At 60.4% G+C, this 69,362-nt stretch overlaps 2 protein-coding genes across 3 annotated transcripts in view; one reads left to right on the forward strand and one right to left on the reverse strand.

The window, feature by feature from the left end:
* The first annotated feature begins 9,952 nt into the window (after window positions 1-9,952).
* Window positions 9,953-37,475, forward strand: CPPED1 (calcineurin like phosphoesterase domain containing 1). The gene is made up of 4 exons (XM_055135633.1): window positions 9,953-10,159; window positions 24,113-24,331; window positions 29,725-30,147; window positions 37,079-37,475. Exons 1-4 carry the CDS (start codon window positions 10,087-10,089, stop codon window positions 37,306-37,308), a joined length of 945 nt encoding a protein of 314 aa, XP_054991608.1. The 5' UTR covers window positions 9,953-10,086; the 3' UTR covers window positions 37,309-37,475.
* Window positions 37,476-50,965: 13,490 nt separating this feature from the next.
* The window catches only part of SNX29 (sorting nexin 29), a 91,544-nt gene continuing 73,147 nt past the window's right edge, over window positions 50,966-69,362 (reverse strand). For both annotated transcript variants that reach the window (XM_055135575.1, XM_055135574.1), the window contains exons 18-21: window positions 67,668-67,749; window positions 56,989-57,129; window positions 53,954-54,093; window positions 50,966-53,155 (exon numbers count right to left, since the gene is read on the reverse strand). In XM_055135575.1, the coding sequence (XP_054991550.1) occupies window positions 53,026-53,155; window positions 53,954-54,093; window positions 56,989-57,129; window positions 67,668-67,749 (493 nt within the window). In that variant the 3' untranslated portion in view covers window positions 50,966-53,025. The remainder of the gene's footprint in view (window positions 53,156-53,953; window positions 54,094-56,988; window positions 57,130-67,667; window positions 67,750-69,362) is intronic.

Raw genomic sequence — 69,362 nt, forward strand, 5'->3', positions numbered from 1 at the left:
ATCGCCAGGTGTGACCCAAAAACCAAAAGAAGAAAAAAAAAGAAGTCTCGATTCTTTAAAGTTTTTTTTTTGTTCATGTGTTTGTTTCAGCTGGTTTAACTGTGTCACTCCATAGGAACTCTGAACTTCTCGCCGGGGCACAAAGCCTGTCACAGGCTGCACACAGGAAGAATCAGCTAGGGTCCTGCCAGAGGGGGCTAATGACGACCAGTCGACCTCTTTTTTTTTGCTTCTGAATCAATACCTGCTTCGCTACGCTGGCATGGCCTCCAGGATGTGACCCCAGTGAGCTCAACTAATTTTTTAGGTGCTCATGAGAGTGATGGGGTCACCAGGACGTGGTTTTTCCTAATAGGAGACCAGTTGCGGGGCTGGAGCAATAGCACAGCAGGGAGGGTATTTGCCTTGCACGCGGCCAACCCGGGTTCAATTCCCAGCATCCCATATGGTCCTCTAAGCACCACCAGGGGTGATTGCTGAATGCAGAGCCAGGGGTAAGCCCTGTGCATCACCGGGTGTGACCCAAAAAGAAACAAAAAAACAAAAATTAGTTGCTTCTGCTGTACGGTGGCGACTCTCACCTAGCAGGACATGCTGCCAGCTGGGGTCAATACAGACCCCTCTAAATTCTACTATTCTTGGTCTCTGGTGGTCCTTTTTTTTTTTTTTGAGGGAGGGCTTTTTGGGTCACACCTGGCGATGTTCAGGGGTGACTCCTGGCTCTGCATTCAGAAATGACTCCTGGCAGTGCTTGGGGGACCCTATGGGATGCTGGGAATCGAACCCGGGTCGGCCTCGTGCAAGGCAAACGCCCTCCCCGCTGTGCTATCGCTCCAGCCCCACCGGTGGTCCTGTGATCGCGAACCCACACCGGAGTTTCCTATGGCTCTGCTGGCTGGGAGCTCCAGTAAAACAACAGCTGTGCCACGCCTGGCAAGCTTTGTCAGCTTTCAACCCAGACAGTGCCTGCAGGACGGAGAACGGGAAACAGGAGTTTTGCCCCCGCGCCCCTTCCTTCCTTCCTTCCTGCTCTGTGCGCAAGGATCATGCCTGGCAGTGCTCAGGGGATGCGATGCCGTGTGCTAGGGATCAGGTAGGGTTGGTTGCATGCAAGGCAAGTGCCGTCACCGCTGTACTATCTCTCTGACCCAGTGTATGTGGAATTGTTGGGAATACATAAATTATAAATTAAGGAAGACCACTTGGGGCTGTATGACAAGGTAGTGCTATATTTTTCAGTTTGTGTCCTTCTGCAGTTTTGAACTTACTTATCCTAGCCTAATATGGTTTAGGAGTCACTGTCACTGTCACTGTCATCCCGTTGCTCACGATAGCACAGTGGTAGGGCGTTCGCCTTTCACTCGGCCGACCCGTGCTCAACTCCTCCACTCCTCTCGGAGAGCCCGGCAAGCTACCAAGAGTATCGTGCCCACATGACAGAGCCTGGCAAGCTACCCGTGGCGTATTGGATATGTCAAAACCAGTAACAATAAGTCTCACAATGAGAGACATTACTGGTGCCCGCCCGCAATGTTTTAGGAGTATATATTTTTTGTTTGTTTGGGGACCTCAGACGGTGATGCTCAGGGCTAACTCCCGAGGGCTTCAGAAGACCTTACAGGGCGCTGAGGATCAAAACTGAGTTGGCACGTACCCTACTCACTGTACTATCTTTCTAGCCCCAGAATATACATCTTTTAAAATGCAAATATTGGGGTAAGAGCAATAGCACAGCGGGGAGGGCATTTACCTTGCACACAGCTAACCCGGGTTCAATCCCCAGCATCCATATGGTCCCCCGAGCACCGCCAGGAGTCATTCCTGAGTGCAGAGCCAGGAGCAACCCCTGAGCATCACTGGGTGTGATGCAAAAAGCAAAATAAATAAATAAAGCGCAAATATGAGTATGACCAAATATTGTGCAGTTCTAAAAATGTTTCGACAATATTTTTTTTTTACTTTTTTTCTTCTTCGACAATATTTTTATAGCATGATATCCTGTGTTGCTACATGGGGGCAGTAAGATGAATTTTTTTTGTACGGTGTTATTCCAACGGTCTAAAGAAATGCTTAAAGAACAGTAGGAATAAAGATGAAAAAATATTAATAACAGTTTATTTGATTATTTTAGGGGATAAAATTATGCCTGCTTTTTTCTTCCTCCTCCTCCTTTAGCGTCTGCAAGTTTTCTATGATGATTAATTATTGCCATTGTAAAAAGAAAAAAAGATGAAATAAAAAGAGGAGACTGATCCCCAGGGAAAATGCAACCTAATACGTCAATTTCTACCCTTAAAATCTAAGTGGACTAACACACCCATCGCCATCATTTTTCCCCAAAATATATACAACAAACACTTTCCGTTCTCGAAAAACCTTGAGTTTGCTCAAGCCCCGGAAAATAAGAGGAGAATTATAGTACAAATAGTTCCTCTCTAGAGCTATCCTCTTAATATAAAAATGTGGAAAAACAGGCTTTTATGAGGACAAATTCCAACTGCTGTTCGAAGGGAAGATCACTCCACAACCTCAAATAACAATGAAAATGACTTTTCCATTTTGTCCAAATAGATGATTGCTTTTGAGTGGCCCTGATGAGAACACTCAGAAATGGGGCGCCCTTGTCTCCCCGACCCAGCCTGTCTGCGTGCCCCTTCGGCTGGGGCCGACTCGGAAAGAGGAGAGAAAGCAACAGTACAGCAGGTAAAGCTCTTGCCTTGCACGTGGCCAACCCGGTGGCGGGGGGGGGGGGGGGGCGGGGGTGTTTGATCCCAGCATCCTGTAGGGTCCCCCAACGTTGCCAGGGGTGATCTCTGAGCACAGAGCGGGGAGGAAGCCCTGAGTGTGGCCCCCCAGACAAAACAAAGGAAAAAAAAAAACAAAACAGCATTGCCAGGGATGCTGAACCAGGCAGTGAATAATCAATATCCTGGCTCATCAGCTCCGTGTGACGCGGCCACACAACCAAATGGCTCAGCCTTGTGATGCCGATTTGTGGCCATTTTATGTTGGGAAGGGATTCTCCTGTGCATATCCGCATCCCTGCCCGACCCCCCTGCCGACCCCTGCGATACCGATCTCACTCTCCCTCCTTTGGTTATGACAACCAGACACGGCCATACCCCCCCCCCCCCAAGAGCCCTCACGGACAAAGGCAGAGAGTGGATGGAACGATGACAACCTCTTGGCCTTGGATTATGGGACCGAGGTGACCAAGCCAGCCAGGGGGAGGAAGGGAAGACAAGAAATGACATAAGGACGGTGGCTAGTGGGCGTGTTGGTGGTGATGTGGTGCAATCATTTGGCACAGTGATGCCACCAATGTTAGCGCAGTTTAACCGTGCTGCCTGAACTGGCAGGGAAAATATTTAGATTTTAAAATAGAAATAAATGAAGCATGAAATCCCTTTCAGCAATGGAGCTGTCAGGATGTCCATTTTCCAGAGGGTCTGTTCGCTGCTCTCTGGTCCCAGAGTGAATCGCTGATGGGAACGAGACTCGGATTCATGCTCTGGAACTCCAAGCAAGATTGAGCCGGAGTCCCAGTGAGCAGACCGGCCCCCGCCCGGCCCCCTGCCTTGGCAGGCATTGTGCAAGCCACTTTACCTGGAAGCCCTTGGTAGCATTCAAACACCAACCAGAAGGACAGAATATATTCTGTGAGTCCTGGGGTTTTGTAGGTGCAAACTGAGGCCAAACAAAGTTAGGCAACTCCAGTCAGCACCACATAGCTGAAAGGCTTCAAGCTTGCAGAGGAATAAGACTGTTTGGGGTCAGAGCGATAGTCCAGTGGGGAGGGCACTTGCCTTGCATGCAGCCAACTCAAGTTGAATCCTCAGCATCCCATATGGCCCCCCAAGCACCGCCAGAAGAAATTCCTGGGTGCAGACCCAGGAATAAGTCCTGAGCATTGCTGGGAGTGGCCCCAAAAGCAAAAAAAAAAGGAAGGAAGGAAGGAAGGAAGGAAGGAAGGAAGGAAGGAAGGAAGGAAGGAAGGAAGGAAGGAAGGAAGGGAAGGAGGGAGGGAGGGAGGGAGAGAGAGAGAGAGAAAGAAAGAAAGAAAGAAAGAAAGAAAGAAAGAAAGAAAGAAAGAAAGAAAGAAAGAAAGAAAGAAAGAAAGAAAGAAAGAAAGAAAGAAAGAAAGAGAGAGAGAGAGAGAGAGAGGGAGGGAGGGAGGGAGGGAGGGAGGGAGGGAGGGAGGGAGGGAGGGAGGAAGGAAGGAAGGAAGGAAGGAAGGAAGGAAGGAAGGAAGGAAGGAAGGAAGGAAGGAAGGGAGGGAGGGAGGGAGGGAGGGAGGGAGGAAGGAAGGAAGGAAGTACTCTGATTTTCTGGTTGATGCTCTTCCCCTTCGGCCCAGGGTTTATTTTAACCACACACTCGTGGCCGAAAGAGGGTGGGACAGGGCTGCTGGAGAGATGGTACAGGGTCAAGGTGCATGCAGATGACCCTGGTTTGATCCCCAGTACCCCTAGAAGTCACTTCTGAGCAAGAGTCAGGATTAATCCCTGGGTACCACCAGTGTTGTAGAGTCGCAAAATAGAATTTCCTTATACAGGTGGAGATGAGTCCCGCTGTCCCCGGGGCTGCTGACCGTTTCATTCTCAGTTCCCTGCCACTGGGATAGATCATCTCAAGAGTCCGTGCCCAAATCCTGTTCTCTCGGGAACAATGTTCCATCGGTTCTTACTAGCTGTGTCACCTTGGGTGCATTGCTCAAGTTCTCTGAGCCTAAAGCCACATCTTCCCTCATCTGTAAACATGGGGGACACATCTGTCTGTTAGGGTGATTGTGCAGAGGGAAAGTATGCCTGGGAAATGCGGAGCCTCATAGGAAACACTCTAAGAGATCAATGGCTTTTTTTTTTTTTTTTTTTTTTTTTTTTTTTGCTTTTTGGGTCACACCCGGCAATACTCAGGGGTTACTGCTGTCTCTGCACTCAGGAATTACTCCTGGCGGTGCTCAGGGGACCCTAACCCTATGGGATGCTGGGAATCAAAGCTGGGTTGGCCGCATGCAAGGCAAACGCCCTCCCCGCTGTCACTCCAGCCCCAGTGGCATGTTTTAAATGCATGTTATTACTGTTGTCATTCCTTCCCAGAAGGAACGGAGCTGGCTAAGTTCTGAGTGCATGCAGAGAGGAATAATACGAAAGCAGCCCAAGAGAAACCGTCATGCAAGGGAAATGCAATTGAAATGCCACAGCAGTGCAGACACAGACTTAGTGTGATGGCATGACTTGCTCCTCAGGAAACTCGCTTTGGGGGAAAAAAAAAATCACATTACCTCAGGTTTGTCACTAAAATTAAAGAAAATTTAAATGCCCTCTTTCTGTTGGCAAATGCAGTAAGAAAAAAACCCTCCCAGCACAAATGCACTCTAAAGAAACTAAACCACATCTACAATTTTCTACATTTCTTATCATCGTTTTTTTTTTGCTTATTTCTACTTTGGGGATTTGGGGGCGAAAAAGAAAACAACTTCTGTTGCTACGAACATTTCAATAAAGGAAGATATTTTTTTTCTGCCCACAAAGATGCCCCCATGAACCAGTTCTCCTGTTCTCCCCCCCACCACCCCAACTAAATTACACCCAGATGTAGGGCTCAGACTGAAGATGTTTATTAAGGCAAGTCATCGCGATTCTGAATTTAGTTACAGATTCAAGACACTAAATGGAAGGGAAAAAAAAAAAAGATTGGCTAAATCATATAAATTCCTTCTCCCAGGGAAGCTTGGCTTTGAATCTAATCATCTGCCCAATTTGGATTTATCCTTATGCAAATTGGCCAGAGAGTCTAAAATAAATAAATAAATAGATAGATAAATAAATAAATAAATAATCAGGGAGGTCCTGAGCCAATGTCTTGGGAGCAAAAGTGAGCCCTGGATGCATTAGGGTTGTTATTAGTCATACTTCCTCAAGTTCCCCTTGAGTTAATCATGGGACCTGTTCATTCACCCACCTGCGACAGCATTTGCAGGCTTGTACTAGGAAGAGTGAAGGACATACCTGTGGAAAAATACTAGAGTTCCTATTCGAATGGCCAGATCAATCATGCTCAGACGTAATCAGGTTAATTTGTCTGGGAAGGCAGTAGATAGAGCAATGAGCTGGGGGGGGCCTCCAGGGTTGGGAGGGGCTGGCTTCAATCCTTGCGCTGCTGTTTTACTGCTGTGGAAGGCAGAGTCCCCATGCTCTCTGCCACCTGTCCCCTTGTCTAACCTGCTGCTTTAATTGGGGGGCGAGGGGGGGAGGGGAGCTGTGCTTCTACCCAGCAAAATATAGCCAGAAGCAGGAGATGCTGCTTCTACGGTTCTAGGATGAGGCTGTGTCTTGCTAGAAGATTCTCACCCTTCCAGACTCCAACGAGGCAAGTGTCTCTGATGGGTACGGCCATGGTGGAACGGGCATGTGCCAAGGAGCTGAAAGCAGCCTTCAGCCAAGGGCCAGCAGCCAGCGGTCAATGAAGGCCCCTGGGCCCAGCGGCCAGCCACGCAAGTGAGGTTAGAAGATTCTCTTCCAGTCCAGCTTTCAGATGAGACCCAGGCCCCGGAAGGACACGGGAGGGGGTCCGGGAGAGCCGCGCAGCGCCAGCTCACGTGTGCCTGGACTCCGGGGACACAGAAAGCATGAGAGGAGAAATAGCCCAGATAGCCGCGGGGTCCGTGCTGGCTGGTTCCGTAGCAGTGGAGACCCCCATCGTGTACCGACACTGTCTGAGGCCGCGTGCAGACACAACTTCACGTCGGTGCAAATGTCTGAGTGCAAAGGGGCAAGGTAGACAGGAAGAGCCGCCCCTCCCCCAGCTCCGTGGTGGGGCCCCAGAAGGCCCCGTGTCCACGCAGCCCCGTGAGTTGAATTCAGGGAGTGGCACCACACGACGGGTTCCTAAGCCTCGAGGGCTCTGAAGGGTTCCTAAGCCTCGAGGGCTCTGAAGGGTCCGGTGATGGATGCTTCACCTGACGCTGCCCTCCCCCCACCAACCCTCTACACTAAGTGCTCCCAACCACATTCCCACCTTGTTTCTTGTGGTCTCCCCATCCCACCGGTCAGTCCCCTGGTCACATTCTGTGCCCCCTGCCCCCACCTCGATGTACGTGATTCCGCCCCCCCTTGGAATACCCGAGCTGGGAGCAGCCCCTGAGCCCCAAACAAAACAAACACAGGGAAGGAAATCTTGTCCTTGTCATTATGACAAGTCAGAACTCCGTGGAATTGCTGTTTCTCTCCACACCGGAAGGGCTTTCACAGAGAACACGCTTCGTTATCAGCTTCAACTTAATACCCCTAAGCGGTGCTACCTGGGAGAGTTTTGGCTGGTGCAGTTTTCTGATCCTTTGCTCAGGGCAAGTTCCTGGAAATGGGATTACTTAAAGAGGCAGCACAGAGATGCGAAATGTCAATGGGCATGTATGAGGGACCCCCTGCCCCTGCCCCCCATCCTAGTACCGCAGGGGCGGGGTGCATTGAAGCAAACTCAGTGACAACAAAAAGAAACGCTACAGAAGCCAGGTGACGGCTGGAGCAATAGTACAGCAGGTAGAGCATTTGCCTTGCACGTGGCCAACCTGGGTTTGATTCCCAGCATCCCATAGGGTCCCCCGAACACTGCCAGGGGTAATTCCTGAGTGCAGAGCCAGGAGGAAGCCCTGAGCATTGCCAGATGTGACCCAAAAAGCCAAAAAAAAAAAAAATCCCAGGTGAATTTAAAAAAAAAAAACGAACTCTACTCGTGGGGATAACAATGCTTCGAAGCATACTGACCTCAGAAGTTTATTCCTACAGCGGATGAGAGAGTTCCATGCTGGCTCCGGCCATGTTCTGCGGAAATGCTGTTTCAGGGGACACAACCTCCTGTCTGTTGTGTGACAGGGGAGCTGGGGCATCCCAAAGCCAGAGGAAGCAGAAGATTTGAAGAGGCCACTGGGAAGGGAAGTTCCAAGGCAGCAGGAAAGGAAGGGGAGCGCGTGCGAACTTGCGAGAGTCAAAACCAGTCCACCCGCGGCCTAGAGGCCAGCTGGGCGCAGGGGTGGGGGTGGAGGAGAGTGGACGCCCCCAAGGTGGGAATCCAGGGCCCACACGCCCCGCCCAGGTTGCACATCTGCATCCCGCTTCCCAGCTGGTCCATTCCCTTGTTCTAAACCCGTTCTCACCTCTAGGGGGAGCTCGAGACCCTCGTCCCTTTCTTCTGGTGGCCTTGGACCGCGGACAAACGGAGACGCTTTGGCGGCGGTGAACCTTCATGACACTCTGATTCCTCCTCCTGCTGGGGGCAGCTGCCCAGCTCCCCTCTCGCTAACGCATATATATATATATGTATATATATATATATATATATATATATATATATATATATATATATATACACACTGGCAGTCGGAACCAGTACCGTCTTGGAGGGCTGACCACCTGCCGGCTGTTTCTCCTACAGCCTCTTTGAATCCTCCCCCCATCCCCCCCGCCCCCCCGCAGTGTTGGTGACTCAGTGGACACAGGCACTTGCTGAGGCCACTCAGCAACTCAGTAGCGGTGCCGAAATGCCCCCCACTCAGATTCTGCATGTGCTCACAACACCTCTGTGGTGAATCCCCCCACGTCTTGGGCTCCTTCCTGCTACCTCGGTTTCTCCCCAGTCAAATGGCCATGAGAATGCCCTGCCCACAGCTGCCTTAGCGCATGACCACAGCTGGGAGGAACTAGGTCCCTCTCAGCTGGAAGCATGAAACCAGGGGGTGATGGGGGCCAGAATCCCTACAAGGCGGGAAGAAAAATAAAATCTTCTTGGACTCGCTCCTCGAGCCTTCTGCCCGGGGCACTCCCGCCCGATAAGCCTCAGTCACACCTACCTGGACTTGTCGGGGTGAATTACAATTTCAGATACAGGGAGAAGTGATTAGTCCGGACAATGCTCGGGGAATTAAAGGTCAAAAACAACTGCAACTGATGGTTTGCAGTACAGATAATGAAGGCTTATCAGGTATAGCCCATTACCGATTTTCAACACTCAGTTCCTGTGCAAAATGATCATTTCCAGATATTATTGTTATGTTGGTCCCTTCTCTATCCTCACTGCCCTTCGCTCCACATACACTCGTGCAGTAAGCTTCCATCCACCGGCCAGTCCTCCTGGCCCCATTTACCCTGGCCTCGAATATATATATATATATTATATTGCACAAAGGAAAGAGAGGAGAGAGAGAGAGAGAGAGAGAGAGAGAGAGAGAGGGAGGGAGGGAGGGAGAAGTGCCTGCCATAGAGGCAAAGGAGCAGAGGGAGGGAGGGAAACCGGGACCATTGGTGGTGGGAGATGTACACTGGTGAAGGGATGGGTGTTGGAACATTATATAACTGAAACCCAATCATGAACAACTTTGTAACTGTGTATGTCACTGCGATTGAATTAAAAAAAATTTTTTTAATCACTGCGTCACAGCAGGTGGCTTGGAGGACAGCTGTGAGACTGAGCCCAGCCCCCTCCCCCTTTTTGGATTTTTTCTGGGGTGACAGGACCATTCCTGTAGCCTGTTTGGGCCTGGGGGGGGGGTACTCTGCATGCAGGGCCTAGAAGTCGGGGCGCCAGCTCACAAGCCACGTACCCCAGCCCTTGGAGCCCTCTCCCCGACCCTCCACCACCACCACCACCACCCCGCTCCACCCAGCCTGGCCTTAGGGCAGTGATGCCAAATAAAACACAAGACGTGAGAGTTAAATTCGAATTTCGGACAACGGGGAGGGGAGGGGATGTTGGCCTAAGCATCTCCCAGATGACGCCCGGCTTAGACTCTTGCAGTGCACCGGGCACTGCAATGCTTGCAGACCAGCCCGGGGTTCCACGCGAGGAGCCTGAACCTCAAGAGGCCCTCGGGGCAGCCCCCCGGAGCCGGGCCAGGCGCCGCAATCGATGCCCGAGCGGGTGGCCGGGGCGCAGGCAGCGCTAGAGGCGCCCGGAGCGCCCCGGGGCCGCGCGCCCGCCGGCCCCGCCCGAGCGGAGGGCGGACCCGGGCCGGGCGGTTGGCGGCTGGACGTTCGCGCCGCTCCCTGGCGCGCGGGCGGTTCCGGCCGAGCCCGACTCTTGCTGTGAGCCATGTCGGCTGCGGGGGCGGCGGCACGGGGTTTGCACCGAGCCCGGGGCAGGACCCTGGACGCGTTTTCCTCAGGTACCCGCCGGGCGCCGGGCCGGCCTCGGGGCTGCGGAACCTTGTTCGCGGCGCGCGCGCCTCCAGCCGGACCCGACCGGGGGTTGCACCGAGGCACGGCGAGCGGGGGGCAGGGGGAGCGTCTTCGCGGCTGCACCGGGCTCCGTGCAAGGGGGCCGGGGGCCGCCCCGCTCACCTTGACCTGATTTTCTCGGGGAGGGCGTTGGGTGATCCCCCTCGTTTCTCTCCTCCTCCTCCTCCGCTGTCGCCTGGGAATAAACTAGGAGCTCCAGGGCCCGGGGAGGGAGAGAGGGGGCTCGTCTTGGAACTGCACCAGGCTGGGAGTGCGTCTTGGAACTGCACCAGGCTCTTGTGCTCCTCGGTCCTGGAGTCCGACCCTCCAAGCCTGCGCCGTCTCGTGCGCACAGACGGTGGTAGGTTCGAGAACTTGCCCCAGGGCCTGTGGCCAAGCTGTCCGGCCCCGAAGTGGGGCGTGGGTCCGGAACCCAGACTGATCCCCGCAAGGTGGTTAGTGTGTGTCCAGAGCTCGAAACAGGACCGCTGCCCCACTTGGGCTTTTTTTAAATTTTTTTGCATTTCTCTGTCAAAACTCTTGTGTGTATTCACCTGCTCTGTGACCCAGGAGGAGTCTTCCCCACCCCGGCCCCAACACACACACACACACACACACACACACACACACACACACACACACACACACACACACACACACACACACACACACACACACACACACACACACACAGTACCTCCTGCAGTGCGCACCTGTTCTTGCTTTGCACATACTCCCAGGCCCTCTCTCCGCCTGCCTCCAGCCCAGGGAGCCCCCTTAAACCGCTTTTCAAAGGGCCCCTACGCCTTTCAAAGGGCCCCTATGCCTTTCTCTGGAGACCCGATCAGCTGGTGGCAGCCCTGGGCTCCCTGACCTTGACCCCTGCAGCCCCTCGGGCGGGCACACGTGTTCCCGTTGCCCTTTGGAAAGCCGAGTTCTCCGCCCTTCTCTTATCTACTAACTCTTATTCCTTCCCTTCTTTTGCAATTCTTGGGGAGGAGCGAGAGCGCTGCTCCGGGAGGAATGCGACTGTGGTGGTTTGTGAAAAATTCCGCCTCTGGGTTCACTGTGCTGCTGGTTGGTTGTGACGTCGGTGGGCCCCACGGGTGACTCTCGTGAAGCGGGGAGGAGAAAGACGGTCACTTTCTCTCCAACTGCCTCAAACACCCGGGACCCAGGGTTACTGGGTTCTTGTCTCGCTCGAGGAAAAGAATTTCAGGAGTAGACAAGCAGTGAAGTAACAGACTTTATTTAGAAGGTCTTAGGGAAGGAGGAAGAGATAAGTGGAAAAGGAAAACTAGTAGGAGTAACGCGCTCAAGAAAGAACGCGGCTCCTCCAAAGATGGAGAGAGCCTTGAATGGACTATTGGGCTGTTTTTTATAGGTTCTTTACAGCCTGCCCCCACCCACATGCGGTTTCTTTCCAAGTATACCAGGGAGGTTGGGAGTGGTGAGAGCCTTCTTTGGGGAACCTCCTGGGGAGGGGTCTATTATCCTCAGAGTCTGTTGAAGGTCTTATCGGGTGCCAGGGTGGGTCAGTCTCAGGATTCTCCTCCCCGGAGACTTTGATGATCTAAGTTTCATTGCCAGGGGCCTTTCCCTACCTACCTGCCTACATCAGTTGGTCAGCGCCATAGGCACTAGGACCTTTGTCTCTGCGGGACCCAGTAGCCCCCGGGGTGCGAGGCTACATCTCCCTTGGGTCGCGAAGGATTGGGGGCTAGTCCATGCCCTCTGACCCGTGGTCCGCTGGGGTCCAGCCCATACAGACCCTCTGAGCAGAGAGGGGCCAGTATGTGTCCGTCCAGTCACTTCCCAGGTCGTTGCCTGGGGCTGGCACTCCTGCTCCCCACCTCAAGGTCACTTGCTTTCGATTAAAAACTTTTGAGGGTCGCTTTATTTGCTAGATGGCCTTTCTGCCGGACCCTCCGTCGAGAGAAAGCCAGCAGTTTCTTCCTCCCCCCACCCAGAGGTGGGCATGGCCGCTGCCTGGCTGCTCTCTGGGCCCCCCAGACCCACTCACCAAAGTTCTACACTTTGGTCCCTTTAAAAACACTCCGTAGGGGCTGGAGCGAGAACATAGCGGGTACAGCATTTGCCTTGCACGTTGCCCGGGTTCGATTCCCAGCATCCCATAGGGGAGTGTGACCCAAAAAGAAAAAGAAAAAAACAGTTGTGCTGCCTCCTTCGAGCCCCCACCCACCGTGCTTGTTGCAGCCCTCGGGGGCCCTGGAGCCTGGGGGTCTCCCGCCGTTTCAGGAGGGGTTGGGGGCATCCCTGCTGCAAATGCCGTGTCCCATGGAGAGTAGAAAGAGGGGGGACAGGCGGGCAGCGGAGCTTGAAGCGCTGGGCCCAGTCCTGGCAGGGCTGTTCGGTGCACTCGGGGAGGTGTGACGGAAAGGACTTGAGAAGTGCATATTGGGGGTGACTTCAGGAAACAGGGCCCGGTTTGTGGGGCGCACAGCTGGGGGACTAGGCCGGGGTGTTGCCGTAGGAGTCAGTGGCATTGCTGGGGGGAATCTGTGCCGGGAGGGCCGCTGTTGTGTGGCCAGCAGCGGGTGGGGACAGTGTGTGAGACTTGAGTGCGTGTTAGTGTGGACTGCTGTTCGCGCATGCGCATAGCCCAAGGATGTGTGCACATGTGGGGCCTGGGAAGAAGAAAAAGACGCCTGGAGGGCCGGGAGCAGGAAGGGGGTGTGGCAGGGAGCAGGGGGGGACCCAGAGAGGTAGGCCGGCTGTGTGGGCGGTGCAGAGCGGAGCAGCCTGCCGGTGGCCTGCGGGGGACTGCTGCCCTCTGTGTGTGTTTGAGGGAGCTGGGAGCCGTTTGGTGATGCCGGGGGAGGGGCAGTAAAAGGGGGAGGGAGGCCAGAGGCCTCCCGCGGGGCCCTGAAGGAGGTGGGGAGTGGGCACGGAACCCCTGTGGCTCCCCCTCCCCAGTACTCCCACCCTGTCCTTGTCTGGCAGCAGCCCCGAGGTCGCCCTGGGCCTGGGTTCCCCAGAACAGCCCTGGTGACCACCCCCAGGCCCCCCACAGATGCTCTTTGAAGGTTCAGGGAAAAGCAGATGCTGCAGGCCCCCCCACACCCCCCCCCACAAGCCCCCTGCAGGTAACTCCGCCCTGTAGATAGCTCCGCCCCTAAAGTCGCTCCGCCCCCACAGGTGGCCCCGCCCCAGAGCAGACTTCGGGAAGAAAGGGAAGGTTCCCGCTGGAACTGTTCTTTCTCCGGCTCTAGCAGTGGGGCCTCAGACCACCCCTCCTCCACCCCCCCCAGGACCCTCACAGCCTGCGAGAAGCCCCCTCCAGAGCGGGTGCGCCCCGCAGTTAAAGGGACCGGTGAGCACTGTCCTCCCTCTCCGATGCAGACACACGCTGGGCTGCGGGGGTTCCCCAAGAAACACACACACACACACACACACACACACACACACACACACACACACACACACACACACGCCAGGACCCTGGCTGGTCTCCTGGCTCCTGTGTGCGCCCTGTGCCCTCGCGCGTGCGTGGGGAGCGAACTCCGGGGCCCCTCGTAACCACACAGCTTCTCTTCCACGGAAGGGTGGAGTGGGGGCTCGCTTTCGGCGTAAGGATTGGGGGGGCTTGCACATAATCATCTGGTCTGCCGGAAGCACCTTCCAGATCGCCCCCCAGCCACTCAGGCGCTGTTCCCTGGGGCCCCACCACCCCCACCCCATTAGCACCGTGGCTCCGAGCCCCGGCAGCTGTTTGCAAAGACGGAGTGTACATGTCTCACACGAGAAGGCTTGCATTCCTCAGGCACGTTCAGATACTCATTTTAATTAGGCAAATTGATAATTATATTTCCTTGACACATACTCTAATTAAGACTACGCTCGCCTAGCAAATAATTGTCTTTCTGCAAAGTTTACGACATTTGTTTTGAGGAAGTTCTCCCAAGCGGAATATCAAGATTAGGCGATGGCTTTTTAAAAAAAAATTAAAATAATAATCACCTGCATCGAATTTTATTTTCCCCAGTTCATTTTATTGCCAGGATATTTCCTCCCTTAGAGATGAAGGGGTTTTGGGTGGTTTTCATAAAATGATGACTTTTTCCTGTCCGTTTTAAGCCGCTGCCGCTGTTCCAGAGAAGACAACCATGGTCACTTGTTCCAAATATTTCTTGGTTCCCTCTGGAAACTGTGGCAGAGAACTGGAGTCCCCTGAAGAATTAGTTTGCAGAGGCTGGAGCAATAGTACAGCGGGTAGGGCATTTGCCTTGCCCGTGACTGGCCCGGGTTCGATTCCCAGCATCCCATAGGGTCCCCTGAGCACCGCCTGGAGTAATTCCTGAGTGCAGAGCCAGGAGGAACCCCTGTGCATCACTGGGTGTGTCCCAGAAAGAAAAAAAAAAAAAGAATCTCCTAGTTTGTTGATTTCCCTTTGAGGGGCCACGGGGCTTACTCCTGGTTCTGTGCTCAGGGGATCCCCTCGGCGCAGGGTCCAGGGTCAGGTCAACCATGGTCAAGGCGAGCACCTTCCCTGCCGTGCTCTCTGTGGCCCCAAGAACATTCTAGCCTTGACCCGTCCATTTAGGTCTGCTTCAATGCCGGCTCACACTGATGAATGGTGCGGGGAAGGGCTAATTACTGGCATCCGTCTTGATTGGGTTAGAAATGACCCTTTTCCTTCTACTTGCGCCTTCGCCGTGGTTTACACCTTGGATCTGGTTCGGTTATTTGAAAGGGTGCTTGAACAGAAGCAGATTTGGGGCTGTCCCCGCCGGATGCAGGCGAGCAGGGCGCAGAGCCGGGGGTGTGGCTGGCTCTGAGGGTGGCAGTAGGTACCCACGAGAGGGTGGGGGTGCCGGGGAGCCCTTCCATGGCGGGGGGGGGTGAGGATGGAGGCCTGCGGGGGGGCCCCTCAGGGCTCACCCCAGGCCTTTCACACTTGTGCAGGGCGGGATTCCGGCCTGGCCAGAGGCGCCCGCTGAGCAGGAACGTCACTGGGCGGGAGCCACATGGGGGGTGCAGGGAGCCCTGGGGATGGCTGCTGCCTCCAGAGCAACGTCTGAGTGAGTGACCGGAAGGCACAGGCCCTGTGGGTGGGACCGGTTCCAGGTACCGCTGGACCGTGGCAGTGCCAGGCCAGCAGCAGCTGCTGGGCCGGACGTCCTGGGAAGGCCGCTGGCCAGGAGTGGACATTCCTTGCAGGGCCTCTGGTGCATGGAGGAGTGAATAGTGATGGGCCTGTGATCCCCAGGCCACAGCAGGGGAGCCCCCCCAAGTCTGCTGCTTCCCCCATGCTGTATCCCTAGGATAGGAGAAGCCAAGGTGTTGAACACCCCAGATGGCGTCAGCTCAGAGACCCCCTAGAGGGCGCCCTGCTCAGAGACCCCCAGATGGCATCCCGCTCAGAGACCTCCAGATGGCATCCCGCTCAGAGACAGCCCCGCAGGTGGCACCCCGCTCAGAGACCCCCAGATGGCACCCCACTCAGAGACCCCAGATGGCATCCCACTCAGAGACCCCTAGAGGGCGCCCTGCTCAGAGACCCCCAGATGGCATCCCGCTCAGAGACAGCCCCGCAGGTGGCACCCCACTCAGAGACCTCCAGATGGCACCCCACTCAGAGACCCCAGATGGCATCCCACTCAGAGACCCCCAGATGGCATCCTGCTCAGAGACCCCCCAGATGGCACCCCGCTCAGAGACCCCCAGATGGCATCGTGCTCAGAGACCCCCAGGTGGCAGCCCGCTCAGAGACCCCCAGATGGTATCCCGCTCAGTGACCCCCCAGATGGCACCCCACTCAGAGACCCCCAGATGGCACCCCGCTCAGAGACCCCCAGGTGGCACCCCACTCAGAGACCCCCAGATGGCACCCCACTCAGAGACCCCCAGATGGCATCCCGCTCAGAGACAGCCCCCCAGGTGGCATCCCATTCAGAGACCCCCAGGTGGCACCCCACTCAGAGACCCCCAGGTGGCACCCCGCTCAGAGACCCCCAGATGGCATCCCATTCAGAGACCCCCAGGTGGCACCCCACTCAGAGACCCCCAGATGGCTTCCCATTCAGAGACCCCCAGGTGGCACCCCACTCAGAGACCCCCAGGTGGCACCCCGCTCAGAGACCCCCAGATGGCACCCCGCTCAGAGACAGCCCTCCAGGTGGTGCCCCGCTCAGAGGTACCCACCTTGGTGGCAGTGGCGGGTGATTCTTGTTCTGGCGGGGCAGTGCCTCTTGGGGGCCGCGTCTGCCCAGGAGGGCCTCACTCTGCAGCCAGGCCCCGCCTCGTGGCTGTGTGGGCACACTTCTGCGGTTGGCAGGTGAGGGGGTGCGGGAGCTACCTCCCCGCCCGGCCGCCCTCTTGCAGTTCCTGCAGGCCCCCGACAGCCGGGGAGGGTCCCGGGAGCTCTGGGGGCTCTGGTAAACTACCTCGTGGAGCGCCGGGTTGGGGCAAGGGCGAGTGAGATGAGTAACTTGTCACAGGGCAGATGGCAGGAGCTCCGGGTTCAATCCCCGACACCGCATGGTCCCCCAGGTGTTGCAGGGAGCGGGCCCTGAGCACCGGGCTGGGAGCTGCCCCCTGGGATTCGGGAACAGGAGCGATGTGGCGGGAGAGGCCTGGGGGTCCCCCTCACACCCCCAGCTCCAGGACACCACCATTGACTCCCCCCTGCATACTCACAGGTCACCCAGATGGCAGGTGCCAGGCGGGGATCACTTACAGTGTCTGGCTGGGCTGGGTGGGGGCTGGGGGCAATGATGGAGACCCCCCCACCCCAATAGTGGGAAGAGCGGGGGGGCTGCAGGAGAGGTCCTGGCCCTGGGCCCCCCTCATCCTGTCCTCTGTCTCTTGGAGCCCCGCCCAGGCAGGCAGGGGCAGGAAGGAAGGAAGATGCGTTTGTTTCTGGGAGGGGAGGGCACAGAGTTGGAGTGGGTGTGGCCTGCCGCGCCCACCCAGGGCCACGGCATGGCCGGAGGGAGAAACTTGGGCCCAGAGCCCCAGGTTACGGTATATGGAACCGGACACATGAACAGGAGTCAGGATTCTCCAGCAGCCGCCCCTGGTCATGTTGCAGGTCATAGCTGGGGACGGTGCCCTCCAGACTGTCCCTCCCCCACGGGGCCTTTGCCCCCGGCTCCCAAAAGGCCAGCTAGACCCGGGGAACGGGACGGCTCTTGGAAGAATCCAGAGCACTGTGCGCTGCAGCCCACCCCGAGGTGCCTGAGAGTGCCCAGGGCGGGGGGTGGGGGCGAATTCAGCACAGCCCCGGGAGCAGGGACCGACACACCTCGCCAGCTCCCCGGGATGGGACGCGTCCTGGGGGTTGGGAGTCAGAGCGTCATTAATTGCCGCAGGGAGGTGCATTTGTCTTCATCAGCCATCGATTAACCGGCAAAGGCGCAAGGATCAGTGAAATTTCTAATTCCAGATAGATTATTTTAAAAGTCACTTTTCATGGCACATTGACAGATACGCCCAAAAGGTGTAACAAGAATGGATGAGGTGGTAGTCGGTGGGGAGGCAGGGCCAAGCACACGCCTCGTTTGCCGTATTAGAAGCGACGCTGAGCCCTCGGGGACTCTCCGCTTTGGGTGTTTTTATTTGGGACTGTTCCCGGGATGGAACTCGGGCCTGAGCCGGGCCAGGCCAGCGCTGTGCTTGGTGCCGCCGCCCGACCCTCTCCTGGTCTTGTAGTTTATTTTATTTGGTTTTCGGGGCACACCCAGCTGTGCCTGGGGCTGACTCCTGGCTCTGCACTCGGGGATCACTCCTGGTGGGCTCGGGGGACCGTAGAGGGTGCCAGAGATTAAACCCTGGTGGACCGTGTGCAAGGCAAACGCCCTCCCTGCTGTACTATCGCTCCAGCCCCTTTTGTGATCTTTTTGTTTTGTTTTAGGGCCATACCCGGCGATGCTCAGGGGTTCCTCCTGACTCTGCACTCGGGAATTACTCCTGGCAGTGCTTTGGGGACCCTGTGGGATGCGGCTGGTCAAACCTGGGTCGGCTGTGTGCCAGGCAAACGCCCTCCCCCATGCCCTATCACCCCCCCTTTTTCTTTTTATGTGGGAGCACTGCTATTTATTCAGCCACTGATTAAGCTGATTGAACTGGGCATCAACTCATTACTTTTTTTTTAATTTTTAATTGGATATCCGTGAGATAGATCATTACAAAGCTGTTCATAATTGGGTTTAGTCATACAGTGATCCAGCACCCATCCCTCCACCAGGACACATTTCCCACCCCCAGTGTCCCCCTTTTCCCCACCACCATCCCCCAGACCCCCACCTCCCACCCCTATCCCTCCCTCCTCCCTCTCTCTCTCTCTCCTTCCCTCTCCCTCCCTCTCTCCCTCTCTCTCCCTCTCTCTCCCTCTCTCTCCCTCTCTCTCTCTCTCCCTCCTTTCCTCCCTCTCTCTCTCCCTCCTTTTCCTTTTGTGCATTATAGTTTGCAATCCAGGTGCTAAGAGGTCATGGTGTTTGTTCAGGGCATTTGGTATTTTTATCCAGACAGTAAGGTCACCCCCTGTTTTTAAAGGCTGTAAAGAGTCTCCTCGCTCTCCGCTGCTGCAGGAAGACGCCCCAGGCTGCCCTGCCCTGATTTAGCCTCTCTCAAGAGCTTCCCATCCCCTTTGTTTGCAAAGATGAGCCCCAGGATCACCTTTCCCGGTCAGCTGAAGTGTGGAGGTGGCCAGCCCCCGGCCACTCTGTCTCTCCCAGGCCGATTTTCTTTCTAAAGAACATTTCGAAATTAATTTCAAAATCGGGTTTCAGCCCCGGGCCCCGCTTGGCGTGGGCAGCTAGACTGTGCAGACTCGGCACTTCTGCCGCTCCCCCAGCCCCCTGTGGGCGCCCCCCCCCCCCACCCGCGACTCCTGAGGTCGGGATCCAGCCCCTCGCCCAAGCCCTGTCTGAGCCTCTCGCGCCTCTGCTCGGAGACACGGGCGAGCGCAGGGGAGGGTTTGGCTCCCGGCAGATGGTGGCGTGGGGACAGGGCAGCTGTGCCTCAGCTCCGATGGTGGGCGAGACCCCCCTGTGACATGGGCCTGGGTTTCTCAGGAGAGCTGAGAAAGCGCCAGGAGGGGGCCGGGGGGGAGAGAACAAGAAGGGGGGGCTTGGGACTGAACAACGCCAATCACATGCACATAATTGTGGTCAACACTGACCAGCAGGGCCCAGGAGCATTGTCCACTGCCAGGTGACATCCAGAGACCCCGAGTTGGCCGTCTCGGGGGGAGCCCCCAGCCCATGTCTGGGGCAGGTGGAGGGATGTTCTGGGCGCCGACCATGTTCTCGGCCAGGCGGCGAGTGGCCGGGGCTTCTCCCTTCCTGCCTTGCCGCTGCACTGGAAAGACATGCTGGGGACATACGTGTTCTTGAGTGGCCACTGTGGGCAGTTCAGGCACTGTCCAGTCCCCTTCACCGTTGGCTCCAGGCGAGCCTGACCCAGAACCTCGATGGTCCCTGCTCCCTTGGTAGCTGCTTGGTGCTTTGGTTAGTTTTGTGAGTTTCCTTTGGTTTTGCTTTTTAAGTTGTTTTAATTGAATCAACGTGAGATACACAGTTAGTTACAAAGTTGTTCTTGATTGTATTTCAGTGATACAATGTTCCAACATCCAACCCTTCACCAGTGTACCTTTCCCACGACCTACTTCCCCGTGACCCCCACCCCAGCCTACTTCTTGGGCAGGCTCGCTCTCTCTCTCTCTCTCTCTCTCTCTCTCTCTCTCTCTCTCTCTCTCTCTCTCTCTCTCTCCCCCTCTCTCTCCTTCTCTCTCTCTCCCCTCTCTCTCCTTCTCTCTCTCTTTCCCCCTCTCTCTCTCCCCCCTCTCTCTCCTTCTCTCTCTCTCCCCCCTCTCTCTCCTTCTCTCTCTCTTTCCCTCTCTCTCTCTCCCTCTCTCTCTCCCCACCCTCTTTCTCTCCCTCCCTCCCTCTCTCTCTCTCTCTCCCCCCCTGTCTCCCTCCCTCCCTCTCTCTCCTCCCTTTCCCTCTCCCTCCCGCCCCCGCTCTGTCATTATGGTCATTGCTTGTAGCTTTGACCCTGAGCGTGCCCAGTGGCCCTCCTGGGTGATTGAGGGGCTGGGCTCAGGCCCCCGGCGTCCCCCCAGCACCTCTGTGGGCAGTGGCGGCTGTTCTCGGCTTGCTCAGCTCCGTCCCTGCGGAGCTCAGGTGCAGACTGGGGGCTCACTGAAGCAGCTCAGGGGGCGAGGGGGACCCCCTGTCTCATGTTCGCATCAGTGGCAGGTGAACCCCAGAGGGGCCCAGAAACCCTGTCCTGCGTGACGCCCTGCCCTGGAGAGTGCCTGGCGTGTAGGAGAGCACCACGGGGCGCCCTCGGCACCTCCGGGCAAGCCCTGGGCCCCGGCATCGCTGGGCCTGCGCTGGGCCAGCGCCTTGTGGGAGCAGCCGTGAAGACAGCGGGCGGGCGGGAGAAACGGGCGTCCCTGTTCAGGCCAGACCTGGGCACTGGGAAGTCAGTGCCGCTCCCGGTGTCTCCATCAGCACCGCGGGCGTATCCAGAGCTGTGTCAAGGGTCGCGACAGTGACAGGCTGGCCTGGCCCCGTCCGAGTCAGGAGCAGGATCTTCCGCCGTCAACGGGTTTACTCCTTCCTCCACGCCCCGAGCTCGGGCCGTGCCGCGTGTCACACAGTCGCCCGCGCTGGCCAGGCTTTCATCTGCTTCTGTTGCTTCATTTGACTTTTGGCTCGGGGACTGGCCACACCTGGCCCTGTGCTCAGGGGTCACTGCCGGTGGGCTCGCGGACACTCGGGGTGCCGGGGTTGAATCGGGCAGGCAGCGCCTCAGGCCCTGGACTCCACACCCTCTTATCAGCTTCGGGAGAAGGTTGTGCAACGCTGGGCTGTTTTGAAAAGTGTGTGTGTGTCTGTGTGTCTGTGTCTGTGTGCGTGTCTCTGTGTGTGCATGTCTGTGTCTCTGTGTGCGTGTCTCTTGTGTCTCTCTGTGTGTGTTTGTGTGTCTGTGTATGTCTGTGTGTCTCTGTGTGTGTGTCTGTGTGTATGCATGTCTCTGTGTGTCTCTGTGTGTCTCTGTCTCTCTGTGTGTGCATGTCTGTGTCTGTGAGAGTGTCTCTGTGTGTGTTTGTGTCTGTGTATGTCTGTGTGTATGTGTGTCTCTGTGTGTGCATGTCTGTGTCTGTGATCATGTCTCTGTGTCTGTGTGTTTGTGTGTCTGTGTATGTCTGTGTGTCTCTGTGTGTGTGTCTGTATGTATGTGTGTCTCTCTGTGTGTCTTGTGTCTCTGTGTGTGCTCGTGTCTGTATGTGTCCCTGTGTCTGTGTATCCCTGTGTGTGCTTATTTGTGTGTGTCTTTGTGTCACTGTGCGTGTCTGTGTGTGCATACACACGTGCTCAGTTCTTGCTCTGGGCTCTCATCCTCTGTCCTGAAGTCGTGACCCCCCCCCCCCTCCGTGGACTCCATCCTTAGCATCTTCCCTGGGCCTGGGGCTCCCAGAGTCCTCCCTGCCCTGGGGCCCTCCGAGTCCTCCCCGGGCCTTGTCTGTGGTTTAACGGGCGTTGATTCCGTGGCGACAGGGAACAGGGAACCCGCTGCCTGACTCCAGACGCCCCCGGAAATGTGCAGACGGCACCCAGACGCCTTCGACTCTGGGCAGCGCCAGCCTTCACCGAGGCCGCTGGGGTTCGGGGCCCCCGGTCCCCGAGTGTGTCTGTGTGCTCGGCGCCCTGCCCCGCCCCCCGCGTCATCCCAGGCAGCTCTGAGCCGGCCCGTGTGTCAGGCGCTCTCCGTCCACCGGGCCTCTTTTAAAGCCCCCGGTCCCCGAGGCAGAGGCTCTGTGCGTCCCACACGGGTCTGTGCCTGTGTCGGGTTCTGGGTAGAGACCCCCAGGCCGGTGGGCAAAGCCCAGTGGGAAGAAGCCCGGAGCTGCAGACCCTTTTCCCATGCGCAGGCACGACCCCGGCCCGGGGATGCTCCGGCCGGCTCTGGTCCAGGAGGCCTCGCTGTAGCATGGGCCCTCCCCCCACACACGCGCCGCCCCCTCCCCCACCAGCTCCGACGTGTCCAAAACCCTGCAGGGATTTATGCCCCCTCCCCCAGCCCGCTACCGTGGAAGGTTAGGGGGGCCTGTCGCTCCCACAGAGGCCGAGGCGGGTCAGGGCTTCATTTCCTGTGCTGCGTCTCCGAGCTCCCCATCCTCTCGTGATTGAAACTCTCTCCTGTCCCCACCGCCAAAAAAATAAAAAAAGAAACCAGTGGAGATTAAGCCTGGCCTTCACCATCCAGTTGAAGTTACTAGCTTCATCTAGTAACTTGGGGTTTTTTTAGTTTTAGGTTTTAGGAGGGGCTTTTTGGGTCTCACCCAGCAATGCACAGGGGTGACTCCTGGCTCTGCACTTAGGAATTACTCCCGGTGGTGGTGCTTGGGGCGGGGGGGGGGGGGGGGCGGGGAACCATATGGGATGCCGGGAATCGAACCTGGGTCAGCCACGTGCAAGGCAAACGCCCTCCCCGCTGTGCTATCGCTCCAGCCTCTCATCTAGTAACTTGGATAACAGTCTCCAGGCAGCTTTCACTCTGGGATTCTTTTTCATTCTGACTGAACCCCCCCACCCCGTTATGAAGCATTAATTCCCCACCCCTCCCCCACCCGCCCCACCCATCCACTAGCCAGTCGGGCCACAAGCTTTTATTTTTTTTTAATTTTTTATTAGAGAATCACTGTGATGTACAGTTAAAAACTTATGAACTTTTGTGTTTGCATTTCACTCATACCATTCTCCTCCACCAATGTTCCCAGTATCCCTCTCACCACCCCCACCCCATCCCCCACTACCCCACCCTGCCTCTGCGGCAGGGCATTCCCCTTTGTTCTCTCTCCTTTTGGGTGTTGTAGTTTGCAGTAGAGGTATTGAGTGGCCTTCATGTTCAGTCTATAGTCTACTTTCAGCTCGCATCTTCCAACCCGAATGGGTCCTCCTGACATCCTCTACTCGGTGTTCCCTTCTCTGTCTGAGCTGCCTTTTCCCCCAGCATGTGAGGCCAGTTTCCAAGCTGTGGGGCAGACCTCCTGGTCCTTATCTCTTCTACTGTTGGGTGTTAGTCTCCCACTATGTTATTTTATATTCCACACATGAGTGCGATCTTTCTATGTCCCTCTCTTTCTGACTCATTTCACTTAACATGATACTTTCCATGTAGATCCACTTAAATACAAATTTCATGACGTCATCTTTTCTAACAGCTACATAGTATTCCATTGTGTAGATGTACCAAAGTTTCTTTAACCAGTCATCTGTTTTTGGGCACTCCGGTTTTTTTCCAGAGTTTGGCTATTATAAACAGTGCTGCAATGAACATAGAAATGCAGATGTCATTTCTACTAGACCTTTTCACCTCTCCAGGGTATATTCCCGGGAGTGGTATTGCTGGGTCAAATGGGAGCTCAATTTCTAATTTTTTGAGAATCGTCCATACACCACAAGCTTTTTTTTTTTTTTTTTTTTTGCTTTTTGGGTCACACCCAGTGATGCACAGGGGTTCCTCCTGGCTCTGCACTCAGGAATTACTCCTGGCGGTGCTCAGGGGACCCTATGGGATGCTGGGAATCGAACCTGGATCGGCTGCGTGCAAGGCAACCACCCTACCCACTGTGCTATTGCTCCAGCCCCACGCCACAAGCTTTTAAACAAGTGGTTTGGCGGCCATGGCTCTGGTGGCCCACGTGGGTTGCTGTGGCCTTTGGGGAGCCCCAGGTCCGGGGCATGATTAGTAGAAATCAGAATCCCCCTGATGATGACAGGAAAACGCTGTTGCAGTCGCCGCCTGTTAAAGGGACCCTCCTCTGACCCTCGTGGCAGTGAGAGAAGGTGCGGCCGCGGGCGCCCTCCCCGCCCCCCACTCACTCATTGTCTCTCCCCCCTCCCTCCCGTGTCGTTCTCTCCAAGAAAAGGAAAAGGACTGGCAAGGACCCTTCTACTTCATCCAGGGCGCCGACCCCCAGTTTGGGCTGACCAAGGCCTGGACCACGGGCGACTGCGAGCACGGCGGGGACGAGTGGGCCGAGGAGATCCGGCTGACCGAGCAGGCCGTGCGCATCGTGAACGCGCTGCAGCCCAGGCCCCGGTTCTTCGTGCTGTGCGGGGACCTCGTCCACGCCATGCCAGGTGAGCCCCCCACCCCCCGCCCCGCCCCCTCTACCCCCAGCGACCCCGCCTCCTCACCCGCCCGCTCTTGGGGAGGGCGGGGCTCCCTAGGGATGCTTAAGGGGTCTAGTGACCCCCCCCAGCCATTCTCGACCCACGGGCTGGACAGGTCAGGACAAGGCGCCTAGGATGCTGCTGCTTGGCCCTGTGGCCCCGGGGACGTCCAAGCAGCTTCCGGTGATGCTTGGGACGGTCTGTGTGGTGCCGGGAACCTGTCGGGCGCATGCTCGGCCTGGCTCCAGGTGCTGTCCTCTCTCCCCGATGCCCAACGCCGGCAGGAACGGCTGCTTCCCCCGCCCTTCCGCTCCCTCGGGGGGTTGGGGGGCGCTGGGGCGACACTCTCGGCTGTGGGGCTCCCCGGGTTCAGGTTTGGTGGCGAGGGTCGGGGGGGGGGGGCGGGTGCCCATGTCGCTACAGGAGCAGTCACTGGGCATGGTGCTCCTTCATGGCAGTGCTCACGCACGCTGGGCTGGAGAGCGGCCAGGGCACGGGGATCAGCCCCCAGCCCGGCTCACGCAGGAGAGGCCCCCAGTCCCTCAGCTTGTCCCCAGCGCCTGCATCTAATTGATTTTTTTTCTTCTTTTTTTGCTTTTTTGGGTCACACCCGGCGATGCTCAGGGCTTCCTCCTGGCTCTGCACTCAGGAGTCACTCCTGGCGGTGCTCGGGGGACCCTATGGGATGCCGGGGATTGAACTGGAGTCAGCCGCGTTCGAGGCCAATGCCGTCTCCTTGGTACTATCACTCAGGCCCACCTGATTGGTCTATCCCGTGGGGCTGCTGGCTCGGGGCGGCAGAGTTGGGCCCCCGTGGGGCTGGTCTGTGGGCAGGGCCCCTCCCGGGACTCCTGGCTTCATTCTCTCACAGAGGCTCCGGGCAGGGGCACGCGGGGGCCTCAGGGGTCCTGTCCCGACAGCCAGCCTCTCCTCTCCTCATGGTTCCAGGGGGGTTGCCAGAGCCCAGCCCTCCCACCGTGCTCTGGGAGGAGGGAGGGAGGGAGGGAGGGAGGCAAGGCTTATTTGTTTGTTTGTTTGTTTTTAAGTGTGTGTGTGTTATAAGAGTAGTAGGTGCTCAGTTGAAAGAAAGGTGAAGGAGGAGAAAGATCCCTCTTAACCCTAGACCACACAGAAGCAATAACCATTACAATATGGGACAAGTTTCCCGCCTAATAATTTTCTTTTAAGTGCACAGAGCTGAACGCCTGCATTTGTTCTTGATTCTCGGCGTTTTGCGTTTTGCCGGAGTGTCTCAGGCGGTGTAAACAAGTCCTTTGTCACCAGAGCACCTCTGGGCGAGCAGCATAATGTCTTTCGTTAAGAACCCAGCATCCTTCATTGTTAAACGCCCCTCGGTCAGGGACCCCAGCCTCCCCTTAAGACAAAAACGCTTTCTGCACAGGGTTATGCCTCCTGGTGGGTTTTTTTTTCCTTTTTGGGTCACACCCAGCGATGCTCAGGGGTTCCTCCTGGCTCTGCACTCAGGAATTATTCCTGGCAGTGCTCGGGGGACCCTATGGGATGCTGGAAATTGAACCCGGGTCGGCCACATGCAAGGCAAACCCCCTACCCGCTGTGCTATTGCTCCAGCCCCCTGGTGGTTTTTTCAGTGGAGAGGTCGCCGGGGGTGGCGTGGGGTGGGGGCCTCGACCACCTCCTGCCACCGGAGCTCTCTCACGTGCCCTGCCCCGTGGCAGGCGTTTGCCAGGTGCTGGTGTTGGTGCCTATTAAGGGAAACCCCACCCACCGCCGCCCGCCCTCCCGGCCCTTGGCCGTGTCCTCTGCCCGAAGGCCCAGGGTCGTGGCCGGGGGCCGTGGTACAGCAGAGGGGCGCCTGCCTTGCACACGCACAACCAGGATTTGATCCCCAGCACCCCATGCCCCCGGGGCTGCCGGGAGTCATCCCTGAGCACTGCCAGCTGTGGCCCCAAGCAGACAAACCGCCACATTAAGGGCCAGCGCCTTCCTCCTTTCCCGGCTCTCCCGGCTGTCTCTGCTCCCTGACCTCTGGGGGGGGAGGGGACAGGCGAGCAGGCCCCCCCCCATGTGACCCGAGTGAGTATAGATGCAGGGGACGCCCACGGGGAGGCTGGGTCCCTGCTCGGCACCCGAGAAGGTGCTTCCTGTCACCTTGGCACCGGTTTGGGGGTTCAGGGCCCAGAAAACAATCATGGCTTTCTCCTCCCCCTGGGTGCGGTGTGCCGGAGGGAAGCACGGAAGGAATCTCTCCCCAGTGCTCCCTCTCGGGGACCTCGCTGCCCTCCCCGCCCTGCCTGCGTCAGAACAGATGTGGGTTTTCAGGAGCCGGAGGTGGTGCCCAGCCCTGGGATAGCTGCTGTCCCCGTGGCTGGTGTCTCGGGGCTGGTGACCCCTGAGCATCTCCGGGTGTGACCCGAAAAGAAAAAAAAAAAACGCACAGAGATCCACCCCGCCCGCCACCCCTCCCCTCTGCCGAGCTTGAATGCCGCTCCCTCTGCCGAGAGGAGGCAGGGCTGGGGTCTGCGTGTCCTGTCCATGGCCCCCCGCCCTGCCAGAGCATGAGCCCCAGCCCCCCTCGTCTCCCCCAAACCTCTCGGGCAGTGGCGGGGCAAGAGTGACCAGCTTTGGGGCAGGAGCCACAGTCCAGCGGGGAGGGCGTTTGCCTTGCACGCGGCCGACCCCAGTTCAATCCCCGGCATCCCATAGGGTCCCCCGAGCACCACCAGGAGTAATTCCTGAGTGCATGAGCCAGGAGGAACCCCCTGAGCATCGCCGGGTGTGACCCAAAGAGCAAAGAAAATAAAAAATAAAAATAAATAAATGACGGTGCCGGTTTTCACACGTGAGGAACGACTGAGGCGAACTCGGCGTTAGCCGCAGATGCGTTTCTATGGGCCGTGCTGCCCAGCAGGAGTTGGGCCAGGGAAGGGCTGGGCCTGACACAGACGGTGCCCCTTACCGCTGCCCCCTCGCCCCGGCAAGGGAGGCCACGCAGAGGTGGCGGCAGGCAGCAGGACTTCTGTCCTGGGCCACACCAATTTGCAGCACTGGTCACAGTAGGACACGTGTGCTGGTCACAGCCGGGGCGTGTGTGCTGGTCAGGGCTGGGGCTGGTGCGGTGCTGGGCACGGCGGGCCTGGCAGGTGGCCGCTCTCACTGATGGTCACCGGGGCGGGCCAGTGCGGGCTGCGCCCCCTCGGAGCACCGGGCTCCGTTCCTGGCGAGACTGCAGTCCCCTGTCACCGCTGCCCCAGTTTCCCCCACCGAGAGCCCCGCAGCAGCCTGGCTGAGCCCCCCCCCCCAGCCCCCTGCAGTAAACAGCCCCCGAGGAACAATGCGAATCCAAAATAGCGCGTCCCCAGCACAAAAGCGCTGTCTCTCCGCTGAGCTCTGACGCAATCCGCTTCCCGGAGTCGGGAGTCGCGAGTGTGGAGACGCCCCGTGCCCCGCTGTCTGCCAGGTCTGCACTGGTGGACACGTGTGACGGAGCCGGGGCACACGAGGCTTCGCGGGGGGAGGGGCGGGGAGCAGGCCCGGGTGGGGGAGACGGTACAGGGCGGCCCTGGGGGGGGCAGCAGGAGGGGAAAGTCCCGTGAGCACAGGGCTGGGACTCGTGACGGTCACCCCGGCCTGCCCTGTCTCTCGGCCCGGGAAGGGCTCCCCTGTGAGGGTGGCTGCTGTCCCCGCCAGCGCCCCTGGCCCTCGCACCTGTGAGTAGAGGGCTTTGGGCCTCTTTCCTGCTCTGTTTGCTGCTTGAGCGTTGTTCCCGGTGGAGGTGGGGAGTAGGAAACTAAAACGGAAAGTAGATTTGTGGCATCGCCAGGTGTGACCCCCCCCCAAAAAAAAAAACTGCCGTGGTCTGTCCACACACCCGCCATTTTGACACCCTTGGCCATGGCCACCCTCCGCATGCACCCACCGGGGGGCCCTCCAACTGACTGTGGCCTTTTCCACGTCCATCGAGAGCTTGGGCACTGCCCTGGGTTTGCTGTTTCTTCCCATCGTCTTTTTTGTTTGTTTGTTTTTGCTTTTAGGGTCACACCTGGTGATGCTCAGGGGTCACTCCTTGACTCTTGCACTCAGGAATGACCCCTGGCGGTGGCTCAGGGGACCCTATGGGATGCCGGGGATCAAATCGGGGTCGGCCGCGTGCAAGGCAAACGCCCTCCCCGCTGTGCTCTCGCTCCAGCCGTCCTTCCCTGGTCTTGGCCGGGAGCCCAGCACAGCGCAGGAACCGGCTTCTCTCCCGCTTAATCCCCCCCTGGAAACACCTGATCCACATGGGGCGGGGCGGGCGTGTCTGTGAGATCCTTGACAAATGACCCAGCTGCCCAGAGGGCAGGGACAGGGTTGGGGGGAGCGGGGGCAGGGGGATCCGAGCTTCAGCCCAGCATCTCAGACTCTCGGAGGCCTTGGTGGGATGGATTAGCCTCTCGAGGCTCAGACAACAAACCCGAGTTTAGAAAGCCACTGGACACGGCCCCTTGGTCATTGCGAACCTTGTTTGTTAGCGCCTTGGGACATTATTACAGAAGTAGAAGTGGAGGGCAGGGGCTGGAGCAACAACACAGAGGGTAGGGCGTTTGCCTTGCACGTGGCCGACCCGGGTTTGATTCCCAGCATCCCATAGGGTCCCCTGAGAACCGCCAGGTGTAATTCCTGAGTGCAGAGCCAGGAGGAACCCCTGTGCATCCCCGGGTGTGACCCAAAAAGCAGAAAAAATAAAAGAAGGGGGGATCCCTCGAGCTCTTCCACGCCGTGTCACTCTCATTGGCTCCAGGTCGACCCCGCCCCACATGCCAGCAGACGCGCAGACCCCAACAGCGGTGCCCTATGGCTCAGGTGCCGCCTCTGTCCACCTGCAGGCGCTGACCGCCACTGTCAGGGGACGCTCAGTCCCCGGGGGCCATGCGGGGGGCCTTCGTGCTGTGGGTGAGGCTGCCCGGGTGAGCCCCGAGCCCTGGAGCCTGGCACGTGTCTTCCATCGGGAAAGGAGGACGCAGGCTGGGCGCTGTCGGCCGCTCGCGGGCACGGCGCCCCGGGAAGGGCGAGCCTTGAAAGCAGGCATCGGGGCACAGCACCGCAGGGAGGGCGTTTGCCTTGCACGCAGCTGACCCGGGTTCGATCCCCAGCATCCCAGAGGGTCCCCTGAGCACCGCCAGGAGTAATTCCTGAGTGCAGAGCCAGGAGGAACCCCTGAGCATCGCCGGTGTGACCCCCCCCCAAAAAAATAAACGGGCATGGAAGGAGGCACCTGCCTTTTTGGGTGGGCTGGCTTCTCTCTGCGGTTTTTCATGGGCTTCTGGAAGGTTCTCTCAGGGTGTCGGCCCCCGGGGGGCTCGGACCCCCCTCGGGACCTGACTCCCCGCCCCCCCTCCCAGGGATGCCCTGGCGCCAGGAGCAGACGGAGGACCTGCAGCGGGTGCTGGGGAAGGTGGATGGCGACATCCCACTGGTGCTGGTCAGCGGCAACCACGACGTGGGCAACAGCCCCACGGCCCAGACGGTCGCCGAGTTCTGCCGGACGTGGGGTGACGACTACTTCAGCTTCTGGGCGGGCGGCGTCCTCTTCCTGGTGCTCAACTCGCAGCTCTGGCACGACGCCTCGCAGTGCCCCGACCTGCGGCAGGCCCAGGACCGCTGGCTGGACCAGCAGCTGGCCGCGGCGCGGACGCGGCGGTGCCGCCACGCCGTCGTGTTCCAGCACATCCCGCTGTTCCTGCAGAGCATCGGCGAGGACGACGACTACTTCAACCTGGGCACCGCCGTCCGCCGCGAGCTGGCCGACAAGCTGGCCCGCGCAGGTAGGCGCCCGTGCAGGAGGGGGCGGGGGGAGGGCGGCTCGCGGTGGGGGGGGCGCTCCCGTCTCTGCAGCGAGGCTGAGCCCGGGGCTGGTGGCTCGTGGCGCCCCAGAGCCGCCCCTGGTCACTGTCAGTCGTGACACGTGTCACACAGCTGGGCCTTTCCTGGGAGCACCGGTCACACTGCAGGCGGCGGTGGCGGCGGGGCCAGCCAGGCCGGGGGTGCCCACCGCTCCCTGCCGTGGCAGGGCCCAGGGGCACCCGGGCTCCGTGGCCAGAAGATCGGGCGGGTCCCACCAAGGCCATGTGCACTCACTGGGGAGTCGCTGGCAGTTCAGTGACGTCTCGTACGGTTCCTTAACGGCGAGGCCGCAGTGGAGAGGGGGAGGGGGCTGCAGGTGGCATTTAGTGCCACCTCCGGCTTACTCCCCCCACCCCCCGGCCCAGCTCTGTTACTCCCTGAGACTCTCACGCCTCGTGTCTCGCCTTGTACTCACGTGCCGGTGCTCAGAGCATGTCGGACTCTCCTCAGCGTGCCCGGGAGCTTCTCCCTCTGACAACTGTGTGGTTAGCAAAGCCCCCTTCAAGGAGCACAGCCCTCCCGGCCCCCTGAGTGATGCGGAGCACTAAAACCCTCCTCTTCCCTCAGATATTAGCGAAGAGGTGAGATTCGACTTTCCCTTCAAGGAGAAGTTTGGGAATTGCCTCAGTCTCATATCTTCATTTGCTGTCCGTCTGTTCATCCGGCCGCCAGCCATCCCTCCTTCCATCCGTCCATTCATCCATCCTTCTACCCGTCCATCATCTGCCTGTCCGGTTACCATCTGCCCATCCATCATCCATCCCTTCTTCCTTCCATCCATCTATCCCTCCCCCGTTTATCTACCCATCCTTCCATCCATTCACCCACCCATCCCTCCATCCATCACATCCATTCACCCATACAACATCCATTCACCCATCCTTTCATTCACCCCATCCATTCCTCCCCCCATCCATCTACTCATCCATCCATCACCCATCCATCTATCCATTCATCCATCACATTCATTCACCCACACACTGAGTCTTTCATCCATTCACCACCCTTCCATCCATTCCTCTCTCCCTCCATCCATCCATCTACCCATCCATCCATCCATCCATCCATCTACCCATCCATCCATCCATCCATCCATCTATACATTCATCCATCACATTTATTCAACCACACACCAATCCTTTCATCCATTTACGTGCCCATCCAACCATCCACCCAACCACGCATCCATCCATCCATCCATCTATCCATCCATCCATCCATCCATTCATCCAACCATCCACCCACTCCATCCATCCAACCACGCATCCATCCATCCATCCATCCATCCGCGCATTCACCTGCACAACTATCCATCTATCCATCTTTCCATCCATCCCTTCATCCCTCTATCCAGCCCTTCACACTTCCATCCCTCCTTCCTTCCACTCACGCACCCCTCCCCCCCACCCCTCATCCACTCCCCTGCCCTTCCTCCCATCTTTCCAGTCACCATCCACCTCTCCCCGTTCCCTCTCTTCAGCAGCCATAAGAACAGTGTTTTTCTGTCCATTCCGGGGATGAGAGGGGTCCCGTCCCTACTTCAGAAGGGAAAACACGCTCCTTGGGCAAATGCTCTCGAAGGCACTCCCTGGTGAGCGGCTTCCCTCTCTCCCGCTCACTCCCGTGGGTCCCAGAGCTCCCCATGTCTTGGTGATTGATGACTAGCAGGCGGCATCCCTCCACCCCTGCCCCAGGGCTGAGCTCCAGGCAGTGGACTTCCCCACCACACTCTCCGAGACACTCTGCCAAGCCATCTCCCTTCCGTGGCTTGCCGCCGCCGCCTCTGTCTACCTCCCTGGAGTATTTGCGGACGCGTTTCCAGTCTGATGCAGGAACACGCCGTCAGTCAAAACAAGCTTTTTTTAATAAGCTGCTTGTCCCAATAGCTGTGGTGAAAATAGGGCACAGGAGCCGGGGGGATGGCACACTGGGAAATTGTCCGTCCTGGATTGGCACCTGAACGTGGACCCCACGCTCCGGTCTCTCACACACACACGCTTGCCCGTCCGTCTGTGAAAGATTTTAAAACGGAAATGATGGAGAGCTGAAAAGGAGGTGATTTGTGCACAGGCTGGGGAGGGCGGGAAAGAACGTCAGCTGGGCTCCGTGGGAAAGGATGAGGGGACGGTCGAGTGACTGGGCCCTGCCCGAGTTAGGCCCCGCTTCCTGCCCTGCTCTGAATCTCGCTTGGTCTTCATGGTGCCCGCATGCGGCCCCTGCTTTGAGTCCTTCCTTCTAAATGGAGAAACTGAGGCTCAGAGAGGTTGGCAGATGTGGTGGGTCTACCCAGCCCCATCCCTCCAGGGTCAGTGCCAGTCCAGGACCCCAGGAACCACCCTGAGTGATACCCCGCATCGTCGGTGCCCGCAAGGTGCCCACCCAAACATCCCCACCGCCCAGAGTTCCCTCCCCAGGAATTAGGGGCCTCTGAGGTTGGTGGCCCCATGAGGAGCCACTCTCTGCGCCTGGGAAAGGGGGGTGGGATGGTCCCCTGAGCCGGGCGGAGATGCGGCTGTGTGCAGGGTGCGTCCCGGGGGCAGGGGTGCGGCCTCAAAACGCCCAGTGGTCTGGAATGGCCCATTCAGAGGGGACCCAGGCCAGGCCAGCCTCACTCCTGCCTGGAGCGCTCGCGGGTGTGGGGGGTCTTGGTTGGAGACCCCCCCACAGGTGTTGTCTGTTACCAGAGACCCAGATATTGGACCTGTTTGTCAGAGACGCACCAGCCGGCAGTGAGGACGGGGAGCAAGGCCCCCTCCGGTCTCCTGCCCCTGACCTGGGCACGTGGCCTCCGGGAACTTCCGTGGCCAGCGAGCTGCTGCCCCCAGGGATGGACTCTGGGATGCCCAGTGCGGCCCCTCTGAGCAGAAGCCCACCCTGAAGAGCGTGCGCGTCTCCGCCGGCCTGTACGGGGGCGTCCGTCTCCCCCAGGCCCCTCGGGCCCTTGCTCCAGGCCTCCAGCTGAAGGACAGCTCTGTCCTGGGGGTCGAGGGGGCTCCCCGAGCACCAGCCTTCACGGCCAGCCTCCCTCCCTTCCCCTCTCCTTTCTTCTTTTTCTCTTTGCTTTTTGGCTCACACCCGGCTCTGCACTCAGAAATGGCTCCTGGCTTGGGGGACCACATGGGATGCTGGGGATCGAACCCGGGCTGGCCACGTGCAAGGCAAACGCCCTCCCTCCTGTGCTCTCGCTCCACCACCCCCTCTCCTTCGCGCTTCCTCCGAGCCGCGTGCATTCTGCGTTCCCCACCGCCGCCCAGGCCGAGCCAGTGGCCGTGACCCGTGGTGGGCGGCACCACTTGCCCGGTGGGTGTGGACGGAGGAGAGGTTCGGCAGCGCATTTTCCTCCACGGACACTCCCGCCGTCCAGTTGGGCCTGAACACGGGCGGGAGCCAGGAGCCCCTTCCTGACTCCCCGATGGGGCCACGTGGGTTCCAGGAGCCCCTTCCTGACTCCCCGATAGGGCCACGTGGGTTCCCCCACCCCAGGATTAAGTCACACACACACACCCAGGATTAAATCACACACACACACACCCAGGATTAAATCACACACACACACACACACACACACACACACACACACACACACACACACACACACACACACACACACACACACCCGGGATCCAGCCTGGAATGGATCTGACACACACACACACACACACACACACACACACACACACACACACACACACACACACACACACCCGGGATCCAGCCTGGAATGGATCTGAGCAAAGATAAGCTGGCGGAGAGCCCGGCCAGCCTCTCTCTGACTCGGACCCGAGGAGGGAGGGGCAGGAAGCCAGCGTCGAGGCTCCCGAGGCTCCTCCCCCGGCGGTAACTGAAAACTCCGGCCCGCCTGCCAGAAACCAACCATCCAGACGTAATTATGGAGCCACTGAGGTGAGCCCCCTGGGCCGACCTTGAGCGGCCATGTGACAGTTCTACAGCGGCTTCAAAACAGGCAGGGCTGGAGCCATAGCACAGCGGGGAGGGCGTTTGCCTTGCACACGGCTTGCCCGGGTTCGATTCCCAGCATCCCATAGGGTCCCCGAGTCATTCCTGAGTGCAGAGCCAGGAGGAATCCCTGAGCAAAAAGAGAGGAAAAAAAAAAAAGCCACATGGAGACCCACCCCCGCCCACCACCCCTCCCCTCTGCCAAGCCTGAATGACACTCCCTCTGCCGAGGGGAGGCAGCATTGGGGTCTTCCTGTCCTGCCCACGGCCCTGCCCTATATGAACCCCAACTGTAATCTGGTCCTGTCGCCAGCCCCCTTTCACCTCCCCCAAACCTCGCAGGCTGAGAAGGGGCAAGAGTGACCAGCTTTGGGGTAGGAGTGACAGTCCAGCGGGGAGGGCGTTTGCCTTGCACGCGGCCGACCCCCGGCATCCCATAGGGTCCCCTGAGCACCGCCAGGAGTCATTCCTGAGTGCAGAGCCAGGAGGAACCCCCGAGCATCGCCGGGTGTGACCCAAAAAGCAAAAGCAAAAAAAAAAAAACAAAACCTAAAAAACAGTGACCAGCTTCCCTGGTACCTGGGAGGAAGTAGGGGGCTGGCGAGGCCACCAGCCTGTTCACAGTCCCACACGGGAGGGCGGCGCTCGGCCCCTCTAAGACCCGTCACTGAGCCCAGCCGCCCCCTGTTCCTGCCGGCTGCCTTGGGGAGGGGGAGGGGCCTGTCATCCCACCCCGTGACATCCCAGTGATCAGGGACCCCCCACCCCCACCCCTGGGGCCTGGAGATGGCAGAGGAGCCCCCCAGCCCCCCAAGGCAGCCCCCTGCTCCGCCCCCCACCCACAAGAACAGTCCCCCTTCGAACTCGCCTCCCCCCCAAAAAAAAGCACCCCAATCGGTAGGGCGTGAAATGTAAGCATAAGTGAGTTTTCACTGCTAATCACCGCTAACTCGAGCCACTTTGCAAAGGGCCTTCAGGATGCTGCAGTTCCCAACTGTGACTTAGGCGGGAGAGCTGGTTCCGCAAACACAGTTCCGCGCACAGTAGAGTCACAGTGCTGGGGGGGGGGGCTTCTCCGGGTGGGTGCGATGGTCCCCGCTCCCACGTGGGCGCCTGCGGCACCAGACACCAGGTTTGGGCCAGAAAAGGCTGGGTGGGGGAGGGGAAATGCAGCTGGCGGGGGGCGGGGGCGGAGTGGGGGAGGGGCAGGTGCCCCCGGGCTGAGCTGGGCACAGCTGCTCTGGGCTCCAGCGGCGGGCGTGGGGTGGCAGCCACAGCTCCAGAACCCCAGCTCTGGGCCTCACGAGCCTCCCTCCGGCCACCCTCTCCTGCCCAGCTGGCCTATGGGCCCCCTGCCCCTGCCGCTCACGCCATGCAGGTCAGAAACGGAGTGGGGGCGATGGTGCAGCCCCCCAAAACTCGAGGGGCGTTTAGTGCGCCTCCCCCCTCGAGGCCGGGGTGCGCCCCCCCAGCTCAGTGCCCTCTCCCTCCGGGCTCGCAGCTCGCCCGTCCCCAGGTGTCCTTCTGGCCATTTCGCTAGGAGCCCCCACGCGCGTCCGTGTCGAGGCACACCCCTGGGCAGCATCTCCGCCATCTGTGCGCACGGCACCGTGCTCTGCTGCCGCACCCGCGGGGTCAGACTCAGCGACAACCGGGCTCGGGGCGGGCGGAACGCACAGTCAAGACGAAACAGTGGGAAAATGGGACCAGAGTGACAGCACAGCAGGGAGGGCGTTTGCCTTGCATCAGCCGACCTGGGTTCGATTCTCAGCATCCCATAGCGTCCCCTGAGCACCGCCAGGAGTAATTCCTGAGTGCAGAGCCAGGAGGAACCCCTGAGACTCGCTGGTGTGACCCAAAAAGCAAAAAAAAAGAAAAAAGCAATAAAACGGGAGACACGCCCCGCCAGGACTGGGCCACTGGGCCGGAGAGAGCCGGGCCAGCCCACCCTGCCCGCCCGCCTCAGATGCCACACACAGCTGCCCCAGGCGAGTGTCATCTCCAGACTGCCCCAGGCCCTTCCTGGGCAGCAGTGGCCGCTGTAGCCATGTATGTGTGCATGCATGTGTGTATGTATCTGCATACATGTCATGTGTGTTTGCACCTATGTGCACATGTGTGTACATATATGTGAATGTGCAGGTCTGTTGTGTGTATGTAGGTACATGTGCATACATATACATATGTGTATTGTGTATATGTGTGCATGGGTTTATGTGTATGGGTGTGCATGTATGTGTTATATGTATGTATACACAGGAGTATGCATATGCATGTGCTCATGGCATTTGTATACACATGTGTGCATGTATGTGGGGGGCGGGGAGGGTCTGTCTCCCCTGCTCCTCTCCATCACTGCCACCCAGGTTGTTGCGCCTTCAGGAATGGAACAGAGAGTTCACTCACCTCAAAGGGGAGTTTGGAGTTTGACTTTTTTAAAAAATAATTATTTGGGGAGATTTGGGGGTTGGGGACTTCCAAGTGGTGCTCAGGACACCCAGGTCCCCCCGGTGATTCTTGGCTGCCAGGACTGGGGCTCCGCCGGCTGCGGATGGCAATGCTCGGGGGACCGTGTGCTGCCGGGGGTCGCACCCGGGCAGGCGCCTGCGCCCTGGCCCCATCACAGCGCCTTTCCCGGCCCCGAGTGTGGCCGTGTTGAAGCTGCCGGAGTCACTGGGCGTCCACCCTCAGGGCATGAGGGACACGGCTGTGCTGCCCGGCCCCGCGGGGGCCCTCATGCCTCCTGTGCCTTGGAGAGTTGGGGGTGTCAGCGCGGCCCCCCACGCATGGAACAGAATCAGCCGTGCCCATCACCGACGCACTGTCGCCAGGGGTGGAGCAGCCGCGCCCCACCCCAGGGGTCCCAGCCCCTGAAGCATCTCCCCCTCCCCGCAGGAGTCAAGGCCGTGTTCTCGGGCCACTACCACAGGAACGCGGGCGGCACCTACGGGAGCCTCGACATGGTGGTGTCGTCGGCCATCGGCTGCCAGCTGGGCAGCGACACGCACGGGCTCCGAGTGGTGGTGGTCACGGCCCAGGGCATCGTCCACCGCTACTACAGCCTGGACGAGCTGGGCGAGAAGGGGCTGGAAGGCGACCTCCTGGACCTGCTGAGGGGGGAGTGAGCCCCCCACCCGCGTCCTGCGGGCGCCCCGTCCCGCCCGGAGCCGCACGGCCGCCCCCGAGCCCGGGAGAGTCGCAGCCACAGTGGTCTTTGGCCTGAATCAGAGCTGATCCTGCCGGGATTCACAATCAAAATTTAACTCTCTGCTTCGTCTTTTAAAAAGCTGTAGGGGGGGAGGGGGGGAAAGGGTGTGGAATGCCCGAAAATAAAAAGAATAAAAGAATACATGCTGCTGGCATTTCTCTGCGGGGTGCGTGCGTCCTCGTAACGCCCGGTCCAGCAGCGCGGCCTTTAAATGAGTTGTGCCAGGTCTGGAGAGATAGCACAGCGGGTAGGGCGTTTGCCCTGCACGTGGCCAACCCGGGTTCGATTCCCAGCATCCCATATGGTCCCCTGAGCACCACCAGGGGTGATTCCTGAGTGCATGAGCCAGGAGTGACCCCTGTGCATCGCCAGGTGTGACCCAAAAAGCAAAAATAAATAAATAAATGAGTTGTGCCCGTAGGTAGCCCGTGGCAAGCGTCCACTCACAGCCCTCAGCCCGGCCACTGTCTGGCCAGCGTCCCTGAGAACACCTGGAACTCGCCGTGTCCGATTCTACCAGGCCCCCAGACACGCACCCCACAAAGCGGATGCCCTCAGCGGCTCCCGGCAGCCTCCGTGGCCGGTCACTTTGCACCGACGTTGGCCTGAGGAGAGAGGCAGTTCCGGAGGCAAAGCCGCCCCTGCGTCAACCATCCCCGGTGCGTTTCGGGTTTATTCTCCTTCATCTCCCTCAGAATTCTCCTCCCTCCGAGAGCTCTTGATGCAGGGGCTGGAGCGATAGCACAGCAGGTAGGGCGTTGGCCTTGCACGCGGCCGACCCCGGTTCGATGCCCAGCATCCCATATGGTCCCCTGAGCACCGCCAGGAGTGATTCCTGAGTGCAGAGCCAGGAGTCACCCCTGAGCATCGCCGGGTGTGACCCAAAAAGGAGAAAAGAAAGAGCTCCTGACTCGGGTACTTTCCTGGGGAAAGCGGGGGGGAACATGGTGTTGGGGCCTCTCAGAGGAAAGCGGGAAATGGGGGGTGGGGGTCAGCCCGGTGCCTGTCGGGGGGCCCCCCCACTGTGGTACCTGCAGCGAGGTCCTCGGTCCTCTGCCTCGCGGGAGCTCATCCCCGAGCTACGCCGAGAGAGGGGGGCTGGCAGCTGACGGGTTTACAAATGAGCTGCAAAGTCCATTAAATTAAAAGACTTTCTTGCTAAAAAAAAAAAATAAAATAAAACCAACTTTTAGTCAACGTAGCAAAACCACGAGAGATTAACTCGAGAGATAATGGGATATGTAAATCCAGGAGGAACAAAGGACAGGCAGTTAATTATGCCTCAGATCAGTGGCACGGCCATGAGGATGTGCCACGAGAAAATGACAATTCCTGAGTAAATGAGAGAGTGCCGCGGCCGGGCTGCAGGGTGTTGGCCACTTGGGGGGGGGGGTGGGGGGGTGAGAATTGGGCAGCACGTGCCCCCCAGGAAGGCCTTGGGATGTGGGACCGTCAGAATTAGACGGCCACAGGGTGCGGCCTGGTGAATCAAGGGGAAATGGGCTGGGGGGTGGGAGCGGGTGTCTGTGGGGGGGGGGGACAGAAGCTGGCACATGTGCAGAATGTTCTAGACTCTAAGACACAGAGGTTCAGGGAGGGTCATGGGGGTCATTAAATGGGAGAGACGTAAGAGCCACGAAGCCCCTTTCTCAGAAGACTGAGCAGATTGGGTCCCCTTTTTTTTGTGGGGGGGTTCACAATCGAACCCAGGTCAGCCTCATGGGATGCCAACGCCCTACCCGCTGTGCTATGGCTCCAGCCCTGGCCCCCGTGACCGCCAGTGTGAGCCGCTCAGAAGGGGCGACGGCTGGGCAGGTTAGAGCATCCTCCCCAGGGGAGAGTTGCCGGTGCCCACTCGACTCCTTTCGTGGAAGAGAAAAAAGGCGGGGCGAGGGCCAGGGGAAGAGGAGATGGTGCTGAGGGGACGCAAGGGTCCCCGCCGTGAAACAGTGATGAGCGCGTGCTGAGTGCTGGCTTAGCAGTATGCTGACTTCTTTGTGGTACGCTGAGTGCTGACTTAGCAATGTGCTGAGTGCTGACTTGGTGATGTGCTGAGTGCTGACTTAACCACATGCTGAGTGCAGATTTAGCCCAGTGTGCTGAGTGCTGACCCCACTCCCGACAGGAGGGCCCAAGAAGTGGGCACCCCAGCCCTGCCCTGCCACCCCAGCCCGTACCGGCGGGGGAACCTGGTCTCAGGCCCATAGTTTGTGTGCCTGGGTTCGATTCCCAGCATCCCATAGGGTCCCCCGAGCACTGCCAGGAGTGATTCCTGAGTGCAGAGCCAGGAGAAACCCCTGGGTATCATCAGGTGTGATTCAGAGAAAAGGGGGACAGACATCACTAGCCTCGACGGCAGCCCCTGATGCCCCTCCCCAAGCAGTGCTCCTAATGTCTTGAGCATCGGGATTAAGTGGCAACATTATACCTAGCTGGGTCCTGGGGAGGCGGTTTCGCTTCTTCTGTCAAACCAGGTTCTATTAAAAGCTCGCGAGACGTGACCCTGGGGGGTTCTCGTACAGACAGCCGTGGCAGACTCCACCTGACGGGTAGTACTCATTTTTTTTTTTAATCGTTTCATAACATCCTGTCTTGTCCCATTAGAGATGCGTGTACGTGGGACCTGTGTGTGGAGACACGGCAACATTCTGTTGTTGCTGCTGTCGTGACTTTTGGGCCTCACCTTGTGGTGCTCAGGACTTAGTCTCGGCTCTGCTCTCAAGGGTCACTCCTGGCAGGGCTCGGGGGACCCTGGGAGATGCTGGGGCTCGGACCCTGGTCGGCTGCATGCCAAGGCGAGTGCCTTACCCACTGTACTACCACTCCAGCCTCCCAACATTCTTTCCTTGGAATAATCATGACTTCTAGTATCTTTCCAGAAAGGACTTAATTACGTTATCTTTCTTTTTTTTTTGGGGGGGGGTCACACCCGGTGATGCACAGGGGTTACTCCTGGCTCTGCACTCAGGAATTACCCCTGGCGGTGCTCAGGGGACTATATGGGATGCTGGGAATCGAACCTGGGTCAGCCGCATGCAAGGCAAACGCCCTACCCGCTGTGCTATCGCTCCAGCCCCCTATTACGTTATCTTTCTCGGGCTGAGAGCTAGGACCACGGGTAGGGCGTTTGCGTTGCGTGCCGGCTAACCGGATGCTGGACTCCGTCCCTGGCACGAACATCACCGGGAGTGATTCCCGAGTGCAACGCAGGTCTAGCCCCTGAGGACCACCAGGTGTGGCCCCAAACAAAACAATTACCTTCCTCCTCTTGGAGAGCCCCCGTCTTGGCCCAGGCTTGTTATACGTGCACTGATGAGAGACAGACAGAGAGAGAGAGGAAGAGCGAGAGCGAGAAACAGAGACAGACAGAGACAGGAAGAGAGTGAGGGAGACAGAGACAGAGGAAGAGAGCGAGAGACAGAGAGGAAGAGAGAGACAGAGAGAAGAGAGTGGCAGAGAGAGAGAGACAGAGAGAGCAAGAGAGAGAGAGGTAGAGAGCGGGGGCAGCTCAGCCCGTCATGGGCCGTGGGAAATGGAGACTTGTGGATAGGGGAAATCATCAGCTTAGCTACTGAGTATCCCGCCCAGCAGCAGAGCCTGGCAAGCTCCCCATGGTGTATTCGATATGCCAAAAACAGTAAAAAGTCTCACAATGGAGACATTACTGGTGCCCACTGGAGCAAATTGATGAACAACAGGGATGACAGTGCTGCAGTGCTACAGTGATTACTTTTCTCATTGCTGGTCACTGTTACAAACGGCAGCGCTACAGAGTCACTTACAGTGGAGTTTCAGGCTACAATGGTCCAGCACCAAAGCCTTCACCCGAGTCCCCCCACCAGTGTCCCCAGCTACCTCCCAGCCGCCTGCCCACCTAGGGGGCCGCCACCTCCCCCTCCCCTTCCTCGGTCCCCGCCCCCTCTGCAGCCCCTCCTCCATCATTTTAATTTTCTCCCCTTCCTGTCATTTTCCAAGTTTCTTATGATGGTTCAAGACCTGAGGAGGGGCTGGAGCAATAGCACAGCGGGGAGGGCGTTTGCCTTGCACGTGACCAACCTGGCTTCAATTCCCAGCATCCCATATGGTCCCCCGAGTACCGCCAGGAGTAATTCCTGAGTGTATGAGCCAGGAATAAGCCCTGTGCATCGCCGGGTGTGACCCCCCCCAAAAAAAAGACCTGAGGAAACCGCGGCGACCTCTACTTTCAGCAGGGGAGGGGCGCAGGGGGCAGCGCTGGGGGTCCGGTGCTCGCTTGAGGGCTGTGCGGAGAAGGTGGGAGTTCCGAGGTGGGGCCACTCAACACCCGGGCCCATCTGGAAACGCCCCGGACACGTCTCTGTCCCACATGGGGTCCCCAGGGCGCAGGTGTGCGGGCGGGCGCCCCTGGCAGCTGGACTCGGGCGGGGGGGGGGGGGAGGCGGGCACAGGAGGCAGCGATCAGAGATCAGGCCGTGCCCGCCGGCTGCCGGGGGCGTGGGGCGGGCACGTGTGGGACGTATTTCCCGCCCAGCCTGACCCCAGCTGCCCCAGCGCCCGCCCCCCCTCCCCCGCACCCTCCCAGTGCCCGCAGAGGCTGAGCTGAGAGGTGAGCGCCCCCTGCTGGGGTCCCGGCCCCCAGTGACCCAGCCCGGCCCCAGGCTCCGCCCCCTCAGCACCGGGGCCAGGAGGGGGAGGGGCTTAGCTGAAGGTGGGGGAAGGCGGGGGACCCCGGGCACTCCGCAGGGACACCCCTGTCAGGAGAACTCCCACTCTGCAGGCAGACACCCCCCGCACCCCAGGAAGCAGCTGGAGTGGGCTGGAGGGGGGCTGGGAGCCCCTCGGGGTAGGACAGTGGGGCAGAGGCCCCCAAACACTGGGTCTTTGAAACCGTCTTCTTGGGCCTCTGTAAGCTCAAAGTCAAACACCTGTGTTCATGTTTTAGTGCAGTGCCCTCAGGATTTTGGTTTAAAAAATAAAAAACAATCGGTGTCACCTGATGTCAGGGACCCGGCAGGCTTCCCTTCCTTCCCTCTCCTTCCCTCTCCTCTCCCTTTCTCTCCCTCCCTCTACTCTCTCTCTCTCTCTCTCTCTCTCTCTCTCTCTCTCTCTCTCTCTCTCTCTACCCCCGCCTGCCCCCCACTGCAGAGTTTTGTAGGACACCTTTGATGTCTGCTAGAATAAATTCCCCTTTCTGCCCCCCCCATGCTAATGTCCTGGCCTTCTTTTGAATTTTAGGATAAATTTGCTCCCCCCCCCATCTTTTTATTGGGACTCTGGGAGCGAATCACAGTAAGAAAAATGGGGGAAAACTGACCTTTTCCATGCCCATGAGCCCTCACAAACTCAGTCTGTCGATGTCTATGTCCTGCGCGGTTGCCAGTCAGAAAAGTCTCATCATTCCTAAGATTGACCCTTCAGAAGGTTTTCTTGGGGCCAGCAGGGAGGGCATTTGCCTTGCACGTGACTGACCGGGTTCCATCCCCGGCATCCCATAGGGTCCCCTGAGCCCCGCCTGGAGTGATCCCTGAGCACAGAGCCAGGAGTCAGCCCTGAGCACAGACAGGTGTGGCCCAAACACCGGAAGAGAAAGTTTTCTTTTCTTTCTTGTTTGCTTTTGGGTCACACCCGGCGATGCTCAAGGGTTCATCCTGGCTCTGCACTCAGGAATCACTCCTGGTGGTGTTCGGGGGACCCTATGGGATGGTGGGAATCAAACCCAGGTCAGCTGCGTGAAAGGCAAACGCCCTCCCCGCTGTGCTATCGCTCCAGCCCCAAGAAAGTTTTCTTAATCCCACGTCTGCAGCTTTCCGTCCTGGCTCCCTATTTTCCTCCCAGACCCATGTTTCGCCTCTTCACCCTCCTGGTCATCCATGGTCGGTCCATTTTTCCATGACCGTTTTCTACCTAGGACTATTTTATTGTCTGCAGATAATTTTGGTTCTGTTTTTTATCCCCCCCTAGTTTCAGCTCTTTATTTTTACAGGTTTCGTTCTTCTTATTCTGAGTCCATAGGTTACACCCCCAGGCAGCAGCTCTGAATGGCAACAGCCCTGGGGGCGGCGGGGGGGAGAACTCTGCCTTGTCACCCGTTCTCAGTCACACGCTCTGAGGCCGGCTCTGACACTCAGGGCCCTGCCCGCTTCGTATTGTTTTAACGTGTAACTGGCGCGGCGTGGCCACCCGCCACCGTTTGACAGGAATCATTCCCGCCTGGGACCGTGTCTTTTTCTCAGTTTTAAAATAGCACCGGCCGCCCAGCTGGGGCCAGGAGGGGGAGGTCCTGACTGTCCCCCTCACATACATTCTGTAGGTATTGTTCCTCGCACCCCAGACTTTTTCAAGACAATACAGTAGCCCGTTGTGACTCGCCTTCCTTTTACTTCTGCCCCTGGATATTTTCCGATTTTAGCCTCAGAATATAAAAACTCAAAGAACCAAAAAAAAAAAAAAAGAAAATTCCGCCCCCCCCCCCCCCCCCGGCTTCAGAATTCCTTGAAAACAGCGTCTTTGTTCTTTTTCTGAACTTCCTCCCGGCCCTGTTCCCGCTGTGCTTTCTCACCTGTGACTCGTCCTCCCCGTGGGCGCCTCCAGAGAAACGTCTCGATGGTGTTTCTGCTCCTTGTCCCCCCACCTCCATCTCCGTCCCACTGAGGACCGGCCCGGTTTCGGTTTCGCAGCCGCTTTTCTGGCGGTGAGAATGTTGGGAGGCCAAGAGGGAAGGTCGCCGCGGAATATCTTCCGTGACCCGAGTGCCGTCTGCCGTCTCGGGGGCAGCGAGGGTCCCCCCTCTCACGGGCCCACGGCTGCTGGAGGTGTTTGTCACAGGTGAAGTTACAGTATATTTCTGGGTGGTATCTGGGGGCAGACTGGAGCAACAGCACAGCAGGTAGGGTGTTTGCCTTGCACGCAGCCGACCCGGGTTCGATTCCTCCGTCCCCCTTGGAGAGCCCGGCAAGCTACCGAGAGTATCCCACCCGCACAGCAGACCTGGTAATCTACCCATGGCGTATTCAGTATTCCAAAAACAGTAACAACAAGACTCACAATGAAGACGTTACTGGTGCCCGCTCGAGCAAATCAATGAGCAATGGAAGGACAGTACAGGACAGTATCTGGGGGGCTACAGGGATCCCCAGCAATGCCCAGAGGGCCTGGGGGCCACCCCCGCCAGCATCTGGACCTGATTGAACCACCTGAGCTCACACAGCCTGCAGGGGTAGCGCTGGGAACCCCTAAACTCCACCAGTCCCTGTCCCTGATATGGGGGGCTCTCATTCCCCCCTAGGTCACAGGTCACAGCTGCAGGCCAGGGCTGTTTCTCGGCCTCTCCATCCCCCCCAGCACTACCCCTCGGTTCTCTCATCCCTGACTGCAGTTGGTGCTGGGAATCGCAGCAGAGCAGCCGGGATCACGCTTGGCATATGTGGTGGCCCCGGGGGTTGGACTCACGACCGCATGCTTGTAGGGCAGGCACTCAGCAGGCCCCCAGCTCCACATTTTTATTCTTTCTTTTGCAGGGGTGGGTGGGTGGGTACTCCCAAACAGTGCTCAGGAGGACCCTGGCCTCTCGGGGTGAGCTTGGCTGGCAGGGCTGAAGGGTCAGTGCAGGACCTGAGGCTGGGGCTGCTTGGATGCCCCCGGGTTCACACCTAGTATAGCTCAGAGATCTCACCCAGGTCAGCCACTTGAAGGCCGTGTCCAGGTCCCTGTACTCCCTCACCAGCCCACATTTTCATTTCCTTGTGGTGTCTTTTTTTTTTTTTAATCAAATCACCATGAGATACAGTTACAAAGCTTTCATGTTTGAGTTTCAGTCTAACAATGATGGAACACCCATCCCTCCACCAGTGCACATTCCCCACCACCAATGTCCCCAGTCTCCCCCCTGCCCCCCCCTGCCTTTCCAACCTTCCCCCTGCCTCCATGGCAGACAATTTCCCCCATACTCTCTACTTTGGGGCATTATGGTTTGCAATACAGATACTGAGAGGCCATCACGTTTGGTCCTTTATCTGCTTTCAGCACACATCTCCCATCCCGAGCGATCCTTCCAACCATCACTGACTTAGTGATCCCTTCTCCATCCCAGCTGCCTTCTCCCCCAGCTCATGAGGCAGGCTGCCAACCATGGGGCAATATTCCTGGCCCTTGTGTCTACTGTCCTTGGGTGTCAGCCTCATATTATGTTATTTTATATTCTCCTTGTGGTGTCTTTTGATGTTCATTTCATTCTCCTTTTTGATGACATTATAACAAGATTTTTTTTTAATTCCTGTGTCTTTCTGAGAATCCTTTGCCTATCTATGATTGCTAAGTTTTTTTTTTTTTTGGCTTGTTTTGCGGCCACACCTGTCTGTACTCAGGGGTTACTCCTGGCTCTGCACTCAGAGATCATGCCTGGCAGGGCTCAGGAGACCCTATAGGATGCCGGGAATGGAACCTCGGTCGGCCAGGTGCAAGGCAAGCACCCTGCCTGCTGTCCTCTCTCTCTCTCTCTCTCTCTCTCTCTCTCTCTCTCTCTCTCTCTCTCTCTCTCTCTCTCTCTCTCTCTCTCTCCCAGTCAGAAACGTTCCTCGGGTTTCTCAACCTTGATCCCAGGTTCCAGGAGGTCTTTGCTCCATCTGACTCTGACTCGGGGAGACGGGGGGGGGGTGTCCAAGCCGCCATCACTGTGCATGTGGCAGGTATGTGCAGGGCTGGCCCCACCTGTCTCGGTTTCCTTTGTTCCGAGAAATGATTCTGGTGCCTCTGAAATAATGACAATAATAACCACACGCTAATCCCGCTCTGCTCCCTGCATCTGTGGCTGTCTCTTAGGCCCGAACCCTTCTTCCTTCCAAAAATGACTTCGGCTATTTTAGGCCCTTTGCATCATACATTTTATATACAGTTCATCAATTTCTACAGGAAGCCAGCACGCTTCTTGGGATCCCATAGGTCCTGAGGTGAATTTGACGAGAACTGACATGGTGACAGTCTCTCCAATTCATGCACCTCGCTTTCCTGGGAGAGGGGACAGAGGAGGTTTTATATATCCATGGAAATCCAGCCTTGAGTATGTTTGATGCTTTTACAAATGGTATTTAATTAGTTTTTTTTTCTTTTCTGTCTCACCCGGCGATGCACAGGGGTTACTTCTGGCTCTGCACTCAGGAATTACTCCTGGCAGTGCTCAGGGGACCCTATGGGATGCTGGGAATCGAACGCGGGTCGGCCGTGTGCAAGGCAAATGCCCTACCCGTGTGCTATCGCTCCAGCCCCCTACAAATGGTACTTAAAATAAATTCTTTTCTTCCCATTATGCATTACTGAAAGAGGAACAAACCGCTCTCTGAAGAATGACTTCACATCCGGCAACGTGGCTGAGTCTGCCGGTGGGTTCTAGTAGGTTGGGGAGGGGATAAACCCCTTTGGTTTCCTGCACAGACCGTATTTGTAAGGATAGTTTGAGCTCTTCCTGCTTGCTCTGCCTGTTTTCTTTTTCCTTTTCCTTCCTTTATTGCACCCTCCAGACTGGAGCCATAGGACAGCCGGGAGGGCGTTTGCCTTGCACGCGGCCGACCCGGGTTCGATTCCTCCATCCCTCTCGGAGAGCCCAGCAAGCTACCGAGAGTATCCCGCCCGCACGGCAGAGCCTTGCAAGCTCCCCGTGGCATATTCAATATGCCAAAAACAGTAACAACAAGTCTCTCAATGGAGACATTACTGGTGCCCGCTCGAGCAAATCGACTACGGACAGACAGTGCTATTGCACCCTTCGGAGCCCTCTGGTGAGAGGATCAGTAACCCGCCCGAGCTCCACCTCCTTCCCAGGGGGAGGGGAAGCAGCTCCCGAGCTTCCCGGGCCTTCCTGCCCTCCCTCCCTCTATGCCACCTGTGCCCCAAGCCCCTTTCTTGCGTTAATTGAGATGCTCACCTGGGTTTTCTTTTTCCTTTATCCATGTGGTGCATGACACTGACCTTCCGACTCTGCAGTCAGTGTGTGCGGGGTGGCTGAGCTGGGCTGGGCGTGTCTGGCCCAGGGTGGGGGCGGGTCTACCCAGGAGAGGTGTCTTCCCCCGCCCCCAGCCAGCTCCTGCTTTGGTTCTGGGGCCACACCCGGTGGTGCTCAGGGCTGACTCCCTGCTGTGCTCAGCATCACTCCTGGTGGGCTCTGGGGGGCCCTATGGGGGTCCTGCGCAGACTGAGCCTGGGTGGGCTGCACGAGGCTGGAGCTCTCCCTGCTCTGCTCCTTGCTTTTTTTTTTTTTTCTTATTAGAATCTTGCCCCCTCCAATGACTGGGCCATTGCCTCTCCCGCTTCCCTGAGGCCATAAAGTGCTCAGATCTTTTGCCCAAATTCCTGAAATGTTGGCTGAATGCCAACCAGTGATGCCCTGGAGATCTGCAGTTTTCTCTGTGAGCTGCTTTTTCATTACACACTCGATATTTTGGGGTTATTTTTGTTTGTTGGGGGGACACACCCAGCAGTGCTCAGGGCTGACTCTCTTTTTTTTTTTTCTTATTTTGGGTCACACCCAGCGATGCTCAGAGGTTCCTCCTGGCTCTGCACTCAGGAATTACTCCTGGCGGTGCTCGGGGGACCCTATGGGATGCTGGGAATCGAACCCAGGTCAGCCGCGTGCAAGGCAAACGCCCTCCCCGCTGTGCTATCGCTCCAGCCCCTCAGGGCTGACTCTTGATTCTGCACTCAAGAATCACCCCTGGCACAGTGCTCAGGGGACCATATGGAATGCAGGAGGGTCGAACCCAGGTCAGTCAGGTTTCAAGGCAAACACCCTCCCCACTGTACTATCGCTCTGGCCCCTGCACTCAATTATTTTAATGAGCAGCTTTTTCCCACAGCTTTTCTGGATCTTCTTGGCTAACCCGGTCATCTGCTCCCCTCGGAGATTAACCAACTTCCATTTCAGTGGCCCGTTGCTGCGTAATTGTGACATGCTCGAGTCTCCGCTTTCATGCCTGAGACATAGCGGCTGTCTCCTAGTTAAATGTGCGGGCGATTCATTTCATTCCGCTTGCCCTGGCCTAGCTCGCAGCATATCAAGAAACCGTTTTTTTCCCCATCGATTTTTCTCCGTGGCACGTTCTGTTTCATTGATTTCCATTTCTCTGCACGCGTTGGGTTAAGTCTCTCTCTCTCCCCCTAACCTCTTGTAGAGACTTAAATCGCTGATGTCACCCATTTCTCCACCTAGAGCCGGACAGCCCGGCCCTGCGGCCTCCGTCTCCCTCCCGAGCCGGGGGCAGGGCGAGGCTCCTCTCCCTCAACAGAGATCCGCGATCTTCTGCGCAGGGTCGTGGATGGTGCCCCTCGGCCCTGTCGACCGCCTTGATGCTCCACGCAGCCGAGATGCGGGACAGGAAGGGACCGGCTGGAAGGGTCACGAGCCCGCTGCCCAGTAATCCGGCCCCAGTGTGCGAGAGAGGAGGGCCAGGAGGCCGGTGGCCCACTGCAGACTCAGCTGGGGCCCCTGGGACCGCAACAGGGACACTGGCCGGGGCCCGTGGGGGTGGGGGAAGGTGAGTCTCAACCCAGGTTTCCTTCCGGAAGTCACACTCGTTTCCCTGGCATGCGGGAGAGCATCTCGGCATTTCTAAGCTAAAAAACAGTTCGCAGGTTCCCACTCAAGAATTCTTTTCTGGGACTGGAGTGATAGCACAGCGGGGAGGGCGTTTGCCTTGCATGCGGCTGACCAGGGTTCCAATCCCAGCATCCCATATGGTCCCCTGAGCACCGCCAGGGGTGATTCCTGAGTGCAGAGCCAGGAGTGACCCCTGTGCACCACCGGGTGTGACCCAAAAACCGAAAAAAAAAAAAAAGAATTCTTTTCTTTGGGGGCCACATGACTCCTGGTGGGCTTGGTCGGGGGGACCTTATGGGATGCCGGGAATCGAACGTGGGTCGGCTGCGCCCTCCCTGATGGACTGTGGCCTGGCCGTACACATGAGCATGTTTGTTGAGGCTGTGCGACAAGGCATGCCTGGAAGTCTGTCCCCGGGGCCAAGACAGAGCCATGTGTGGGACTCATGTGCACCATACGGGGGACCCCAGTGCTGTGTGACCCCAAAACCCATCAACCAACCTGGGCAGGGTGTGTCCCGACGGAGAGCTCGTGTCTGAGTGAGTCCCTGGGAGCCGGCCAGGCACCCCCTCCCCTGTGCCCGGAGCTCTCGGAGCAGAGTCTGCTGGTGACGGAGCCCCCCCAGGTCTGCGGGGGGGGGGGGGTCTGTGGGGTGCAGCGGAGGCTGCCCAGGCCTACAGCTTCTGCTTCTCCCCCCACCCCCCAGAGCTCCCGTACTGACAAGAGTGGTGATTTCTTTTTTGCTTTTTGGGTCACACCCAGAGATGCTCAGGGGTCACTCCTGGCTCTGCACTCAGGAATTCCTCCTGGTGGTGCTTGGGGGACCCTATGGGGTGCTGGGGATCGAACCCGGGTCAGCTGTGTGCAAAGCATACGCCCTACCTGCTGTGCTCCTGCTCCAGCCCCGAGAATGGTGATTTTTTTTTCTTTTTGGGTCACACCCAGCGATGCACAGGGCTTACTCCTGGCTCTTCACTCAGGAATGACTCCTAGCGGTGCTCAGGGGACCATATGGGATGCTGGGAATCGAACCCGGGTCGGCTGCATTCAAGGCAAATTCCCTACTCACTGTGCTATTGCTCCAGCCCTGAGAATAGTGATTTTAAAGAAAAGAATCATTTTATTTCCTAGCGCCGCGCTAGCGCTTGAACACCAACTCTCACAAGACGAACAGGGAAGCCTCTTCCCAGGGGGCTGCAAGCACTTCCCGGGAGCGTCTCCCCTGCCCAGGGGCGTGCACAGTCTGCGGGTGCCCAGAAATGCGCAGCAGCGGCGGGGCCTCTGGGCACTGTGTCCACCTTCTTTCCTCCCATCCCTCTTCCCTCCCTCTCCCGAGCACTGGTCTGAGGAGTCTTTCAGGCGGCGGGGGGCAGGCCACCTCGGCTCTGTAGGAGGCACTGGGTGGGGGTGGGGCGGGGAGAGAGAATGGGGCTGTTTTGGCTGCTGTGGCCCCTGAAGAGTGCTCAGGAGAACAAGCTGGGGTGGAGGGTCCCCACGGCAAGGTGGCTGGGGGCCATTCCCTCCACCGGTGCCGAGGGGTGGGGGTGGTGGGAGGGTCTCTCGGCTCTCTCCCAGGCTCTCATCCTACCCGAGACCCACCCTGGACCTAACTGTGTTGTATCAGGGTCGGGAGGGGTCCTTGGCCACGCTGGGGATGGTAGTCGCCATAACGGCATCAGGAAGTCGGACAGGCCAGTGGGGAGGGCGCTGGCCTTGCACGCAGCCAACCCAGGTTCCATCCCCGGCACCCCATAGGGTCCCGACTCAAGCCCCACCAGGCGTGATTCCTGAGCCCAGACACACCGCCCTGTGTGGCCCAGAAAAAAAAAAAAATCCCCTTTAAAGTGTGAGCCACCGGGGGTCTGCACCATCGCACTACGTTCCGTCACGATGGGGGTTTGTGTCCCCTTGAGCGAGCTCGGGTGTTGGACCCCTCCGTGGGGGTGTGGATCAGGTGACCGCCCCCCGCCCATCCCTCTCTGCTGACACAGGCCAGGACACACGCCAAGCGTCTACAAAAGTCACCGAAGTTTATTCTGTGCTTGTAAGAAGGCGCGTCCGACCAGCTGTAACAAAATCTCCGCGGCGGAGTCCAAAGAGGAGTGGAGTACAAGAGCGTGTAGAAAATTAAACACATTTGTCTAAAAATCCCGGGGTGTAAACCGTAACAGAAGCGGGCGCCGGGGAAACCCGCGACCCCTCGGTCCGCGAGGGGAGCCACCAGGTGGGGGGACGCGCCACCGACGATGGGGAGAAGACCCCCGACCCGGGGGGTGCAGGGGGGCAGCTCCCAGGCCCCCCCCCGCCCCACCACTGCTCCCCTGAAGGTGCCTCGGGCTGCCCGGGGGGGCCCCCCAGGGGGCGCGTTCTGTCCACTGGGCGAGTTGCTGTTCAGGGAACAGCGGGTCCTTCCGGCAGACACTGGTTGGGGAGGAGTCAGGGTAACCAGGACCCCCGCATTCCTGCTGGTCTCGGAGCTGGGGTTCGAGAGAGACAGACACACGTGTGATGGGACTTGAGTTTCCGGCACGGAAGGGCCACGGGAGGCGGATCCGGCATTCACGGGGCCCTGGGCAGACGGACGCGTCGTCAGCCTTCGGGCAAGGAGGGCCGAGTGGGTGTCGGGGAAAGGGTGGGGGGGTCCCGTGGGGGTCGAGTGGGCCTCACCCCAGTCTGCTCCTCATGGTCCATTAGCGGGGACAGAGAGAAGCTTCTGGAAGGAAACTGCTCCCACGACCACCAGGCTGACGGGTGCAGGAGGTGCCTGCTGGGGGCTAGGGGCTGGGGGGTGGGGGCTGGGGGGTGGGCGAGCAGGTGGGGGGGGTGTATCACGAGATCTGGCACAAGATCCGGTGCAGGACATGGAGAAAAGGGGGTCCCTGCACTGAGCCCCGACCCCAGGTGCGGGGTCACCCCCGGACTGTGGCTGTGGGGGTCATTCCTGGCCGCTCCTGCCTCTGCCAGCCCCGGAGACCCCCCCACCTCTCCCCAGAGCCTCCCTGGGCAGCGGCCAGTCTCGTGGGCCAGAGGGGTCCGCTCCTCCCTGGGCTGGGGGGCCCTGTGCGCCCCCCCACCAGGCCCCACTCGCGAGGGCAGGTGGGCACAGAACAGTCTGCCGGGAGCCACGTTAAGGCGTGGAGGCGCCACTGTCCCCTGTGGCTGCCAGAAGTAGGGGGGCGGCCCCTGGGGGGAGGGGGAGAGGGAGGGCGGGGAGGAGACACCTCCGGGGATCTGGGTGCAGAGCCAGCGGCCCCTGGGGGACCCCTGCGGGAATGGTGCATCTGTGCTACGGGTTTGGGGGGGGGAGGCCAGGCCAGTCACACCCAGATGGGCTTGGGGGGCCCCCAGGAAAGGAACAGGGGGCCGGTGGGGACATGGCGACTGGCGAAGGGATGACCGCAGGCAGTGATGGAACCGCGTCGGCCCCGGGCGCCGCCCGCCCCCCTTTCTCCCTGCAGGCCTGTGTCCGAGTCCACTGCTCCGGGGACGACCCCTCTGGCGGGCAGAGCGTCCACGGCAGAAACCGTCCAGCTGATTCTTTCCAGAAGTTTCTTCAGCCCAGGCACCGCCCAGGGGGGTGGCTGGCCGTGGTTTAGGGGTCCCCACCCAGCTCCCCCTCTCGAGGAGACGGGCGTGCAGGGGTCGGGGTGCAGAGACCCCCTGGGGTCCACCTGTGGGGGTGCCCCCCGAGCCCGAGTCTCGAGGCTGGTGGGAGACGCTCTGGACTGGGCAGCCCCACCAGGGACGCCCGACTCGTGAGCTAAGACCCTCTTGCCCGTTCCGGGACTGTCCAGGGCTGCCCCAGGCCTTGGCAGTGCCTGCAGAGCCTTCCAGAAGCCGCCCTGAGAGGCTGACCCCTCCCTCGGGTCACATAAGAGACGGGCAGTGGGGGGGTCCCGCCTCGGGCCTTGCGTGTCCGGCGGCGGTGTCCACCCTCCGTCCGGCCCCCCGGGAGCCGCCGTGCGCTGGGACGGACCAGTTTAATCAGGGGTCACACGGCCAGCGGGGACGGGGCGCTTTGGAAGGGGTCACCGGGCCAACGTGGCGGTCACTGCAGGGCATCCGTCGGGGTCAGAGGTCGCCGCTCTGGGGCTCGGCACTGCGTGTCTCTCGGGGGTGCCCGCGGGACAGCTTGGAGAAGCGCGAGGCGGGCCTGGGCCGTCCGCCCTTGTTTGGGGGCTCTCCGGGGGGGTGCACGTCGCTGCAAGACAGAGCGGGGGAGGTGGGAGGGAGTCGGGGGGGGCTCCAGAAATGGGGGTGCTGTGAGCCCAGGCCCGCCCTGCACGGCCCTGGCAGCTGTCGGGGACCCCCCGTGGAAGGCCGCGAGTAGACAGTGGGGACCCCTGGGAGTAGTTTCCGTATGGCGTGACGGGGGCGGGGGCACCAACTCCCGGGTGCCATTGGGCCAGCAGCACGAGGTGACCAGGGTCCGTGCAGAGGAGCCACTATCCTCGGCGAGGGTCACCCACGGGGATGACGGAGCCAGTGCCAAGCCCCCCAGGCTGCAAACTGGGAGGAGCAGCGTGGGAGACGCTTCCGGCCGTCTGCGCGTCAACCCCTCTCTCAGCCCGGATCATGAAGGACTCGGGCGAGGGGAGCGGGAACTGGCCAGCAAGGTTGCGTCCCTGGGCCTCAGCGTCCAGCCCTGCGTCCTCACCGCCCCACTGGCGGGGCCCAGGCACCCCTCCCCCCAGGACCGTGACGGGAAGGGACGCTGGGCAGGCCAGCTGCCCCCTGACGTGCGCACAGGAGCCACGGAACGTCTGGGGCACGGACGGCCACCACCACAGCAGCCCCCGTGAGGCCATCGGGCACTGGGCCGGGGCCGCAGCACCGCGTGGAGGGCGCCGGCCGTGCACAGGGCAGGCCCGGGTTCCAGTCCCGGCACCCCACGGGGACCCCCACGCCCGCCCCCACCCCCCCTCGGACTGTCCGGACCTTTGGCCGTGAGCAGCCTCGGGAAGGGACCCCCACAGGCCGGCGGGCCCAGGTCACTCACACGAAGAAGGGCATGAGCCGGACCAGCGTCTCCTTCCGGGGGCTGGCGGCGAATTCGGGCAGCATCTGGACGACCTTGTTCATGACGCTGCGCAGGTAGCTCTGCAGCAGCTTCCGGCGCTCCTCCACGAACTTGGCGTCCTGGGGGCCGGGCCCAGCGTCAGGAGCGACCCCCGCCACGGCGAGCGCGGCTGGTGGCAGCCCCCCGGAGCCCCCCAGCCCGGCCTCCTTGGTCTTCCTCGGTCTAGACTGTCCAGCACCCCCACCTGCGCCCGCCCCAGCGACGGTCACTGAGACGCGTCCAGGGAACACGGAGGGGCAGGACAGGGCTCGGGCACCTGCTGCGGGCGGCTGGCCTGGCCCGGCCCCCGGAACCAGAGGGTCCCCTAAGACCTGCAGGAAGGGACCCCTGAGCGCAGAGGCAGGAGCTGCCCCGAGTACAGCCAGTTGTGCCCCCCAACACGCACGAAGCAAGTTTCAAGTTGCTCCCCACAACCGACACGGAAAGAAACTCGAACCCGGAGTAAGGGGGACCCTCGTCCCTAAGGGCACCTGACGCTTCCTCACGAGAGGGGTCTGCAGCCGGGTCAGCACCAGGGCCCAGGAGGGCTTCGTGGCACCCCCGGGGTTTCGCAGGAACCACCTGGAAAAGCACATTGCTTCCCGGGGTGCAGGGGGGCCCGGGCGGGAAGAGGCCCAGAGACTGGAGCCAGCGGCAGGGAGGGCAGAGAGGAGGGGTCGGGGGAAAGGGGAGTCGGGAAGGCAGAGAGGAAGGGTGGGGGGGGGAAGGGGAGTCGGAAAGGCTGAGAGGAGGGGTGCAGGGAGGGGGGAAGGGGAGTCGGGAAGGCAGAGAGGAGGGGTGGGGGAGAGGGGAGTCAGGAAGGCAGAGAGAGGAGGGGTGTGGGGAGAGGAGAGTCGGGAAGGGAGAAAGGAGGGGTTGGGGGGGAGAGGGGAGTCGGGAAGGCAGAGAGGAGGGGTGTGGAGAGGGGGGGAAGGGGAGTCGGAAAGGCTGAGAGGAGGGGTGTGGGGAGAGGGGAGTCGGGACCTTCCTGCTCTGCCGTCACACTCTGCTCCCCCGCCCCCAGCACCCCACCTGGGAGAACCCGCAATCCCTCACACCGGGGGCTTCCCGGCCCCCTCTGCTCACTGCTTGGGCCCCCAGACCCTCCTTTCTGGGCTTCCCGCCCTGGGCCACCCCCTAGACTCCTCCAAAGCACGCACTGCCCTCCCCCACCCTGCCCCCGCCCGCCTCCCCCCCAAGCTCTGCCACCGCCTGCCAGGCCCTGTGCCCACCTGGACGGCACCTGGCGCTGCTTAAAATAAACCCGCGCCCGGCTACTCCCGCGTCTCCCCCCTCCCCCGTTCATTATTAATCCAGCACCTGCTCCACGAAAGGGCGGGCAAGGATGGGAGGAGATTCTATCATGCGCCCGCCCTGGCGCTGGGCGCAGCTTCCAGGGGCCTGGAGAGGTTTCAGCCCCCAGCCCCTCCCTGAGCCTCAGTTTGCCCGTCTGTGAAGTGGGCGCAAAGCAGGAGGGCCCTGCGCCCCACCACCGAGGGTCTCCCCAGCACTGCCGGGGGTTGCTAGGAACCACCCCCAAGCACCGCTGGGTGTGACCCCCAAATTCACACGCCGGCGCCAGCCCCCAGGAACTGGGCAGGTCTGCACCCCTCCGTCATCCAGCCCAGTGACTGCCCACACGCCCCCACCCCACCCCGAGCCGAGGCCACACAGGGGCAGGGGACCCCGCCTGGGCCCCACCTTTTTGGTGAGGCCTGATTTCCCCACCAGGAGGACTGGCCTGCGGCAGGGACCCGCTGCCTCCCCAGGTGACCTTCCGCAGATGACCCCATCGTCCCGGGAGAAGCGAGGGCCTCTGGGTGCTCCCCGGGCAGCAGGGCGCCTTCAGGCCCGGCAGACGCACTGCCGCTACTCAGCGTACCCCACCCCAGCCTGCACCAGCACCTCCCTCCGGCCGCCTCGGACCTGCACAACCAGCCCCTGACCGTGTCCCTGACCCCGCAGTCAGCATGGGGGAGGCAGCGGGGGCTGCCGCATCCCTCGAGGCTCCCCACAGCCCACAGAGCCGAGCCGATGGCGAAGCCACTGACCAAGGAGCTCTGGGCCCACAGGCCTGCAGGCAGGTGCACACACACACACACACACACACACACACACACAGACACACAGATGCACGCACAGAGACACACCTGGGCACGCACACAGACACAGATACATACGGACATGCACACAGACACGCATGCACACACAGGCACACACAGACCAGCATAGATACATACACACGCACACAAAGACGCACACAACACATGCGCAGACATGCAGACACACAGAGACATACACACAACACATGCGCACTTACTAGACACGCATGCACACACAGGCACACACAGACCAGCATAGATACATACATAGGCACACACACGCACACAAAGACACGCACACAACACATGCGCAGACACACACAGACACGCACACAACACATGTACACTCACTAGACATGCAGCACACACAGACACGCACACAACACATGCGCAGACACACACAGACACACAGACACGCACACAACACATGCACACTCACTAGACACGCAGCACACACAGACACGCACACAACACATGCGCAGACACGCAGACACACACACAACATGCACGCAGACCGTCGCACCCAGGAACAAGGCCCACCGCGGGGCGCCTCCAACCTGACAGGCAGGGAGGGGAGGGGAAGCACGTTCATCCACAAAAGCGTCAGCAAACTCACCCCTGCAGGCCTGGCTCCCCGCTGCCTCTCGCCACCCGCACCCTCCCTGGGCACTCCCTACCCTGCACCCTCCCGGGGTGCTCCCTACCCCGCACCCTCCCAGAGACAGGGCCAGCGGGCGCTGGGGGCCAGGGCTGTCTGCCCCCTCCCTCCCGGCAGCCGGTTCTGGAGCTGCGTCTCCCAGGGACCCCGTGGGGTGCGAACCGCGGTGAGAGCGAGTCCCCCCCAGGTGCGGTGGGCCCGGGCGGGCGGCCTACCTTGTTGCCGATGGCCTTCTTGGGCGGGAAGCTGAAGGCCCGCACCTGAGAGAACTTGTTCTGCAGCCCGTGGTGCAGCGCGCGGAACTCGGCGTAGCGCCGGTACACGTTCCACTCGTCGTCCCGGATGCGGATGTAGACCTGGGGGTAGAGCAAGGCGAGGGTGCTCAGGGCCCCTCCGAGCCCAGGGGGCTGCCCGCGTGCCCACCGCAACCTGGACACGAGGGGCGGTGTGTGTGTGTGTGTGTGTGTGTGTGTGTGTGTGTGTGTGTGTGTGTGTGTGTGTGTGTGTGTGTGACCTATTTTCAAACTGATCAAGTCAAGCACGTTTCTGGTAGCTGAGTCACGATGAGAAGGGGGCACTGCTGTCCCCAAGGGCAGAGAAAAGTGAGCCCTGAGCCCCCTGGGAGTGGCCCGACCCCCTGCCCCTACCACCACACACACACACACACACACACACACACACACACACACACACACACACACACGCACACGCACGCACGCGCGCACACACGCATGCACACACACACACGAGTGCAGGTGAAGAAGCTTCCCGAAGCAGCTTGAGCCCCAGCTCTCCGAGGGTCTGCCAGGCGTGGGCCCCTAAACCCTGCAGGCTGGTTCCTGCCCACGCCCCCCACCCCACACCCCCGCAAAGGCTCACAGGCCTCGGGACGGTCCCCCAGGGCTCCCCCAGGTCCAGTCTCCACCAGCCAGGCCTGAGCGCCGGGTGGGCTGGGGGTGCAGTGGCAGCTGCTGGTACCGAACGCCCCCCCTCCCCGTGCAGCGGCTGCCGGTGTGTACCCCCATTACAGAATTAGGGGCAATTAGGGGATGCGCAGTCACCAATTACAGCAGGTAATTATCAAGCCTGATGAACTGGCACAGGACGGCAGCCCCAGAACACACACAACATACAGTGTGGGCCGGGCCGTGCAGCCCCCCTCCCTGCCGCTCCCCAAACTCTCCAGCACACACAGCGGCCCACCCGGTCCCCTCTCCACCGGGCGCCTGGATGGCCCGGGCACACACGCGCACTGTCGGGGGGGGGGGGCACGCAGGGGACAGCAGGACCAAAGCCCAGAGAGCGCCCAGGGCTGTGTCCATGCGGCAGGGCACCCAGTCTTGGTCCCCCGGCCACGGCGTCTCTCGTTCCCTTCTGAATTTCCCGATACTTAGCAAGGACCCAAAGGACTCCGCAAGCGTCTCCCCCCTCCGGACGATGCAGTCCCCAAGGCCGAGCCCGACGCCTCAGCCGTCACCAGGGCTCCTTTCACACACAGAGGCCCGGGGCCAGGAGCCCCACGCGGGCCTTCGGGCAAATGCGACCCCCAAAGCACAGGCCCCGGCCCTCCGCCACTGCAGCCCTCGATGGCCTTGAGGCCAGAGGGTGTGACGGCCGCAGAGATGGCCAGGCGACACGAAGCGGGACGTGAGGCCAGCAAAGCCTCTTTGGAGAAGCGGACTCGGGCCAGAGAGGCCATACGGTGAGGGGGGCACTCGCCTTGCGAGTCACTGACCAGGCTTGATCCTGGCGACCCTCAGGGTCCCCCCGGGCGCCCCGCCGGGAATGGTCCTGAGCACAGAGCCAGGAGTCAGCCCTGAGCATCGCCTGGTGCGACCCAAGATGCAGACAAAGGGACATGGTTAAATTCAGATGAACTGGAGCGACAGGATGGCAGGGAGGGCGCGTTCCCTTGCCCGTGGCTGACCACGTGGGTTCCATGCCCAGCACCCCAGGTGGTCCCCCGAGCCCTCCAGGGGTGAGCCCTGAGCACCGCTGAGCGTGGCCCGAAAACAAAGATAAATAAATAAATAAATAAATAAATAAATAAATAAATAAATAAATAAATAAATAAAAAGAGAAATGGCTTCGGGTTCCTAATCTGTTTTGCCTCCTTCATCTTCAAGTGCTGAAATGACTCACGTTCCGGCTGGCAGCCCGCGTTAATGTCTCCGAACAAAACTTCGGCTTTTAATGAAACGGCTCCGTGTGTCATTAGCTGCGTCTTCATTGCGAGACCAACGTGCTGGGGCCACACCAGGGGGCGGGGCACACCCGGGCACCACACGCCGAGCAAGGAGCCGGGGAGCGGGGCCGGGCCGCGTGGACGAGCAGAGCGGTCGGGGCAAGGGACACATGGCAGGGCCCCCCCCGGAGCCCACGACGGCGGCACAGACCCGGCCCACCCACCCACCCACCCGTCGGGGGGGCAGAACCACATGCAGCACCCGCCACTCCTGGTTCTGCCGCCTCTGCGGACCGGACTCTGACCTCAGTGCTCCCGTGAGCTGCCCGTTGGCCATCCCGAGACCCCCCGACCCCGCCCGTCGCATACTGAGGGCCCCACTCCTCGTCCGGGACCCCGCTCAGATCCTACATCTTCCCTCTCCCACCGGGAAACCGGCCGTACCTCCTAGGTAACCAGCCCAGGGACACAGCTGGGGGTGGACACCCCCCCTCAACTCCTGGGAGCCCAGACCAGGAATGATAGCGACTTGCAGACATACTTATCCCAAGGGACATTTTTCAGTCACTGGCAGCATTCTGGGGGGGCAGGGGGCACTCCCAGCAGTGCTCAGAGCTCACTCCCGGCTCTGTGCTCAGGGCTCACTCCCGGTGGGGCTCAGGGCACCATACATGGTGCTGGGGGTGGAACTGGGGTCGGCTTTGAGCACAGGCACCCCCCGACCCCCTGCCGAATACTATCTCTAGCCTCAGCACCGGGACAGGAAGTGAGGCTGAGGGGAATGTTCTAGAAGGGAGAGCGTCAGAGGCAGAGAGGCCTCGGCTGCCGGCATCGGGGTGTACTCAGACAAGACCAGGGGCCAGGGCGGGCCACAGAGCACCGGCCAGCAGCGCCTGCCTGACGCTGTCCCCCTGCTGACCAGAGTGCCCGGCCGGGCCTGCTGATTTGCAGGGGACTCTGGATGGTGGGAACAAGCGTCGCAGCCCGCCGGGCCGGGAGCAGTGCCCAGGGGTCGGGAGTGGGCCAGGCACCGGGTCCCACCCGCAGCTGGGAGACAAGCAGATGAACGAGAGGAGCGAAGAAACTTCCAGAAAGCAGCCCTGGCTGCTCGGGTGTGAGGCCTGGGAAGGCGCGGGTTAGGGCTCCCGGAGGGGGTAGGGGTGGGGAGGGGTGCGCCTTTCCGGGGCCAAACGGTCTCTGTGGGTGTTTCTGAGGCAAATAGCTGCGTTTTACATAAACTCCGCTGCTCTGCAGCTCGGACACGCCCCGACCTCGTCTCGCTTGCTTGGGAGCGACACTGGAGGGTGGCTAAGAATCATGTGAGTCACGTATGCACGGAGGGTGGGCGGGAATCACCCGTGTGTGGTGGCTGGGGAAGGGGGTGTCCTGGGAGTGAGGAAAGACAGTAACGGCCTGAATATTCAACAGCCACCCTGGCTCGAGCAAACAAGCTCCCTCAGAGACATCTGGGCCCAGCTGCTGGGGGGCCAGCGGGAGGCTGAGGGCTGCTCCTGAGCTACTCCCCCCACCCCCGCCCCCATCTTTACTGGGACCTACGACACCCTCCCGACACACCGTCCCGACAGTGTCCCGTCCTCCAGCAGCGAGGGCCGCTTCCTTCCGCCCAGTCCCAGGGGCTCCTCCCGAGCCCCCCCCAGCTCAGTTCTGCAGACCAACCCTCCTGCTCCGCTGCCTTCTCGACCCCTGCTGCTCCCTCCCTGGGTCTCTCCGCACACAGGAGAGAAACCATCCCGAGTCTGTCCTCTCCGGACGGACGGATGGACGGACGGACTCACTCAGACCGCCTAGGTCCACCCCCGTCGCGGCAAACGGCTGGCTTTCATCTTCGCTGGCCACTGCCTCGTTACTCCGTGGTGGACGCGGCCCGCCAGGGCTCGCTGTGGTCCCGGGGCCCTGGTGCTCCCCTGGCAGTGCTCCCTGGTGCTCCTCTGGTCCCTGGCGGTGGCACTGAGCGCCACAATGAACAGAGGCGGGCGCAGACCCTCTGAGCGAATGTTTCAGTGTTGGGGGACAGAAGCCAAGGGGGGGGTCACGGGGTCTGCAGGGAGCTCGACACTCACTCGACCCCCCCCCACTGTTTTCCATAGCGGCTGACCCAGCGGACAGTGCCACCGCCCAGGGCGAATCCTTCCCGTGGCCACAGGGCCGCCGCCTGCTGGGCGCAGCTCTCAGGGTGTGTGGGGCTCCCCCTGGGGTTGGGGTGCGTTTCCCTGGGCCCTGGCTCGTCTTCTCGAGCTAACGCTAACAGGGACGCCACCCGAGGCCCCGCAGAACCCGTGGGGCAATGAGTTTCTCATTTTCAAGACCCCAGTTCTTCCCGCTGGCCGTGGGCAGGGAGGCCCGGGGAGGGTCTGGCCCCAGGCTGCTCCGAATCTTTCTGTTTCGCCCCCCCACACTAGTGTACACTTTCATGTGGGGGGAGTTTTAGCTTTTTTTTTTTTTTTGAGTAGGGATGGAGGCAGAGATCGAGCCCAGGGTCTCACGCATGCCTGGCTAATGTCTAACCACTGAACCATATCCCTGGCCCCTGCCCAAACCACTGAAGCATATTCCCAGCCCTGGAATTTATTGTTTAAACAGAAATGAATGTGGGGGTCAGGGCGACAGGATGGTAGCGGGAAGGGGTGGGGGGAGGGCGCTGGCCTGACACATGGCTGACCCGGGTTCCATCCCCGGCAACCCAGATGGTCCCCTGAGCCTGCCAGGAGTGATCCCTGAGCACAGAGCCAGGAGTCAACCCTGAGCCCCGCCAAGTGCGGCCCCAAAACAAACAAATGAACAAATGAACTGTGTATTTTAGCTACCTGCACTCTGCCTCCCCACCCCCTCCACCCACCGCCCCTGGAATTTTTTGTTGTTGTTGGTTTGTTTTTTTGTTTTTTGGGTTTTTTTTTGCTTTTTGGGTCACACCTGGCGATGCACAGGGGTTACTCCTGGCTCTGCACTCAGGAATTACGCCTGATGGTGCTCAGGGGACCCTATGGGATGCTGGGAATTGAACCCGGGTCGGCTGTGTGCAAGGCAAACGCCCTCCCCACTGTGCTATGGCTCCAGCCCTGCCCCCGGAATTTTAATCAGCAAAATCAGCCAGGCCTCAGGTTCCTTTAAGGAACTAAAACAGTTTCAAAGGAAACAATGTGTAACGAGCCAACCTGAACCCACCTAGAAAGTTCCTGGGCCCAGCAAGCGGGCTCCATCAATCACTGTGTCCCCAGTGGAAGTGCCCAGAAATTGCCTTTTATTAGCCCTAAAAGAATGAGTGGCTCATGTAACCGTACACTGCTAGTGGGAACTACTGTTTAACGGCGGCCTGACCACTGTCACCTACACACTTGCCAAACGCCTTTGTTTGGTAACCAAGATTCTCTCTGAAACAATAAGGCCTGTGCCGCTTGTGTAATCAAACCCTATATAAACTGCTTCTGCCTGAAGTCGGGGTCGCTATCAAGAGACCACTCTGTGGGTGGGATGGCTGACCCCAGGATACTGGAATCAAACTCCTGCTTTTGCATGACCGAGTTTGTGTGTCTGTCCGTCTCTCCGCTCGGGAACCCAGAGTCCCGGGCTTAACAGGAGAAAGGACCTTCCACGCCGACAGGCTCCACGTCACCCCCACAGTGACACTGTGCGAGCTGGCATCACCCCCCATGTGAGCACAGAGCCCCCAGGAGCTAGACTTGGGGGGGGCTTCTCTCAGAGCAAGCTGAGGGCGCTTTGTAGGAGTCAGTGGAAGGGTCCGAGGAGGCAGCACTGGGACAGAACCAGGGCCGGCCGCGTGCCAGGCGAGCGGAATTTTCCAGTAAAACTCGTCTCAGATGCGAGCATCTGTTTGCAGTGAGCAGACTCCGAGCCCCCCACCCCCCCACTCCCCGAGGGACCCGGCTGGGTCCAGGTGAGAACCTGGAGACCGCACCCGGTCTCACCCTCCACACAACTGGACGGCCGGGATGGGGGGGGGCGGGCAGCAATTTCTCCCCCAGAAACCTAGGGGGGCGGGGTCCTGCTGGGGGCATTACCCGGGTGCCTGCAGGTGAAAGATGTGGTCCTGGGGGGTAGGGGGGACCCCTGTGGGCTCTGATCTCTGGCTGTTTCTGTGTCCATCCACGGAGGCACTGGCCCCCGCTGAGGGTTAAGTACTCTCCGAGCCCAGGAGAGGCAGGGCCAGGGGCTCCACAGCCGGGAGAGGATGAGAGAAAGAGGGGGTGACGCGAAGAGCTCAGCGCCCCGGAGGGTCGCAGCACGGTGGGGGGCCAGCCTGGAGCTTCTCCCGGAGACACTCTGCCCCTGGGAACGGATGGGTCAGAACCGCCTTCCCACAGGGGCACCCCCGGGCTCTCCACCCGCTGCCACCTGGGGGGTACGCGCGGGCACTGCCCGCTCCCACTTTCACCGAGCTCAGCGCCAACCCGCCTGGCACAAGGTGCGGCCAGCCCACAGCCCCCCACCCAAGCAGCAGGCGTCTGACACGGCTGGCTGCCTCCCGGGAAAGTCTGGCAGAGGCAGCGGCGGCGGAGGGAGGCGTCAGCGGGAGCACGGAGAGCTGGAGCCTGGCGACAGGGCACTCAGAGCGCGGTCCCGAGGCAGGTGCCAAAGCTACAGCCCCGCCCTGGCACCGGGAGCCCAGGGCTGCGGACGCACAGCTGGGGGTCACAAATCAGGCCCTGGGAAGGTTGCGGGGGTCAGAGGCCCCTTGGAGGGGGATCTGGAACACCCCCAGGGAGCCCGGGACCGGGGCTGTGGGGAGCGGGGGGGGGGGGGGGCAGTCAGCAGACACAGTTGCTGTTACAAACCCAGAAATAAAACCAAGCGCTGCTTCCGCCGGGAAAACATCGTCCCGTAAACAAGAAATCACGGCGCTGACATTTGAGCAGCTGCTGCCGCTTACCGCGGGGGCCGGGCTGCGCCCCGCGCCCAGGTGGGCGCCCACCTTGGGGAGAACCCGCACCTCCCTCGGGGTGGTGGTTGGGGGGGGGGGTGTCCGGGCCTCTCTGGGCCACAGCTCTGGCGCTGTCACAGGGAGGGTGGGGTCACAGACGGGGCCCCGACACGCAGCCCCGGCTGGAGGAGCGCACTTGGGACGCCGTGCGCGCGCGTGCACGAGCGTTTCCCACGGGTGGACGCGCACGCACAAGCGTTTCCCACGGGTGGACGCGCACGCAAAAGCGTTTTCCCACGGGTGGGCGCGCACGCATGAGTATTTCCCGCAGGGGATGCGCGCACACCAGCGTTCCCCATGGGTGGACACGGGTACATGCAGGCCACGCCGAGACCAGTGGCGGCGCCAGCTCTTCCCCAGTGCTGCCCATGCGCCCCGACCCGTGCTCCGAGACACCATCCCCAGGCACTCGCCAGTCCCCTCTTCGAGGGGGTTAAGTGAGCACAGAACAAGGATTCGCGACAGGCCCCGCCAGCACTGCCAGGAGCGACCCCTGAGCCCTGAGTGAGCTCGGGGGTCCGCAGCGTGGGCCCGGTCTCTGCCTCTGCGTCTCGGGTTGGGGCTGTTTGCGCCTCCACCATCTGAGGCAGGGGGCAGTGGCTCGTCCCCCCCCCCCCCCCCCCCCGCCCCCAGCCCTGCCTCTGGGTCGCTCTGCGCAGCAGCACAGCTGGGACCCGCACACCGCCGTCAGCTCTGCAGGACGCTGCTTGCTCGGCCCCTCTGCTGCTCCGCAGGCGCCCAGCCCGGACCCCCACGGCCAGCAGGATGCTGAAAGCCCACCATCCCTCCCCCCTCCCTGCCCACTCACCCCTGCCCTCCCTCTGACAAGAGACATCAGACAAGTGGGCGGGGCAGACTCCCAACTATTCCAGCTGACGGCAAGAAAACTGCCGGGGGGCGGGGGGATATCACTCCCCTGAACCCCGTGTTGCCCCGTGCACCAGAGCACAGCCTGGACACACAGAGGGAGGGTCCTCACCACAGCCGGAGGGGCCCAAGTCCCACGCCCTCCACCGGGAGAGCAATTGGTTGGCGAGAAGCTGGAGGCCTCCCCCCCACCCCCAGGCCCACTCCAGATGTTTCCTTCCGTGATGGTGTTAATTCCGGGGCCGCGGGCATATGGTGAGACAGCGGCTAATGAGCAGCGTTATTCAGCGTCCTTACCACCCTCCAAGTAAAAACACCGCCAATTAGCATCTGGGCGGACCCGTGAAGAACAATCAGCGGTTGGTCATGGACCAGCAGGTGAGGTTAGCACGTGTGGGGAGGGTAGGTGCGGGGAGGGGGGTCACAGCTGGGGTCGTGCCAGGGGGTGCTGGCCCGGTTCCAAACGCCCCCTGCAGAGAGCTGGGCCCCTCCCCCCAGCCCCCTCCCTCCCTCTCCCCCCCTTTCTCCCATCTGCCCCTTCCGGGCCCAGAGGAGACGGTGAAGGGGACAGCAAAGCCACCCAGAAGCTGCAGGTGGGCAGTGGTGACCCCCTGGGGCCTCCCTGGGCCTGAGGGAGGCGGGTGCAACACGGGGCATCCCTGACTGGGCCAAGGGGCAAGGATGGGAGAGGACAGAGAAGGGGCCGGGAGGACAGGCGTGCTGGGGGGCGGGGGAGGGGGGCCTCAGGGTAGCTCATTCCGGGCCTGAGGGGAGCGGAAGAGGATGCGCCAGCCCCGGGGGCCGGGTGGGGGGGCAGAGTCCACAGACACCCGCACCAGGCCTGTCACGGAGGCCGCAAGGCCGCGCCGGCAGGCCCTGCCCACACTCCCGACCTCAGCCTGAGTGGTCCTCTCGGCCCCAGCCCAGTGGCCAGAGGGGAAAATCAGAAAAGCCGCATCGGGCCAGCGACAGTGTCCACACTCGACCTGCTGCCCCCAGGCCGCCCGGCAGAGCAGGACCCGAAGCGCCGCCCGGAAGGGCCTGTGCACACGGCTCGGACCCTCCCGGGACCCGGCAGACCAAGGCCCTGGGCCAGCGGCTCCCCGGATGCCAGGGACGCCTTGGGGTGCGGCGAGGGTGGGGCGCGGGAGGGGGACAGGATGGCAGCCCGCCTCCGCCCTCTGGGACACGCTGGCCCGGCGCCTCCCGGGCCCCGCGAGAAGCCAGGTGTGGTCGCTGGCCCCGCCTGTGGCCCTCGGGGCCGAGCAGTGACCCAGAGGCAGTCTGGCCAAGAACGGGCCCCCCAACCCCTCCCAGGTCCCGTACCACTTGGGAACTCCCCCCCAAAAAATAAAAATAAAAATAAATAAATAATTGTTAAAAATATTTTAAAAGAATTTCTGCTGCCTGCAAAGCCCCTTCTAGAAACTTCCCCCAGAACTCCTACTGAGAAGTCGGCCTCTTTTCCTGGCCTTAGAGTCGCCCTCCACCGTCACGCCGGCTGCCAGGGCAGGATCAGGAAGCCCCGGCCCGGGGGAAGGTCTGAGCAAACACACCTCCTGCCTTCACTCCCGGAGCCTGCGAAGGACGCTGGGGTCCAGGGGACGGAGGAGGAGGAAGATAGGGAGGACAGAAGAGGGAGGGGGGAGGGGGGAGGGAGGACGAAGGAGGGAGGAAGGGAGGATGGTTAGAGGGAGGGGAAGGGAAGACGGAGGGGGAGGGAGGAGGGAGGAAGGAAGGACAGAAGAGGGAGGAGGAGGGAGGATGGAGGACAGTAGAGGGAGAGGGAGGGAGGACGGAGGAGGAAGGGAGGGAGGGCGGGAGAGGGAGGGGGAGGGAGGGAGGGAGGACAGAGGAGGAGGGAGGGGGAGGGAGGCCGGAGGAGCAGGACTCCCAGAGCCAACCGCGTGTCGCCCTCGGGGCAGCCGGGCCAAAGCACCTTGATGCTTGGGCAGAGGGCGGCTCTGGCCGCTGTGCAGGGCCCGTGCCCCGGGCTCCACTCCCAGGTGACCCCACGGTTAGTGTCCCCAGCGGCCCCGTCTCGGCCCCTCACGGAGCTCAGGGAACGAAGAAACTCCCGGGACCACAGGCCGGGGGCACCGTGGGGACCCCCCAGGGGCTGAGGGGCGCCAGGGAGTCAAGTTCAAGGCGGAACCAGGTGGCGAGGCTGGAGGGGAATCGCCGACTCCACAGGGGGTGCTGTGGCGAGGGGGGGGTGGGGGGGCGTCAGGAGCCACCTCGCCCCACCCCCACTGCCGCCTGGTCAGGGGAGGTCGACGGTCAGCGCCAAACCCAGACTCAGAGGGGTCAGCTCCCGCACAGTGCTCCCGGCACCGCAGCAGCTCGTCTTTCCAACCCCCCCCCCCCGAGGGGAGGCGCCCAGGCAGGCTGGGGGCTGGCCCTGGGGGGTCATTTGGCCACCCCCTGGGGAGCAGCGGGTCTGACACCGTGGGCGTGTGCCGCAGAGCACGGAGCCCCAACGCGCCTCAGGCCCAGGCCGGGTGCCGAGGCCCTGCACAGCGGGAGGCTCCGCCCCCACAGCTCCGCCGGGTGTGACCCCGAGTGCAGAACTGGGGGTTGGCCCTGAGCGGACTGTGGCGTGGCCCGAACTCACAGGCAGAAAGAAACGGCCACGAGCCCACCAGGCCCACTCTGGAGTCCCGCACCGCGCAAACGGCCCACGCTTCTGCTCTGGCCACGCCGGGGACCCGGCGACACACACACACACACACACACACACACACACACACACACACGCGCGCACACACACACACACATGCACATACAAATGCACACACGCATGCACATGGGTGCAAGCTCACACACAAACATACGTACACACATGGGTGCATGTATACACACATGCACGCGGACGGGGCACTTACCTGGTACACGTGGAATGCGTTGGCCGCTTTGCCCCGGAGAAACACGGACGGGATCCAGACGTTGATGAGGGCACGGTTGGATCTGGGCGAGGAAGGAGGCGGCCGTGACTCCTGGGCCCAGGGGACTCTCCCCGGCTACGGGGTGGGGCGCTCTCGCCCTCCACCCTCCCCTCCTCTCCCCCCCTCCCCTCCTCTCCCCCCTCCCCTCCTCTCTCTCCCCCCTCTCTCCCCCTCCCCTCCTCTCCCCCCTCCCCTCCTCTCTCTTTCCCCTCTCTCCCCCTCCCCTCCTCTCTCCCCCTCCCCTCCTCTCCCCCCTCCCCTCCTCTCTCCCCCTCCCCTTCCCCCTTCCCCTCCCCTCCCTCCTCCCCCTCTCCCCCTCTTCTTCTCTCTCCTGACAGCCCACCTGGACCCACCCCCCACCGGGCGGAGCAGCCTGGCAGAGGGGCTGCAGCCGCCTGTCCCCTGTCCCCACCCACAGGCCTCCTCAGGCTTAGAGCCCCCCTGGGGGTCTCTGCGCTGCAGGCTCCACAGTGCTCGGTGGCTCTGGGGGCGGAGTCCTGTGCTGGGCACTGGGGCGAGTCCCTCCCAAGCAGCCCCGGGGGCCAGGATGGGGGGGGTGGGGGGCTCCCAGGACTGCCAGCCCCGGTCACCAGGACACATTTCCTGTGACCCTGTGACAGTCCCCAAGTGGCCCAGGCTGGGGGAGGGGCTCTCCTGCCATCAGTAGATGGGGAGGCGGAAAGGGGTTACTCTGACTTCCCCAACCTTCCTGGATGGGGACGGGAAGGGGATGAACACAGGTGTGTGTGTGTGGGGGGGGGCAGACGTCCCCCTTTCAGGGCACCGCCAGTCCTCAGGAGTCCGTCTCGACTCGTGAGGGACAGTGACCACAGTGCCACAGGCACCCGGATCTGTGGGGACTGGCCTCTCCCGGGCCCACAGATGCCCTGCAGACAGTGCTCTGGGCTGGGTGCCTGCGGGGGGCTCCGGGCTCAGGACCGGGCAGAGCTCTACACGTGGGGGAGGGGCCTAGGGGTGCAGGCACCCCCAGTGTGGGGTACGGAGGGGGCCCTGTTCTAGCAGATCCAGGATGACCTTCGCCCTCCATACGAGAGCTTGACCCAGAGAGGCCGAGGTCTGCCCAAGGTCACACGGAGCTGACCAGAGATGACCCACAGGCCGGCCCGGGACAGCCAGGCCACCCTCCCCCAGCCCCCGCCCCAGGCCAGCCCCTGGGGTACCTCTCCCTCCGCCCCGAGACCCGGAAGCCGGCCGCTGTCTCTGCCCCCCGCCCAACCCCGTCTGATCAGAAATAGAGGCTGGCGTTCACAGGTGCATCAGCTTCGGAGCCAAACTAAACAAACAAAACTCAGGCTGCGGCACGACAGCAACGGGAGGTGGGGCTGGGGGGTGCAAGCCTCACCCCAGGGGGCAACGAGAGGGCTGGGCACAGAGGGCGGCGGGCAGCTGACCGGCTCTGAGGGGACTGGAGGCTTTTTCAGAGGAACCGGGGAAATGTGCATGTTTATGTGCTCGGTCTGCAAGGCCAGCCAAAGAAAATTGTTTCCCAGTCCCGGAAGGGGAAGATAAGACTCCTCTGTCTGTCTGTCTGCGAGCGCCTGATCCCTCCCGCCTGACCCCTCCCGCCGCCAACCCGCGGGCACAGGGGCACAGGGGCGACGCCCCCACCCGGGA

The sequence above is a fragment of the Sorex araneus genome, chromosome 4 (genome assembly GCF_027595985.1).
Source record: "Sorex araneus isolate mSorAra2 chromosome 4, mSorAra2.pri, whole genome shotgun sequence".
Classification (NCBI taxonomy): domain Eukaryota; kingdom Metazoa; phylum Chordata; class Mammalia; order Eulipotyphla; family Soricidae; genus Sorex; species Sorex araneus.

Excerpts from the sequence above, each read along its gene's own strand:
- CPPED1 (XM_055135633.1), top strand. The coding sequence starts at position 10,087 with ATGTCGGCTGCGGGGGCGGCGGCACGGGGTTTGCACCGAGCCCGGGGC. Across the intron at positions 24,332-29,724 it reads CCTCGTCCACGCCATGCCAG|GGATGCCCTGGCGCCAGGAG; the intron begins GTGAGCCCCCCA and ends CCCCCCTCCCAG. Across the intron at positions 30,148-37,078 it reads CGACAAGCTGGCCCGCGCAG|GAGTCAAGGCCGTGTTCTCG; the intron begins GTAGGCGCCCGT and ends CCCTCCCCGCAG.